Source organism: Cyprinus carpio, chromosome B4 (genome assembly GCF_018340385.1).
Source record: "Cyprinus carpio isolate SPL01 chromosome B4, ASM1834038v1, whole genome shotgun sequence".
Classification (NCBI taxonomy): Eukaryota; Metazoa; Chordata; class Actinopteri; order Cypriniformes; family Cyprinidae; genus Cyprinus; species Cyprinus carpio.
In genome coordinates, this window is record NC_056600.1 from 22,497,647 (window position 1) to 22,569,735 (window position 72,089).

A 72,089-nucleotide genomic window follows, 5' to 3' on the forward strand; every position below is an offset into this window, starting at 1 on the left:
CCCTGTGTTTCGTGCTGTTCCCCTGGTTGTGTTGGATCGTGGATTTCCCCTTGTTCTTCGTTGTGTCTTCCTGAACTCAGCACTGGGATCATGAGCACCTTCACTGGGAAATACAGCACAGGATCATTAAGGATTATCACTGGTTGTCCACCGAGGTCCCTGCGTCACCCACCATCCGAGCTTGAGATCATCGCCACTCCCCTTCTGTGTTTGGACTCCATTGTTGTCGGTTTGTCTGGCCTACTTCATATCTTGTCAATAAATCGCCTTGCAATTGCATCCTGCCTCGGTGTCGTGATAAGAAATATCTGAGCACAGTGTGTGATGTTGTTGAGATCTCTTTTAAAGCTTTTAAAGGAGACCACTGTGAGAATGTTAGAGTTTTTGTCTCGGGAGACAAGTTTGAGAAGCAGGAGACTCAAGCAAAAATCTCCATTCGATCTTAAAGTAACCTCATTTATGTCTAGGAGAAATAGTTGAGATGTTAAAGAGATCTCACTTTTGATTTTTCTTTCCTATGGGGTGCAGTAACTTAATTGGAAACGAGTAAGTCTGCAATACACTGACTGCCACATATATTAAATCATCCTCACTTATGGTTGAATGAACGCTGGCGCATTTTGGCTGCCGCTACTCACCGGTCTTTTGTTTTACTCTCATTTAATATTTGGATATTTTAGGTTGGGAAATTTATCTAGCCTCTGCTGCACGGCACCACTGAACTGGATGTAACCTTTGAATTTTTGACTTCGGCGACTGCTGTTTGGAATTCTGCAACTGCTGTTTGGCATCCTGACTTGCAGTGAGGATTGGTGTTTGTAGCCAGACTTCACTGGTGATTTCTTAGGCTCCACGCGTTTGCCTGTCATAGTACTACTACAGGATTTCACCATGTGGTTGCTCAAGCTGCTCCTGTGGATCGTTCTTTCTTCCGCTGTGATCAGCGTGGCTCCTCGATTGATGTACTTGGTGGCAGACTTGTACAAACTTATATTTGTAACTAAACCTCCGCTGTTTTTGCTTAAACACCCGGATCTCATACGCTGACCTAAATACATTCATCGTGGGTCTTGTTGGAATATCCGAAACACTTCTATTAATCCTGATTGCAGTGGACAAATTCGGTTCTTTTAGTCTACTAACCTAAGACTGCCTAAAAACGCTGGGAAGTCTGTTGATCATGAAGTGCTTACTCTGTTGCCCAGGTCAGATTACATGCCTTCTGCACTCCGTTTTGCCCTTTTAAATGTTCGATCACTCAACAATAAGATGTCTCTCATTCATGAACTCACTGAAGACCAAAATATTGATTTTATGTGTGTGACAGAGACATGGCAGAAGCCTAATGACTATTTTCATTTAAATCAAACAGTACTATCAGGATATGAATACGTATGTAAACCTAATTGTTCTGGTAAGGGAGGTGGTCTTGCACTTATTTATCATGTCAGATGTAAAGTCTACTTTTGAAATTCTGGCTGTTCAACTTAAAGGTCTGATTCCCACTATTCTTGTTGTGATTTATAGACCACCAAAGGCATCTGCTATGAATACTTTTTTAGTGAAATTTCTACTATTTTAACACATCTGTGTACCCTGTCTCCGAATATCATGTTTATGGGAGATTATATAATGATTTTAAATTGGTTCTGGACAGTGCCAACCTTTTGCAGTATGTTAACTTTCCAACACATAATAAGGGACATATTTTAGATCTTGTATGCTGTTCTGGTGTTATACCTCATAACCTTACTTCAATTGAATTTCCTATTTCGGATCAACAAGCCTATATTCTTTAATATTTCCCTTTCTTTAGCAAGAGTTAAACCTCAACGTAATTCCATAATATCAAAAATATTGACCTTAATGTTTTGGGCCGTATGATTGATTACTCTGTAAATAAGCGCTGTTTTCTACTTCTACATCTGATTTGGTACACTCTTAAAACAACAGTCTGTCTCAAATACTTAACCATGTGGCTCCTCTGAGATCCCACAATGTATCATTTGTTAACCCTTCTCCTTGGTATACTTCTGAACTCTGCCATCAGAAGGCCTTAGGTCGTCAATTGGAGAGACAATGCAAAAGAACTTGGCCTTGGAGTACATAAGCAGATTTATTCTGAGCATCTGGTTTCCTACAAGGCTGCATTGGAAAGAGCAAAATCATCGTTTTAATGCAAATATTAGTCTGATACTCATAATGCAAGGACTTTGTTCAGTACTGTTAACAAACTGTTGAAACCTCACGATACTGTTTCACTTTCTCCCACTCAATGTTTGTCTAATTCAAATTTTTTTAACTCTAAGATTAACAGCATACATTATGAATTAGTTAATTCAGTTTTAATGTCTAGAGATTATCAAAATGGACATAACCATATTTGTTGGTCTGCAAGTACTTTCTCTAATTTTGAGCTGCCCTCAGTTGATTATATTACTAAGCGGATCATAAAGTCTAAGACTTCCACCTGTTCACTTGATCCCTTACCTACTGTTTTAGTTAAGTCCTGTATCCATTCAGTTTCTTCTATTATTACAGCTCTTGTGTGTTCGTCAATATCTACTGCTACTGTTCCTTCATCTTTAAAAATGGCTTCTATCACTCTAATTCTTAAAAAGACTGGCACTGATCCTAATGATCTAAATAATTACAGGGCTATTTCGAATCTCCCTTTTATTTCAAAAATACTTGAAAGAACAGTAGCAGCACAACTTGAATCGCATTTACAATGTAATGACATTTATGAGCATTTTCAGTCAGGCTTTCGACCCAAACATAGTACGGAAACAGCTCTTGTTAAGGTTATAAATGATCCTCTCCTAGCTGCTGATTCTGGTCTACTGTCTATTCTTATTCTGTTAGATATTAGTGCTGCATTTGATACTATTAGTTATTCAGTATTTTTGAAACGTCTGGCTTGCATAGAAATAGCTGATAATGCACTTCTTTTGTTTTCATCTTATTTAAGCGATAGAAAACAGTTTGTGCAGATTAAGAATGGACGTTCAGATCCTGTCTCAGTTACTCATGGCGTTCCACAGGGGTCGGTGTTGGGTCTGCTTTTATTTATTGTCTATATTCTACCTCTTGGGTCGTATTTTTCATTCCTATGGTATTAATTTTAATTTTTATGCTGATGACACACAAGTGTATATTTCTACAAGACCTAATGTTTCTCATCCCCCTCCTGACTTTACTAAATGTCTCCAGGACATTAATATTTGGATGACTAATCATTTTTTAAAGTTAAATACCAATAAGACTGAAGCCCTCCTTGTGGGATCTAGGTCTGTCTTATCTAAAACTCAGTCCTTTACCTTGTTCATTGATTTTTTCTACCCAGGTGAAAAGTCTTGGGGTTACACTGGATGGTTTGCTTTTGTTTGGTTCTCATATTAGTAATATTTCACGTTCTGCATTTTTTCATTTAGGCAACATTGCTAGACTTCGTTCTTTACTCTCTTAACATAGTACTAATGCTTATTCATGCATTGGTTACATCTCGGATTGATTATTGTAATTCTCTTTTATTTGGCATAACTGAAAAACAACTTCATTGATTACAGTTAATTCAGAACTCAGCAGCTAGGATAGTTACCCGTTCATGTACTTTCAATCACATAACTCCTATTCTTTTTAAGTTGCATTGGCTTCCTGTTCATTATTTTACATTACAAAATTTTATTTCTTACCTACAAAGCTCTTCATAATTTGGCACCTCAATATCTTTAAGATCTTCTACATTTGTACACTCCTTTGCAGTCTTTTAGATCATATTCTGCACATTTATTGTCTGTTCCAAACTTCAAGATGAGTTCCTTTGGTGGTAGAGCTTTTAGTTGTGCAGCGCAGAAGCTATGGAACTCTTTACCTTTGCACATTCACCAGCTGGATTCAATTTTCCATTTTAAAGCTCAGATAAAAACGTATTTGTTTAGAATTGCTTTTAATGATTTGCTTGTTTAATGTGTTGTTATAATGCTTGCATTTTATGATTTGTTTTATTGTACAGTGTCCTTGAGTGTCTTGAAAGGCGCCTATAAATAAAAGGTATTATTATTATTATTATATATGACATATAAATATTGAACCTTTTGACGAAGTAGTAATGTAATACAGCAGTATTAACAAGAATCACACACAAAGCGGTTATACTGTATTTCTCTCACCATCAGAGGTGTTTTACAGTTTTCCATTGTACATCTTTATTAAAGGACTGGGATGTGCTCAGTCAGCTTCCTCATCTCAAAATCCACAGATAAAAACCATTAAGTTTAATTAAACGAGCAAAATATATATAAAAAAAACATTATTATTTAACAATTACATATGCTTAAAAGCTTTGCACAGACATTTCAATAAAAATAAAGAATAAAATATTACATTTGGCCTAAATTATATAAAAATTTGTTTTATTTCTAACTGTTTGTTAGTGCACTTAATCTTTTTTGGTTTAATTTTTTTTTTTCAATTATAGATAAAAAAGAAGAAGGGATCGTAAATCTACCTCTTCAGGTCCATAAGCAGTAATTTCTTAAAAATAAAAGGAAAAAAAAAGGGCTTTATAATATATATATATTTTAATGCTTTTGTTAGCTAACTTAGGGAATCCATTACAGAACAATTGTGATTCTTATATCCCAGCTATGTAAGAAAGAAAGTTCACACTTTGTATGTCATGCATTAAGCTTTTATGAAAATTAATAGTAAATTCCAGTAAGTTCCAGTAATCTAAATACAATTTATTAAAATTAGCACAGAACATAAATAATTACAAACAGAGGTGCATACGTATGAAATGAAGTAGATTAGTGTATAATGAAAAAGTTGTATAAAAATAAAGCATATATCTTTGTTATGCACTGCTATTTAAACTATAGATGAAAAAAAACCCATCTCTGTTCTTGTTCAGTAAGGAGAAAAATCTTCATGATCCTGTATACACACACTCTGTGAAAAAAAATACGTAAAATTACATAAGATCACATAAGTTCTGGAAATCTATCCTCAAAATGAAAGTCAGCATGACACTGAATCATTATATATATATATATATATATATATATAGTGGGACAGAGGTGAGTTGACATATATATATGTTTGTATGTATGTATGTATATAATAATTGTCATTTCATTTGTATGATTACTAGTTAGTTGTGTGATCAAACAGAACTGTAAAACTGTATCCATAAAGTGTCTAAGTGAAACACGCCATACGTACCCTTATAATAGGTTATTGTAGATGGAGAAAAGAGGGTTCTCTTGCTTACAGTGAAGTTTACGAGCCCTCAAAACATCCCGCACACACTGATGGATATAAGCATACTGCGACTGCAGAAGAGAAGTCCATCATATTAGGGTGCTTATAAAGCAATTCACACATTTCATTAAACCTACAGAGGCAAAATAGAGTAACTACATATTTAGGCAATTGATTTCTAACTAAAATTGGGCATTTTAAAGTCCATTCATGCCAAAGACGATAACTCTAATTTTGTGAGAATAGGGAAGTCCACACTACAACTATTATGATAATGACACAGAAAATTGATCAAATCAATCAAAGAGCCATTTTTTCTCATTTACTGTGTCTTGTCTGTGTAGGATAGCAGCACTTTAGATAACCTTCTGTTCAACTGGAATTATTTCATTAAGCAATGCCAATCTGACACCAATATAAATGTTGCTGGCTCATACCTCCGTTTGTACCATGTATAAGCGATGCAGGCGTAGATCAAACACACATCCATAAATGTCCACTGTGCAGTTCCTGTCCAGTTGCTGTAAAACACGATCCAGCACAATGAAAGTGCCAGTTCGGCCCACACCAGCACTGAGAGAGAGAAAATCATATCCAGTGTAAATATATTTTGCATGTGAACACCCTGAAATGTTCTGCAAAGATGTTTAGAAGATACACGGATACCTGCAGTGTACTACAGTGACTCCTGGACTAGTTGTCCTGTCAATGTAATCTCTGACTGTTCGCACAAACTGAACGAGTGATTGTGTTGTTTCCGGTACACCGTGATCTGGCCAAATGGTGTAATGGAACTGACGCACAGTCCTGGGGTATCTCAACTGACCCTCCTGAAAAAAGACTTTGCATCATGTCGTCTCATCTTTTAAAAGACTACTAGTTGCTATTTTATTCATTCAGTTAGTCAGACATGAACTTTATTTCTTCATATATATATTATACTTAAAAGAGTTTTTGTACCACTAAATTACAAAGTTGCAAAAATATGTTTCAAAACAGGTTTCCCAAACTGCTGATTCTTGCAAAGAAATGTCCAGGTCATATTTTACCCCAAAAAGAGAAGAAAAGAAACATAAAATTCAAATTTTGCATGTAAATGAAGCCAACAGTCATTATGGAGTAAAATATGACCCAACATGTTTTTACAATTTACCATTAAAAATAGATACCTTTAAGAAATAAATAATTTAGCTTATAATAACTCACCTTTAAGTATTACATATTTGTATTTACTATCAATATATCTATTTATTTGACACTTACACATGATATCTTGAAGTCCCGAATGGTCCATTCTGGGAGGATCTTCTCGGAAAGCAGCTGCACGACAACATCACCATAATACAAAGGCTCACTGTCAACTGGCCAGTATCGATCACACTTCACCTGAATCATGCACATTTCCACAAAAGTATTACATGAGACCAGCACACATCACCAGAAAAACAGCACTAGAAGCCTCTAAACTCACCATGCCCCTCTCCACGCACTGGGTCACCATTACAAGGCTGTGCACGTTTTGTTCCCACACCATGCGCCAGAAATCATCCTTGGTACCTGGGAGAGGCCCTTGTGTGGCAATATACTCCCATCTGAAATTGTTTCCCTGTTAAACAGACACAGAAATACTTTTGAGTCTGAGGGCAAAAAGGACTATTGACTGCTCTAAGGCTTGTGTGGTGTCCATGAACAGGGTAAAAATATTTCATTTACAGTGAATTTGGTCAGTAAAGGAGTTGCTTGACCATACTGTAAATGTTGACTGTCAACCTCAGGAGGACAAACTAAATAATATAAGATCAGTTTTATTTGACATTTTCTAATTATTTTCTAGGTTTTGCAGTTATTAAGCCCTGTCATCAAAACACTTGCACACACACACACACACGTTTGTTTTTGTGAAAAGTGGGGACATCCCATAGGCGTAATGGTTTTTATACTGTACAAACTGTATATTCTATTGCCCTACACCAACACTACACCTAACCCTACCCCTTACAGGAAACTTTGTGCATTTTTACTTTCTCAAAAAAACTAATTCTGTATGGTTTATAAGCGTTTTGAAAAATGGGGACATGGGTTATGTCCTCATAAGTCACCCTCTCCTTGTAATACCTGTGTCATACCCATGTCATTATACAAAGTTGTGTCCTGATATGTCACAAAAGCACACACACACACACACCGTGAACCTCCATCTTTAACTTTTACACCACACAACCCACAATTCCACCCAGTTTTTAGCCAATGAACAATCAAATGAAGAACATATGTTCAACTTACAGGTATGTAGTTAGCATTGATGTAGTCTGAACAAGGGTCGTTCTCCAAGCAAGAGAGTCTTACCCGCGATGAGTCGTCTGTAGTTAAAACATTTTAGAACCAAGCTGTTTTTTATTATGGGCAATTACAGAGTGAAAATGACTCCATAGCAACTATACTGTTACTACACTGGTATGATCAGTTTGAATGCTGATACCATATTGATGGGAAAATAATTATATCATGGCAAGTAATTATACTTTTTAGATGTAAATGTGTAACACTTGTATTTTACTTACAATATCATTTCTCTACTTACAGGGCAGTATATTGTTGTAGCGATTTTTGCTTCGGTTCCCAAGTAGACGTGCAGCATTCTGAGTTTGGGTCCGTCCAACGTCTTTTAGGCCCTTCAGTGTAGGGTAAAAGTTGAGGCAATAATCAGTAATGCATTCAAAAAATGATAAAGTTCAGCTTGTTTGCTGATAAATAATCTGTTTAGATTAGAGCAAAGTGGAATGATGAAACACTATTCATCATTCTATTGTTCTATTATTCAATAGCTATTGTTCAATATTGTTCAATAGCTGCTTTGATAGACTTAGATATTTAGTGTTTCATTTTCGTTATATGCTTTCGTTATATTGAGCCTAGATATATCAATTCTGCCTCGCATATTCTCATGTACCCACTGGCTGATCTCTTTAATGTCATTATTGTCTAGTGAGCTACCAGCTATTTGGATGTACTCCCATATTACTCCAATTCATAAAGGAGGTGATATTATTGATCCACAAAATTATAGACCAATATTGATCATTTGTGTTATTGCCAAACTATTTGAAAAATAAATCTATAATCAGGTATCAAAGTATCTTGAAAAATATAATATTCTATCACCGTTTCAATCTGGATTGGCAGAATTATTCGACAACTAGTGCTCTTCTAAAGCTGACTAATGATGTATATACAGCATTAGATAGTGGTGACCTTACAGGGGCTATTTTTATCAATCTTAAGAAGGCCTTTGATCTAGTTGATCATTACCTGTTATTAGATGTTATATGTTTGTTTTTCTCAAAATTCTTTATTGTGGTTTAATTCTTTTTTTACATAACAGAAAACAATGTGTGGTTATCCAAGAGAAACACTCTGCTTTATTTATTCAAGAAAGAGGGGTACCATAGGGCTCAATATTCGGTCCTCTTCTTTTTTCAATTTTTATAAATGATCTTCCCTTAGTTCTTTCGCATTGTTTTGTTCATCTGTATTCAGATGAAACTGTCATTTATATTTCAAATCCTCATTTAACTCAAATTCAAAATATGCTTCAATTAGATTTTAATGCTTTACCAGAATGGCTCCATTCTAATAATTTACTACTTAACAAAGGTAAATCTCATACCACGGTCTTTGGTACAAAGCATATGTTTAAATCCAAATCTCATAATCTAAAAATAATGTGTGTTGATGGTACATAGTTGCACAGAGTGGATCAAATTAAATATCTGGGCTTCTGGTTGAATCCAAAACTTCCTTTTAAACCTCAAATTAATTATATACTTCGTAAGAATAATTTTGGAACCAGTGTACTGTATCGATCAAAAATTATAATTTTTATGTTCGGGGAAAAAAAACTTGCTTTACAAATTATATTACAGTTTTTTGACTATGCTGATGTAGTTTATCAGAATACAACTAAAACTAATCTTCTGTCTCTTACTACAGACTTTAATAAATTGTGTACATTTGTTAATGGGTGTTCATATGATACACACCATTGCATTATGTATGATTTACTTAAATGGTTTCCAGTCAATATCAGAAGGCAAATTCACGGCTTGCAATTTATCTTCAAATGTATACATTTTAACTTTCCTAATTATTTGCGTCAATATTTGATATTATATTATTCTATATATCAATTAAGACATTGTGCAAATTATTATTATTATTATTTTATTTATTTTTTTAGTTAATAAAGTGTTTGTGGAAAAGACATTTAGGTATAAGGCTCCTGCAGATTGGAATAATCTACTTTTAAATGTACGATCTTTGACTTATATATGTTCAGAAATGGTTTGTTTTCTTGTTTTGAAACTACTTGTAATTGCTTTAGAAGATATATCTATGTTTATATTTATATGTGCAAGGTAAATATAAAAAAATATCAATACAATTATAAATATTTCATGGGTTAATATTGTAGTAGGGTGTGTTGTTTTGATGTTTTTATTGTGATTGTTGTTATTGTTTGTTTTTTTGGTGTTATGTTTTCTAATATTTATGTAATAGGGCCCCCTTGAAAACAAGATAATGCATCTCAAGGGGTTTATCTCAAATAATAAATTTGTTGATATGCAGTGCATTACCTCAAACTCTTCAGACAGAAGGTAATTGCAATCAGCTTGAAGTTTAGCAAGATGGGACTCAAAGTGGACTGCTTGGACCGGGCTAGTACATAACAGAAATTCTAAATCAATAACATCGATGCTTATAATAATAAATGGTTAAAATAAATTCTAAATTAAATAATTAATGAACAAGCATGTTCTTGAGGACTTTAGACCCTTTAGCCTGTACTTTACAAAATATGGTTTATAAATATTAATATTATTTATTTGCCTCTGTCATCGGTTTAAAAAGAAATGAAGTGTTGTGGTACCTCCTTATGCCTGAGCACATCTGTGAGGTAGGCAGCGTCTTCCACATGCACATTTTCATAACTGGACTTTCCTTCACGGCTCTTGAAGAACACATACAAATAAAGATCAGCACAGTAACAAACATTGTGTGTTAACAAATGTATATGTACTCACATTTTGTGAGCCCTCTTTCTGTAAATGAGTAAGGCGGTCACAGCAAGCACCATGGCGACTAGAGACATACCAGCTGTGATTCCTCCCGTGAGACAATTTCGTGGCGCTGAATGACAAAAACAGTGAGAAAAATTACACTATTTAATTAAAAAGTAGGTTTGAGTCATGGTACAATGGTAGTACACATGGAGAACTAAATGTGTCATGTTCTCATCCCAACGACCGTAAACTCAACTGTCCTATTGATTCTTCACACTCAAAAACAGTGTTTTACCTGATTGAGTCGTTATTGGGAGGGAAAGGTATGTGTCGGTGTGAAGGGGATGCACACATTCTCTGTTCTCTTCATCAAACAGCTGAGTGAATGCACGAACACTTAATCTAAGACAGTAAAGCATGAATATTCAGAATTACACATCTTAAACCTGAGTTGAAACAATTATTTCAAGTAAAAATTTTAATTCTGTCATTTTCTCATATTCGTATCATATTTAAATGTAATCACGTTTGGTTCATTTCTAGAGCTTGAGAGGACCCATCAACATTCTTTTTTACTGTACAAAAAAAGAGCACCATGAACATTATGCTAAACATCTCCTTTAATGTTCCACAAAATAATGAACATCCTTACGGGTATTGAATAATAATAATGAGAGTGAATAAATAATGACTTTTTGGTATGATATTCAATAGCACCTTTTAAATTCTGGTTCAGTTTAAATGTTTATGGTCAATTTTTAATACAAAGGCAACTTTATATTAAAACACACTGACACTGAGATGGATGAACACTACAAACTTAAATGTAAGGTAAGATACTACAACAAATATTACATAAAGCTATTCAATAGTACCGATATGATGTTCTGGGTCTGAGCGGTCCATCACAGAAATGCGTTCCATGCTGGATAGATTCTGGATCCCATTTGCAAGCTCCCCCCAAACGTTTCATTCCTTCTCCGAGGTTTATCTCAAAAACACGGATCTTGCTGTCAGATCCCTCGGCACACAGGCTGTTGAAGTAGCCGGTCTGGTATGCTTTGATGGACCGGTTTTGTATGTAGTCCAGATAAGATGGCAAAGGATGTCTTTGCTCTGGCAGGACATTATCAACATCTGTAAATAAATTGAAACGAGACTGGATTCAGTTCTTAGATAAGCATAATAAAAGACCAACAGCAATAATATTGCCATAAATTCTAACTCAGGTAAAGAAACTGAAATTACAGTGACTGGTACCATTTGACTCAGTGACGATTATTGTGAAGAAACGAATAGCCCCATTAGCATCACTGAACCAACTGCAGTTGAACTTAAACAGAATGGTGAAATGAGTGATGACTGTGGACTGCTCACTGACCCGTACTGTCACCGGTGGGGCAGGGGGCCCTGAAAAACAAATATCTCTTGAGATTAGGTATATCTAAATTATATTTTAGAAGTATTGTTTATATAATTAGTCAGTTAAAAGTTGGAATACACTGGAATAAATTTTAAAACACTTGGCATCATACACCTGCTGACTTTATAAATGGTTAAAGAGAAAAACTAGGCATCATACACTAAATGACTGAAGATCACACAGTTGTAATCAAGAAAAAGCTAGGTCACACTTGCTATTAACAAACCAATAACTACATGACTTTTGCCTCAATAAACTCCTAATTTGTTGCTTATTAATAGTAAGGTAGTTGTAAAGTTTAGGTATTTGGTAGAATTTGGGATGTAGATCATGGTCATGCAGAATATGTGGTTTATAAGTACTAATGAACAGCCAAAATGTTAATAATAGGCATGTTAATAAGCAACTAGTTAATACTGAGAATTGGACCTAAATTTTTTTTTATCATTTTTTTTATTTTACATGGAGTGGGTCGCATCTTATAATGGCTGCCATGTTGAGATCACATTATGCAGTTATGTCAGGCAACAAAGTGACCAGAATTCAATATTTTTTTAAGTGAGAGTTGGTGATTTCAAGGAGGAAGAGCATGCCTGTGTTATACTGTCACTTACTGTCGATCATAGTGATAACGCTGGTTTTTGTGGTTGGACTCTGCTTGTCTCCAGACATCACTGTGATGTAGATGGTGTAGTTTCTAAAGGGTTCCAACCTGTCAAAATGCTGCGAGAGAGCATCATGTCCAAGTGTGTATGTGTACACCGGCATCCTGGACCCTTGTTTGCGGCATTCCACTACATAAGAGTCGAAATCGGACTCTGGGGGTGCCCAGGAACAGGAGACAGAGGTGGAACTCAGGGGGAAACAGTGGATGCTTTGAGTTGAATGTGGAGCTATAGAGAAAAGGATTATGTTATGAACACTTTTGTGAAGAAATATTCCTAAAGTCATTCTCCAATACCTTCACCCTCTCTGCTCCTCCCTGGTGGAATGACATTACAACCACCATCTGAACTGCTGAGAACATCACATCTTACAAAAAGCACCTAAAGACACATCCCTTACGCAAACCTTTAACCGCCTCACATGCTTAAACCAATGACGAATTGAGCTCTTTGACGAATTGCTTGTGAGTTGCTTTGGAAAAAGTTATTTGCTTGTCATGTTTTTGTATCTTAAACCATAATCCAGAGCTCACGTAGACTTTTGCGTAATTTTCTTCATTATGAACTGAATAAGAAAGCAGAAACAGCTAGTGTTCTTCAAAACCCAGGATAGAATGCTTTCAATTCATGCAAAAATGTAGCTAAAATTAGTCCCATATACCTATCAACACTCAAACCTTCCATTGACTATGGGTGGAAGTCAATCCTGTAAAGAATTGTTTTTCAGTATCTAGGAATAAACTGTGTTTATTACATTAGTTACCAAACTCCTAAACATTCCAGTAGAGCTGGGGTGGGATTAATTAATCCCAGTGATTTGACACTTTTGATTCGCTTCAGCAAAAACACTCATTCAGATTCATTCTCTGCTTCTTTCGATTACTCTTTTTTTTGTTGGGTACATCATTACACCAGCAGGTGGTGACCAGTGAGTGTTTTCAAGTGAGTGAGTCTTGAAAATGAAAATTCTGTCATTAATTACTCACCCTCATGTCGTTCCAAACCCGTAAGACCTCCGTTTATTTTTGGAACACAAATAAGATATTTTTGATGAATTCCGAGAGCTCTCTGACCCTCCATAGACAGCAAGGGAACTACCACGTTCAAGGCTCAGAAACGTAGGAAGGACATTGGTAAAATAATCCATGTGACGTCAGTAGTTCAACCGCAATTTTACGAAGCTATGAGAATACTTTTTGTGCACAAAGAAGACAAAAATAACGACTTTATTCAATAATTTATCTGGAACGACATGAGGGTGAATAACTTTAAGGCTAAAAAAAAATAATAAATTGGATTTGACTCACTAAAATGATTCTGAAAAAATGGAATCAAGCCAGTTCCAAATAATCTGGAATTAAAGAGCCATATACAGCACAAAACCCACAGGTTTAGGTTTTACTATTCTACTGTGGTTAGAATGTAGTGTTTTTTTTTTCATCAGGTTACTTCAATACTTTACGATTCATGTAAATACTGTAGGATTCATGTTAAGTGACTGTACTCACGGGTTCTGATGGTGTGGTTAACAGGACTGCTGTAGGTCACAGGGCCGTATGTCATCCCACTGACTGTCCGAAGGCTGATATTATAGAGCCGCCCTGGATAAAGTCCTTCCAGTATACGCTGGGTGGAATGAAGTCCAGAAACATTAAGTGTGTCCTGAGGAAACCATGTCACTTCAAAATCATCATAGTCTCCTGTATCTGGAACGTGCCACTTTATCTCCACTGAGCCAGAAGAGCTGCTGACAGACACTGATGATGGTGGTGCAGGAACTGAGGTGATATAACAAGTAATTTAGCTTCAAGAACTGTAGTGCAGTTTGGTTTTAGTACAGTAAAATGTCCAAGCTCCAAAAAGATCACAAATCAGTATAATAGCATCATAAAAATATCAAATATAGAAATATTTAAAATCTGAATAAAACTGGTCCATCACTATGGCATTAGATCAGTTATAATGTAAAACATTTCTTTAGGGCTGTATGATTTGCAGCAGCACTGACCTGTACGCCCTATTGCAGTTGTAGTGTTGGTCAGATCTTCACTCCAGCTCTGAAGTGTAGCAGAATAAAGCCTACCAGCCACCAGTCCATGAAAGATGACCTGTGTGCTCTCTGGACCCAACCACTGTTCAAAGCCATTCACAGTGACTGAATATCCAGTAAGTCCCCCAGGACCACGCATCCAGCTCAGAAGAAGACTGTCCATTTGACCCTGATTCTCAACATGAGGGTTTATGACAGAGGCAGGAGCTGTAAAAACAAACAAGACTTTTTTAAACATCCAAACAAAAATATACATAGAATGTTTTTATTATTATCATTATTATTATTATTATTAAATAAATTAGAAAGAGTAAGGTCAGAAATAACCTGAAAAACAACCTTTTTACATTAATATCTTCGATATATGCTTGCATGGTTTTAACAAAAATTTAATCATAAAGGTCTAAATGCTCCTAAAAAATCAAATCCAGGGGCAAGTATTGATTCTTAATAAATAAAGTTTCGGATGAGTGATACAAAATTTTTGGGGAGAGCAGGTAATTGTTGTGGAGCATTTTAACTAGGAAATATTACATACTGAATAGAGCTTTAGTATTCACCTGTACGCGCCCATATAGATGACTGATTACTCAGTTTCCCTCTCCTGCTGGTGATCATCATCTTATACAGTGTCCCTGGCAGCAGGTGCGTGAGGGACCAGCCCAGAGCATCTTTTCCCAGTGTCCTGTGGGACTGTTTTGTCTCAAACTGATTGTACAGATACAGATCAAAATCGTCCACACGGCCCTCCGGTGCAGTCCAGCAGAATGAAAGTTCAGTGCTGGTGTTGGAGCATATGTGTAGCCCGGTCACTGCTGCTGGACCTGAGGAGATTAGGTGAACAAGTCTTGTAAACTGTCTTGCCATTAAGTTATTATGGGACTTACTTGAAATCTTTGTTTTTCCTTGATAACTTGGTAGGAAAATCTGTGGAATCTATTTGAAGTAAAATGTTTTAAATAGAGCTCAAAGTGCTCTTTATACTAGACAAAATAAAAATACCATAAAGTGTTCTTTTGCTCAATATTTTTTTATCATATGAGATTACAAACGCAATTGTGTGGTGAATACAGTCAAAAGCATACAGCAAGAAGTTTGTCTTACGTGTTTGTCCCTCAGCAGTGATGTCCTTGCCTGTGGCAGTGCCACTAAGTGTCTGAACATGTGCTTTGTACCAACTTCCTGGAGTTAAATTTTTAAACAGGTGTTGGTTGTTAGTAGCGGGCACAGAAGTGCTGGCGATCACTCTTTCGCTCTCATCTAGTAACTGTATACTGTAACCATCAGAAACACCCACAGCTGCCGTCCAGCTCACTAACAGATTGTGTGTGCTGAATTCATTATCTACCTGCAGGTTGGTGACTGTGGAGGGATCTGAAACACACACAAGCACACATTAGACTGTATTTTTTTTTTTTCAAGTTTTTCAAGTTCTTGTCTTCATAAGACAATATTATTGTATTTCTATCATGACAACTTTTAGCATCAAATTTTAGCATGGTAATGGATATGACAATGTTAATGTATTTGGTATTGTATAGTTGTAGATTATTGCTGCTGCTGCGGCAAGCAAGTACAGGAATTTGCTACTGCCGATACATACAGCGATACAGTGCTGTGAGTATTTAAGACATATTGCTGCTGCACAAATAGTATATGAAATAACCTGTAGCATAGGGCTGCACGATTAATCGCATGCATTTGTCATGCGTGTCTCATCAGTAAAGCCGGTTCCGTGATTAGCGGTAAATTTCTGTCACCTGTTTTCAAAACGGGAGCGGCAGTTAATACACAGAGCCGTAGTTCACTGACAAGCTACGCAATATTCTGTTCATAATTGAGATTAATCGCATTCGATTATGAACACGATATTGCGTAGCTTGTCAGTGAACTACCGCTCTGTGTATGAACTCCCGGTGCATTTGAAAACAGGTGACAGATATTTACCGCTAATCACGGAACCAGCTTTACTGATGAGACACGCATGACAAATGCATGCGATTAATCGTGCAGCCCTACTGTAGCAGACCTATACAGGTGGAGCTGGGGAAGGTGGAGGGTTTCAGAGGAACTCAAATTCATGAAGTATCGTATTTCCATTAGAAAATCTAGTCTGACATGTAAATTACAGTTAATATGTGTATTTCATACCTGTTCTGCCACTGTTTGTACTGTTGTTTTTCTGCATTCCACTGACTGACTGCACAGTAACAGAGTACAGTTGACCAGGTACCAGGTTGTGAAATTCTGTCTGTATGGTGTGTTTAGGAACAGGTTTGATTTCCTGGACATGTGTCCCATGAAACAGATACACTGAGTAAAAGTCCAAGTCTCCATCACCAGAGGACCAAGAGGCTCTGAGACTGCTGTCTGCAGTGCCAGCACCAAGATGGAGATCCTGAACCTGACTGGGTACTGGGTGGCAAAATGGGAAAAAGACACAGCTGTTACACAAAGGATATTATCAAATTGTGATGATGATAATGATACATTTGTATTCTGATCCTGTTAAGTTCAACATCTAATTCAACACATAATCAGTGTTAATCTGTTAAAATTTATCACAAGTGATTTTTAAAAAGAAATAAGTATTAAAATAATATTGTACCTCATATATCACTGATTGATGCAATACTAAAATAGTTACCTTCATTAAAAAAATATATTTAAAGAGGAATTTCAAAAAATATGTCCAGGTTGTTTTTTGCTCTACATTTTGCTCCAAAGTCAAATATATATGGAATTAGAAGATGGGTACACTCTAGTCATAAAGGGATGGACATGGTCAGCGACAATACTCAGGTAGGTTGTAGCATTTATACAATGCTTAATTGGTACTAAGGGGCCCAAAGTGTGCCAAGAAAATATCCAACACACCATTACACCACCACCACCAGCCTGAACCGTTGAGACAATGCAGCATGGATCCATGCTTTCATGTTCTTTACGCCAAATTCTGACCCTACCATCTGAATGTCACAACAGAAACTGAGACTCATTAGACCAGGCAACGTTTTTCCAATCTTCTATTGTCCAATTTTGGTGAGCCTGTGTAAATTGTAGCCTTCGTTTCCTGTTCTTAGCTGACAGGAGCGGCACCCGGTGTGGTCTTCTGCTGCTGTAGCCCATCTGCTTCAGGTTTCGACGTGTTGTGCATTAAGAGATGGAATTCTGCATACCTTGGTTGTAACGAGTGGTTATTTGAGTTACTGTTGCCTTTCTATCATCTTTTACCAGTCTGCTCATTCTCCTCTGACCTCTGACATCAACGAGGCATTTTCGTCCACATAGCTGCTGCTCACTGGATATTTTCTCTTTTTCGGACCATTCTCTGTAAACCCTAGAGATGGTTCTGTGTGAAAATCCCAGTAGATCAGCAGTTTTAAAATACTCAGACCAGCCCGTCTGGCACCAACAACCATTTCAAGTTCAAAGTCACTTAAATCCCCTTTCTTCCCCATTCGGATGCTCGATTTGAACTTCAGCAAGTCATCTTCACCACATCTAGATGCCTAAATACACTGAGTTGCTGCCATGTGATTAGCTGATTAGCAATTTGTGTTACCAAGCAATTGAATAGGCGTACCTAATAAAGTGGCCGGTGAGTGTGTGTATATATATATATATATATATATATATATATATATATATATATATATATATATATATTCGAAAACTGTATATATTTAATGGTATATATTGTCTCTAAAATATAATATTGTTATTACTCAAGTCAGTTCAGTGTTGGTTCTTTTCAGATAGGGCTGCACAATGAATTTTAATTGTTTTCTAAATTTTAATTTGATTTCTGCTTCTCTCAAATTAATTCTCTTATTAAGAATAATAGTCTGCAATATTTGCAACACTATATTATAGTTATTTCTTATTCAAGAATCAATTTCACTTAGATATAAATCACAATGGGGGAGAAAGGATGATTGCAGTTTCCGTCTTATGTTTTATTTATTTATTTTCCCCCCATTTCCCCCATATTCTCTTTACTGTAATGCATAAGACCATTATTATAATATCATATAATTGTCACACCCATGAACTGTTTTGTTGTGTTTTCATTCCCCATGTGCTCAGTGAGACCTAGTTTCCCCTCGTGTCTGATTGTGTCATTCTGTTCACCTGTGTTCTATTAATTATCCTAGTTTACGTTAGTATTTAAGCCCAGTCTGTTCAGTGTATGTCATCCAATCTTAACGTTACCTGTGTGTGTGTGTGTGTGTGTGTGTGTGTGTGTGTGTGTGTGTGTGTGTGTGTGTGTGTGTGTGTGTGTGTGTGTGTGTGTGTGTGTGTGTGTGTGTGTGTGTGTGTGTGTGTGTGTGTGTGTGTATATCCTGCCTACCTGATGTGGATTAACCTTATGTAGATGTATTAAAGACCGTTTACCATTATCTTCTTCGTATTTGTGCATTTCTCCTACACTGCAACGTGACAGAAGACCAAACCATAAACAGTAAAGCAGCGTTTAAACACTGTTTGTTTGTTTGTTTGTTTTTTTCTCGCGTTTGTCTGTTTTTCTTTTTGTTTAATCATAAATGACCCTGCCTTCCTCCTCTTCATGCTGGAGCAGAAGAGCCTTTGCCTCAAGGACCATACAAGACTATTTGTGGAATTCGCCTACCTTACTCACTACCCAGACTACTGCCTCTGCACTTTCTATAATACCAGCCTGAACGACGAGTGCGCGGTTTTCTGGAAGTGGTCCTCAGGGGAATTTCGGAGAGTTTGTGGAGTGGGTGCTGGCAAGCAATGACTCACTGCTCACCATCAACACTGCTCCGGACCCAGAGCCCAGCCCACCATAACCCACTACACTGCACAGAGCAAGAGCCTGAACCCACCACTGATGGAGAGCCAGAGCCCACCACAACCGATGAGCATTCGCCTAATGGAGTGACAGAGCTGAGGATCGCCCCGGAGCCAGAGCCTATGGACGTTGAGAGCGCGGAGGGAAGCTCCACCCACTGCACCATGGCTGAGGGTGAGCTGAGCTCAGTGGACCATTATTTGGACACACATGCAGACATGCTCCCTCTTCTCCCACCTTAGTCTGAACTGTCTGCCTGCCCTGAATTATCTGCCTGCCCTGAACTGTCTGCCTGTCCTAAAACGACCACAGAGGTCGTTTCCCTATCGTTGGCGCTCCTGGTGCTGGGAGTGGCCTTGTGGTGTGTGTGGGCAGAACACACTTCCTAAGCCTCTTGACCATCCTGACCTCCCATCCAGCCTCCCTCTCCCACCACCTCTATACCAATCTTCACCATCACCACTGCTCCACCATGGCTCCTAGCTCCATCATCTCTGCCGTGACCCATCAGTCCACCAGCTCTGACGGGCTCCCTCGTCCCTCCGGCTCCACCTTGGTCTGTTGTCGACCATCCGCCGCCTCAGGACTCCCCTCCTCCATCTACACCTCATCCCTCCAGCTCTGCCAGGCTCCTCCTAAGTCCCCTGCTGTCCCTCTCTTTGTTCCTGCCACGTGAGGTTGGGCCTTCCAAGAGGGGGGCGAACTGTCACACCCATAAACTGTTTTGGTGTGTTTTCATTCCCCATATTCTCAGTGTGACCTGGTTTCCCCTCGTTTCTGATTGTGTCATTCTGTTCACCTGTTTTCTATTAATTATCCTAGTTTATGTTAGTATTTAAGCACAGTCTATTCAGTGCATGTCATCCAGTCTTAACTTTACCTGTGCACGCGTGTGTGTGTGTGTGTGTGTGTATGTGTGTGCCTGATGTGGATTACCCTTATGTGGCTGTATTAAAGACTGTTTACCATTATCTTTGTATTCTGACATTTCTCCTACACCGCACTCTGAAAATAATACCATCATTACTAAAATAATTTTTTTAACTGTATTCCAGAAACAAATTACTACATTTGCGATGATTTAAATCAACATACCATACATTTATGGCAATACACTAATTATATATGCTTGAATCCATGAAAATGGTGTCAAATGCCAATGCAAAACTAGTATTGTTTTTATGGGAAATTTAATTTCTTATTCTTTTATTTTGATTTTGGAGCAAAAATATTTATAAATTTACAGATTTACAAGGTTAGTTTCAAGTACTTTTCCCTAGCAACAGGAACATGAACATGAACAATAAAAGTCTTTCCATCGTAAAACCTTACCTGTGCGGCCCTCAAGGATCTCTGCACGCTGGTATGATCCACTGTGAGTAGACAGCACAATCTTGTAGAGCCGACCAGGTGTGAGCGCGGAGAACAGGTGTTCCCTAACTGTACTGTTCAGATTCACAGCTGGTGACACCTGTGTGTCATTGAAGAGAATCTGAACCTCATAGTTATCGACATCTCCTGGAGCAGACGTCCAGTTCACCCTCAGAAAACTGGTTCCATACTCTGTTAGGGACAAATTACCCGCAGCACCTGGGACTGAAATACACAAGGGTGAAATATAATTTTTATAGTAGTCCACTGATTAGATTTTTACTCTTATTAGAAAGTAAAAAAATATATAATAAATCATGAAATGGAAAATTTATACATACAGAAATATACATAAAGAGGATTTATGCAATGTACTCACGTAATCATATTAGCATCAAAGGAAATAAAGATAAAAAAGAGAAAAAAATATCCAGTGGAGAACTTAAAATAATAATAACAAAAACAAATATAGCTGCAAGCAGCAATTACGGGGCCAAGCACAACAGAAGCAAGCCTCAGACCAACTGCTGGAATGAGTAATTAAAACCATTTTAAGATTATTTTAGTCAAAATGGCTGAAAAATCATGAATACACTAGTACTAGTAATATGACTTTTGACCAAGCGGTGGTGCTGTTATCAAATTAATGTGAGTAAAATTTGTAGCGGCGCTGCACAAAAACTTTCGTTTATCGACACAAAATCCATAACTTTTTGTCACCACAGTCTGAAGATCATCTGACTCGATTTTGGTGAAAATCTAACCACGCTTGATGAGAAGTTTAAAAAAAGTAGGTTTTCAACATAAATCATAATGGACAGGAAGTTCAGCTGACTATGGCAAAATTGGTATCTATGTTGTCGGCATGACCCAAGGAATATTTTCATACCAGTTTCATTACAATAGGCTAATGCAATCAAAAGTTATTAGCATTTTTGGAAATTTAATAATGAACAGTTAATGAATGGTTTATTACTCTTGACCAATAGGTGGCACTGTTACCAAATTTATGTGGCGTGATCATTTTGACGTGACAATGGCACATATGTAGTTTGATGTAAATATGTCAAAGCGTTGCAGAGATATAGCCATCAGATGCAGTTTGGCATATTTCCAGAAAATTCGTTGACATGCTAAATGAGAACAGTTTCTTATATCAACACAAAATCCATAACTTTTGCCAGCATGGCCTAAAGATGATCTGAGTCAAATTTATTGAAAATCGGACTGACGGCCTAGGAGAAGTTCGAAAAAGTAGATTTTCAACATAAATCAGAATGGTGGACATGAAGTTCAGTCAATAATGGCAAAAAATTGGTATTGATGTTCTCGGCATGATCCAAGGAATCTATCAACATCAGTCACATTACAATAGGCTAATGTAAGCAAAATTTATTAGCATTTTTATAAACTTCATTATAACTTTATATAACCCAAACTTTTTGAGTACCATCAGGGCATGGTGTAAATTATAGCATTTTATGACATTTAAATTCAAAATGGCCGACGCCCAAAATGGCAGACATGGGAAAATTGGATATCATTCACATGGGACCATTGTATTTTGAGTTGGCATTTTTGTTATTTTTTTAAGAAACATTCAGAAGTTATAAGCAAAAATATGCATTTTCATATCTCCTGACCACTAGGTGGCACAGTGCCGAAACGCTGTAGGTAGTCTCAGGTCATGCTTGTTATAAAACACACCAAGTTTGGTCTCAATATGCTTAACCTCACATGTATTTTTGCATGCTTTTCGTAGAATTCTTTCGCATGTTATTCATACTTTTTGCCAGCATGGTCTGAAGATAATCTGGTTAAATTTTCGTGTCAATCGGTGTAACTGCCTAGGATGAGTTAGAAAAAGTTAACTGCCCGATTGGTTTTGTGTTGGAGTTCCTTCAAGATTGCTTTTCTGCTGGGATATCCCCCTCCACAAGGTTTACATGACAGGCATCTTTAGGTGGTGATTCATTGGGGAGACATCCTTTAGTGTCTTATTTCCAACTAGGAAGATGTGGATAAGACCTGCATTTCATTCAAGAGTTCTGGGGTTTGAGTAGCAATTGGGCGGGTTTTGTTGTGAAAACCTGGCAACCCTGCTACCATGTTCTATTGTTTTATCTCCTCCCTTTCAGACAGGTGTATCAAGAGGAGCTTAATTTGCTTTTCCCCTTTAGGGCAGTTGATTCTTACATCCACCACTCTTCTTAGTGTTGTAAATTTGACCAGTTGTTGGTCTCTTTTAGTTCACTCAGATGGGGATTCTCAGTCTTTAAGCAAAGAAAAAGCTAGTGGAATGTAAAGGCTATCTCTGTGGCTTACGAGGCATGTGGTCTTCTGTTGTCTCATAAGAGCCCACTTTACGAGGAGTATGTCTGCCTCTAAAGCATTGTTATTAGGGGTTTCCCTTCACAATGTGTGACATATGACCTCATTACACACCTTCTTTAGATTTTATAGCTTCGAAATAGAGTCCATGCCACGATCTCAAGTGCTTGCTGCTAGTTTCATGCTCAATACGACTCTAGATGCTGTGTCACCTTACTTCATCGTACTAAAGCCAATAAGAAGCTGATTCTGTTTGGTATGGATATCCTTTATAGCTTCTGCATTACGCCAATGACATTGACCAGTGACAATACTAATTCATCACTAAACCTAAGTGTATGCAGCACATTAAAGGTCAAATTAATTGACCCTTAATTTGATATTGATTTCAAAGTTAAGTAGTGTTCACACTGACAGTGATTTGCAGTGTCTTAAAGGGGTGGTTGACCTTTTTTTCCAGGCTTGATTGTGTTTATGGGATGCAGTCTAACACGTGTCAGTGCTTTGTTTTAGATAAAAAAACATTATTTTTCACATAATTTACGTTTATTCTACACTGCTCTGTCCCTTCTCCTTTAAACACTCCTATGATTTCCTGATTTAAATGAAGCCACTCCCTCAGAAATATGCAATGGGCTGATTGGTTAGCAGGCCAATGTGTTCGTTAACCACCTAGTGCGTGTTTAAACGTCACGCCCCTCACCTCAGTGCATGTGCTCCAGTGTTATTATATTATAATATAATATATTATATTATATTATATTATTATATGTTATTATATTATAAACAATGGCAAACAATTTACACACACAAATACAGCATGTTTTGAAAATATTTACATGTATTTACATGTATATATTTATATTCATATAATTTATGTTATATATAAATATATTTAATATATAAAAAAAAAATCTCAAATATTAATATACAAATATAAATAATAATAATTATACATAGTATGCACACATATACTATGTACACAAAAACTTTTATTTTGGATGCGTTGGACCCTTATAGTTTTGACAGCATGGCAACAACTCTTCCTTTTCTCTTAAGAAGCGCAGCATGGCCCTGCCCCCATTATTTTCATGGGGACGTGCTTTATCAGGGTTTGTGATGTCACAAACCTTGGAAGTAGCCCGTTGTAGTCCCTATGAGCTGTTTTTGTAGGTGTTAAACTGCCATAAATTTAAAAGATGATATCTCTGTTTGCACTGAACTTTCAGCGTCATAACTTTGCAGATAGGCTATTGTTTAAGCTCAAACAGCAACACAACACACTAACTTTAAAAATGTTAAATCGCAATCAATCACCCCTTTGATATCTATTTTTAATGAGAGATTGTGACAATATCAGTGCATGCTCCTTGATAATGGGAAAAACAGATGCTAAAGCATGATGTAACTCACATGTTCGGCCATGTATAGAGACAGTAGAGTTGTACGGGCCACTCCAGGTGCTGATGGTCACTGTGTAGAGACGTCCTGGAATCAGATCACTGAACTCACATTCACTTTGTGTCCTACTGAGCTTCTGACTTTGAAGACGTGTGCTGTTATACTCAATCGTGACTTCGTAATAGTCATAATCTCCAGATGCATGATTCCAGTAAACCTTTAGAAAGTCATCTCTGGCTGAGTGGATGGCAGTGGGGTTTTGGACTGTGGATGGCTCTGAAAGAGGAAATAGTGCAGTTTTATTATTCTTAAATTGTCGTGAATATAATGTAACATTAAAAACAACACATTACACTTTAAAAAAGAAAATAAAAAAAGAATGATAAATAAGCTTAATGGAAGCATCCCAAAAACACTGAAGTTATCAAGTGCCCTAAAATAAAATACTTGAAGTCCATTAATGCCCATTTAGTTCTTAGTAGCCTAGTTCAAAGGTAATATTGAAATGTGGAAGAAAATGCATATTAGTTGGATTATAAAAGTATATTTGTAATGTACAACAAGAACAAAATCATTTTATTGAGTCATTTCATTACTGTAATAAAGATTTAATGGAAAACATAGTGATGGGGGAAAATGTCAGAAATGTCAGTTTTTCTTTTGATTTTGCTATGAAATTCTGAAATTTAGGAACTATTGTTGCTTACGTGTTCTCTTCTGTACAAGTGTTTGGTTTCTGTAACTGCCGCTGTGTGTGGTAATGGAGATGGTGTACAGTCGGCCAGAAACCAAACTCCTGAACACACACTCGGTGGTTGCTTTAGATGCAGCGAGAGTGTATACAATTTTCTCCTGGTCCTTTAGCATCACCATATAATTGTCCACATCTCCTTCTGCTGCCTTCCATGACACATTCAGAAAATCTGGACCACTGTTAGTGACACTTATGTCAGAAACAGCAGCGGGCACTAAAAACAATAGAGAGAAGTTTACAGTATGTCAAGAATAATATTAATCATTAATCCCATAGTCACACATAGAGTGTTACACTTTTAAAGAAATCAACTTACAGTTACTTATAGCTGACTCTGTGTATTAAATTGGAATATGAGAAAATATTGTAACAGTAAAAATGATGCATTACATGTTTAATCAATTAGAAGGCTTTGGCTAAATGTGTCTATATATGGTGTCTAGCTGCTGTACAATGTGTAACTATCCTCCATTGTTTGGGCAACTTCACAAGAGTTCATTAAACGCTGGCTGAAAATAGAAAGAGCATTTGAGCCCGACAGGACGTGTTTATTATGACCCGCTCCTTTTATGCAGAGCTTCCTGAAATTCCATAAATCCCCTTTGAATTGGCCTGCAAATTGTTTTGCATTTCTGTTGTAAATTTAATCTGTGGGAAAATAGTTACGGGCAAATATAAGATCTATTTTATTAGTTTATTAATAGAATATTTTACATAATCTGAAAGTGCATACCATGATTTTGTTAAACACTTATTTCATATGGGTAAATGTTACCTGTACGACATTCGGCCTCAGCTAGTTTGGAGGTCTGTGATCCGCTGACAGTGGTAACTAGTAATTTGTGTAAAGCACCGGGTCTGAGGAAGGGAAGCAGGGTGGAGGTTGTGTTTGCTGAAACAGAAACGTTGTGCACCATCTGTCCGATCCATAACAGAGCTAAATTGTAGAAATCCAGATCTCCAGATGGTTTCTCCCAGCTGGCATTCAGACTATCTGATTGTCCCTTGTTACTTAGTTTCAGGTGATTCACCTTTAAAGGCACTGAGAACACATCATTTGATTACAATCAGATTTTTTTAAATATGTAATTTCCTATAATAATTAAACACTTTTATTTGTTAATATTAGTTAATGCATTGAAATTATTCAGATTACAAATGCTGCTGTTAATTGTTTAATTGATGTTTGTTCATAATGTATTAACTTGCTGAACAGCTAGAATGTAAAAGTGCAAAAAAAAAAAAAATGGAATGGAATGTAGAAATTAACAAGAACCAACATCATGTAATTCTGAAAAGTGTTGTTCATTGTTGTTTTTCAGTTAGTTAGTTCACTAATATTTCACATGGATTAACTTTACATATATCACTCTATTGTAAAGAGTTTCTGAAAATACATTTCAACATTTACATACAAAAATAATAATAATAATAATAATCTGTTACCATATGGTTCGTTTTATACAACCTAAAATCATTCAGTACCCACATCTTAGATTTTAGTGTGTATTAAAATTAGGTAGTGCTGGCCAGAAGTACTTTTTTAACAATACTGCATGTATTATTATTAGTTAATCTCAGCCATTATTAATACATTATTAAAATCAAAAGTTGTATCTGTTAATATTATTTAATGGGCCTAAGCTAACAAACAAACAAACAAACACAAACTAGAATATTCATCAGTTTTGAAACTAGACATAACGTAGACTTTTTGACAGTAACGGTTATTACTTTCTAGTGTTATATGAGTAGCACCGAGTACTTTTTCTAAGAAAATGGCAATATAAGCTTACATGTTCTTCCCTTTACTGTAGCAGAACTACGCAGGTTCTTTGTGGTAGTGGTTACAGTAATGTCGTACAGGCGACCAGGCGTGAGGACATTAAACGTGCACTCTCTCATGTCACGACTCAAGGTTCGTGTCTGAATAGCTGTAGATGTGTTGCTTTGAAAAAGCTGTACGATGTAGCTATCGCGGGATGATGAGCCAAAGGGGTGAGTCCACAGAGCGCTTAGGGAGGTCTCGTCTGAGTGACGGATGTGCAATTGAGATACTGGTGGAAGACCTATAAAGAAATAGACCAATACCAAAAGAAATATGTTACAAAACCCCATCTATAGTTTGAAATAATATTGTGTTAGGAATAAAATACAACAGTATTTTTTTTAATGAGATTATTTAATGAGGGCATTTTTGGGGGGTTTACAGTAAAAATAGAAATGTGAAGGTTATGTTATAAACCACTTAATTTTAAGGTTAACTTACATTGTCAAAATTGTAAAATTGAATATAAAATTTACCCAGAAAAGGTTAGTGAGTGTTGTTTTCACAGAAAAATCATGTTAACATGGATACTGTTTGTGTCTTGTGGCTACATTCAAAATTCTGCTGACTTTACTAGTACTGAACCTAGAATATTAAATAACTAATAATTTTGTGTTGAAGTCACATGACAAAAAAGCATCGCATACTACATTTACTCATTGCATTTCAGTGAACTATTCATAATATATAGCAGTGGTTTCCAAATGCATTCTTGGAGTACCAATAACACTCCTTAATTAAACACACCTGATTCAACTCATCAGCTTATTTATGGAGACTCCAGTCTTGGGGTGTTGTCACATTTTTTATGTCTTCCTTATTTAACGCAACTGATTCAGATCATTGGCTTCTTAAGAGAGCTCAATGGACTGAACTAAGCAGATGTGCAGAGCAGGGGTTCCCCAGGAATGTAGTTGTGAATTACTGCTCTAAATAACTATAAATAATCTTAAATTCACTGAAGACACATTTTACCTGTTTTTGAAATAGTTCTATATTCATTATAATTCATTTTAAAATGGCTATACTTGTGTACAAGCCTTTAAAAGTGCCTGTGCCTGAATTTCAGGACCACTTTTCTCTTATCAGGGAGATTTTAATTTGACACTGGGTATCACAACAATGTTTGTGGCAAGAGCTATTTTCAGTCTGCTGTGTTCTGTTTGTTCTGATTACTTTCAAATATGAAAAAGACAACAGACACTGCATTCTTGTAATCTCGTCTGACACCCATTTCAAGTGTTGGAGTTGAGAACGATCAATTTAGAGTATCAACACATGGTTACCTATTTCCTCCTCGTAATAAGCTGTATTAGCCAGGCCTCCATTCTCTACACTGACTGCCATGCTGTACACTCTGCCAGGCTGCAGATTTAACCGAGACAAGAGTATTTCCTTTGCTATTCTGTCCACAGTTTGGTTAGCAAGGATTTCACTTCCATTTGAAAGCACCACACGGATGTGCTCCCATTCTCCGGAAGGGGGCGTCCAAGTGATCTTTAGTGCGCCACGATCAGACAGGTTCTCCATCACCAGATCTGACACCTTTCCTGGTTCTAATATGGAAAACACAATGTTAAATGCAAATAGTAAAAACTATAAATTAAAAGTAGTAAGTAAGAAATAAGTATTCTTATTAAAACTACTAAAGTTATTCAGTCAAAAGCACTGAATGAATTTCCATTTTTTATTCATATTAAATAGACAGCAACAGGTACTATACATAAGGCTCCTATAAATATAATGCACAGATCTAACATACTGTTACACATGCAATTACTTTATAACCTACTGTGTTAATGTGAACCTTGTGGATTTTTAACAGTGTTTTGCTCTGAGTGCTCTGTGAAAAACGTATTTTGTATATTTACAATATGTTTTTGCTTTCCCACCAAAACAGCCTTTTACAGCATGGGATAATAAATTATCTGTTGAATATTTTGAGCTGAAACTTCACAGACACATTTTAGGGAGACCTGAGACTTATATTACATCTTGTAAAAGGCCACTGAGGCCTTTGTTTAATAGTCTTTTAAGTGTGCCACTCACTGTCACAGTGGTGAGAATATAGCAGTTAAGAAAGCATCTAATCAAAAGCATCTGATGACAACAATGTGGATAAGCAGAGATTAAAACAGAAGAAACTAAACAGATCAAATTAGAAGATTTCCATGGCAAAGAAGAAAATTGCCATGGACTGAAGGTAGTTTGAAGGTGTTTACCAGCCGGAGCGAACTTTTAGGAAGCTTGTTTTGAACTCTTGAAACAAACTCCAAACTAACTGTTTTGGCCTGATTTAGTCTGAAATGACCTCAAACCATCTTGTTCTTAGATTTCACTTAAAGTATATTTTTAAAGGTTGCTGTGTATTAATATAACATCAGTGTTTTGCTGCTTCTGTTATTGTTGGCAAACAATAATGCAGAATGAAATTTTGCTCAGGCTTTTGAAAGAGCTTTTTTCAAATATTTTGATGTAACAGAGGAAAAGTGCTCACACAACTGAAAGGAGGTGGTAGAAAAAGAGTGCAGCAGCTTTTGTTTTTGTTTTGAAAGGCCACAACAAATGAGGCAGTATTCCTTTTTTTTTTTTTTTTTTTTTTTTCCTTCATGCTAAACTTATGACTTCAGGCTGGCCAAATTTAAATTCTGACTAGTGCAACTCCAAACAACACATTTCACAATGAGTATATATATTAGGTCAAGTGGTCTTTTGAGGCTGTTAGAATGCATTTGATCACATGAGCATCAACATTAAGTTAGCGATCTGACTGAATACGTCCCCAAAATGTACTCATATTTATTAATTAATGTCACTGATGAAAAAGAAAAAAATGTGTCTTAGAGCACTTGCAGCATAAAAGTGCACTCATAATAAGTTCTTAAGTTATTTGTACTTACCAGTTTTTACTGTGATCTGTGTATTATTAGAAAGTGTTCCACTCCTGGTGCTGACTGACACCTGGTAGGTCTTTCCAGGAATCAGACTGTCAAACACTACATCTGTACTATTAGGGGACATGGCTTTCACAAAAGAGTTTGAACCAGGTAATGTCAGATTAATGAGGTAACTGTCCACATCACCAGAGGCTTTATCCCACAGAACTCTGAGGGTTTTCTGGTTGCCATTGTTCTCCACTCTGAGGTTAGAGATAGCAGCTGGTACTGTAAAGGGAGAGGGAAAGATCAGTTACATTTCTTGTTTAAAGATGTTATAATCTCTGTGTTTAAAGTCTGAGAGAGAGAGAGAGAGAGAGAGAGTTTTATCTTCATAATGTTTCATCTAAATGTAATATAACTTTCTCAACTATGGCTTATAATACCCCATTTTTGCTGGATGAAATCAAGCCTGCCTTTTGTAATTTCATATTCTGCTTGGGAAAACACCACATTACAGGAATAAAATGGAATGCGACACTAGACAAGTTTCAATTACCCTTCAAATTGCGCAAATTGAAATTGTGAATTAAAAATACGCCTAATGGAAATGCGGCAGTTTCACAAAAATGCCCATATATCGCAAAAAGTGTTTACGCTCGCATGAGGTGGTTTTTCAGCCAATGCGAAAAAGGAATAATTCTCAAGATTTCAATGGAAACGTTTTTTTCATATTTACTGGTCACATGGCGTATGTAAAAATTCATATGGTCATTCTTCAGTGTACAATATCCTCTAAGAATTACTTCATACATGGCCGCTCTCCAGTATAAGGGGCTTTCCATAACATTAATGCTTAGACAATTTACACTGCACACGTCTGCGGTGCAGTGGGGCTCTGATATGGCCACTAAAGCTGATTGTGGCCACTCTTGCGGCGTATGATACACGCATACTTCTCCTTTGAATAAAAATAGCCCAAATCCGTCAAAATCCCACCAAAATCCGTTGGCATGACTTATCGTGAGAGGCAAAAGGTCTTTTTTTAGTCGCATAATATAGGTTAATGGAAACGCCATCATTTCACAATACTTTTTTATCGGAAATGTATAAAATATCGCCAAAGTTATGCGCAAATCTGTAATGGAAATGCGCCTACTGTTTCATGTTGACTTTAAAGTACTGACTAAGGTGAATAAGGTCTTTTTTTTATATATATATAATTCAGTTAAATTTATGTTTACTTGTATGGCATTTTTCCACAATACAAAGAGACAATAACGGTAAAAATTCAATGAATGTATGCAATGGTATCGTTTTCAAAAGCGTACGCTTTGAAACCTGTTTTTGAAAGATTGCATTTTCTGGCCCCCAAAACACCATTGATGTGTAAATAAATGACCAAAATGTTTACAATTTTTAGTTGAAAACGGTGTTGTGTATATGCTCCCTGAGATGTGTTGTGTGGTGTGTGATTTTACTTTTCTGTAGGAGTGTGTAAAATATTCCTTTTAACTAATGCTTCTTGTGTGAAGTTACATGTCATTCAGTCGTTGGTTGTGTTGACTGAGAATTTGAGCGACATTAACAGGCGTTTATTTGGTTTTATTCAACACAAAAATATGTTGAATGACTGAACCTGACCACATTAGATCTATAGCACTATATACAAACAGATTGTGTCAAAGATCTCAAAGTATGATAATGAACATAGCCAATCAAACAAAACGGCACAAAAATTCAATGAATGTAGGAATTTATAATCAGTGTATAGTAATGTTTTATGATTGAGACAGCATGGCGTAACTTGATATAACACATGGAGACAAAGGTGACCTTTCAGCGCTCAAAACAGGAAAGGGTGTTAACATGTCTGTCTAAAATATAGCATAGGAAAATCATACAGGCACAGATATATGATCAGAGCTCAAACACACATACACATTTATAAAAGAGTGTTGAGAGAAGTGAAATTTTAGTGTCTGTATTGTAAAATATGTTCATTTATTTCAATTATTATTTGACGATCCAATGCAAAATACCTGTTTGTACTTGTCTAGACCCTGAATTCTGTAGCTCTCCGACCTCTGTAATGACAGTGATATTGTAGAGTCGTCCAGGAATCAGTCCTTTTATTGTGTATGAGGTGGCTGTGTTAACAACTGTTGCATTCCAGATCGAACCCATACCACTGCTGTCTATAAGCATGATCCAGTATCGCTCTGTTTTGCCTGGACCAGGCTGCCATGAAACTTCCAAGCTGTTTGTATCTCCAGCAACCCAAAGATTTTCCACTGCTGAAGGTCCTAACCAAAAGACATTTAGAAATCTTATCAACAGTGTGGAAAATGTAATAATAATAATAATACCAAAAATATTAATAGTAATAGTAAAAAAAATAATAATTTTAATATGAAATATGTTATTTATGTTAGTAATTTGAAATTAATTAACTGATGCATTAATTATTTTAAAATCTAAAAAAAAATGCATTAAAGTGAATCTGTATGTAGTAGGCATTATATATATAAATCTAAAAAAAAATGCATTAAAGTGAATCTGTATGTAGTAGGCATTATATATATACTAACCTGAATAAAAACAAGTTTTAAATGTGTATATAAGACACATTTAAATTTACTGCAATTAAGTAATATTCTGCAAATCATGCAGATGATAAACAGTGACCCTTTTGCTTTTGTTGCTTCTGACAGACAGTATCATAACAATCCTCATGGTAAAGTGGTCTGTGAGAACTCTTACAAGAGAAAAACGAAAAGGTGTGGACATAATGTGTCCTGCTGTGAATTATTCTTAGAGAAGGGAGCAGCATGTCTAGCAACCTATGTGCAAACACGATAACGCTGATCTTTGCTTTTTTAAGAAAGCTTTTCCTAATGAGGCTTTGTTGAAAGGGTATTGTGAGAAGGCAGGATAAGAAACCTTTAACCTTGAAGGTCAAATTCAGGCTACCTCTTCTAGTGATTTTTTTTTTACTCTTTTTTTTTTCTCCTTGAGACCCAGTCATTGTTTATTTAACTTTTTTTTATCATGTTAATTATAGAAGCTAACTAATAAAATGCAATATTCAATAACTAAAATACAAAATGAAATTAACTGACGCCACATCGTCTTTTGTTTTAATCACAGAAATCTGAACAGAAGGAGCCTCTAATATGCCTGATGATATTTTTTATGAATATTTACAGTTAGAGATTTCTAGACACTTTTTATACTTGGTTCTCAAATGCAATCATAAGTAACCTAAATATCCAAATACCTCTGGGGTCCACTGTACATGTTATATAAGCATTACTGTAATCAGATCTCTGAGAGCTAATGAGTCTTTGTGTATATTAGAACAAAAGAACAATGAGCCGGATGGGAGGGGGAGAACGGACTGAAAGAAATGACCCACAGTCAAACTCCTGTTTTGGAGTTTAGCCCAGTTGCGAACACACAGCACATTATCAGTACAACCCAACCTTTCCTCATATTTAGAGAAGCTTTTGACACATGGCCATTTGGATTTGCACATAATATGTTTAACTTTTTACTTCTGCCGTTATAAGGAACCTTGTAGATTGTAACCTTTAATTTTTGAAGATTATCATGATGTTCAAAATGTGTAAGAATCATACATTTTTTATTATTATTTTCTGCAATACTGCAAAAGCCAATATTTTCCCCCCCATTTTTTTTTTTTTTTGAGGGAAACAGGGTGATGTAAACTTCCATATTGGCAGAATGTTTTAGTTACATTTATCTTTTTTTATTTATATATTTATCATTAAAAAAACAATATAAATTTTGAATGAATGAATGAATAAATAAATATATATATTGCATAACCACTTGTTTATAACTTGGCAGCATTTTTATTACTTCTAACTTTGAGTAAATAATGTACTTTGTGGTTTATATGACGGCAATTTAACCCCTCTGAGTTCACATTTTTAGTGCATTAGAAAAATATTGAAAAGACAGCTTGTGTTTAGCTTTCCATTTTATTATATTATAGTATTATTGCTGCTGCAGTTGTTGTGCAGTAATTTTCATGAAATACCTTCACTTTTTGTCAGCATGGGTTATGTTGGGTCAGTGTTCAAATTTAATTGCATTTGACAAAAAATGCAATAATGATGTTAAAAATCTAAACTACACTGAAGAAGGCTTCGAAAAAAGTTATAACAGCAATTCTTTATTACAAAATCGACATTGTTGTGTATTTGTTTCACTGCATCTCTGTAGGTAACCACTTAAAAGTATTAGCACTTAGTAAAATAACAACTAACCTGTTAAAAACATTATTCAAAGAATCATTCATGTTTGGAGAATAAACATTGTGAGTTACACACGCTCAAGTTCAATACTGTTAGAGGTCAATTTAGCGAGAAACATGTATCAGACTGAACACAATGCAAATAATACAACATTCAATATTAAAAAAAGCAAGATTCTTACTAGTTGGCAGGGAGACCGTATGTTGAGTCTGTTGTTTTTCATCCACTTTTGATATTATTTCCAGGTGATGCCACGTTCCAGGATCTAAATTCTCAGTTTTGCACTCAAATTGTGTCAAATGTTCCTGGTCTTGATGACAGTCTTTTGAGTCATTGTGTCTGTCCCTGACTGAAACTGTGTATTGGCATTTCACATCTTCATTATTCAGTGTAATGTGTATTGAGTCTGTGGTAGAAATGGCCTTCACAACTTTAATGCTACATTCCTGTGTGTCTACCACCATGGTACTTTAAAAAAAAAATTAAAAATAAAAAGTGAGAAACACCTTTACTGGACTGATAAAACAGCTTACAGAAGTCCACATACAGAAAAGTATTTTTGTAAGTTGAAGTCAAGGTCAGTATAATTATTTTAATTATTTCAAAAAAATATGTTTATTAAAACTTACCAATATTCCACATGCTACCCAAACAGCTACATGAATGGCTTTTCTTCTCAGCATTGTTATGTGTTTCTTCTTTTTTATATTTACCTTTTTTTAGATGTTTTTAGTCAATACACAGAAATCCACCTGAAAAAGGCACATCGTTCCTTAGTATATATTCCAGAGAGTTCTTTTAAAGTACTTTTCTGACAATCCAGTCTGGAGGACCTCTGTGGGAACTGCTCACTTTCACTCATTAGCCCACAACAATCAGGAAAGTGTGAAGGAAAACAATCCCATATCTCAAGGATATCCTCAATCAGACGTCTAGTGAAGCATTGTTTTTGGTAGTCCAGTGGAGACACGTTGCGCAGTCTCTCTAAAATACTCAAACTCTACTAGACTAGCACAAAAACGAGGAAAAAATTTGTTTCTTAAGCATGCATGCTCCATCAAAAGCATTAAGGTCATAAATGACGGTGAATTGGAACATTTGCTGAAACAATAGATGTGAATGACTTTCTGCTCCATGAACATTCAATACAGCCCAACCCCACTTCCTTCCTGTGTACTCAGTGCTCCTGCAGAAGGATGTGTTGAACAGAGAAAACTTGTACTATTAATTGGCTTGCAAATGTTCTTGCATCACAAAAATTCCATAAAACAAAATTATTACATTATTTCATTTTTAAGATAATTTGTATCATATATTGTATCATAAATGTTTGAATGTAAAAATAACATGAAAACTTTTAGGAGACATGGGTCTAACATCAAGAACAATGCAGCAATGGTAGACATATAAAAGTTAGTCCAGTGTATACATTTATGACAAAAAAAAAAAAAAAAATCTTATTGTTATCAATGCTGAAACCAGTTGTGCCATGATATACTACTATTCAAATGTTTGGTGTGTGTGTGTGTGTTTAATAGAATTGGAATTTATAATGATAAAATGTGAAAGTAAAATTTATAGTGTAAAAAAAACAATTATATTTTTTTCTTTCTATTCATCAAAGAAATCTTGAAAAAATGTTTCCACAATATATTAAGCACCAAAACTGTTTTAGCATAGAACTGTAATGAATAATAAATTAAAAATGTTAAAAAGGTAAATAAAATGTTAAGTAATCTTTAAAAACAATAAAACATAAGTATAACATATGGTAAACTCTATTTAAACAACGTTTTACACTATAAAAAATATACATTCAATTATATAATTTTTTTGGGGAAATGGTTCTCTGAATTTCCTTTTTAACCACACCTCTTTTGTAACAGTTTCAGTCTGTGGGCAGTACACCCTGTCTTTGTACTGGCTGTGTCCCATTGCAGTTGTTTTGAACTGCCCGCACTTCTTACAAGTAAATGCCTCTGCAGTTGTTCTTTATGGTCTCTTGGGCATGGCTTCAGGTTTAGCAGATTTTGCATCAGGCTGTGAGCTGGTCTCTACACAACTGCAGGCTGTAACAGTGCTGTATTATTGGCATTCCCTGGACAATTTGCACTCTCTGGAACATTGGCATACCCTGAAACACTGGCAAATCCTGAAAGGTTGTTACACCCTGAAACATCGGCACACCCTGGAAACCTGGTGCTGCTGGTATAAGCATGTTGGGTACCATCTGCACTGATGCTCCAGGCGCTGATGGTGTAACCAACATCTGACTCCACACTGGTGCCTTTGGTCTGAGAGGGGGTCACGGAACAGAATGTTGCCTCTGCTTTGTCTGACCTGCTGTGCTCTCTGGTTGTTCTGGCTTAGTCCGTAGACGCTTGGCAACCTGGAAAGGCTCCTGGACATCAGGGAGTGTCTGAGGCAACTGAATGCCTTGAAACAGAACAGACAGCTCCTGCTTTTTTTTTGTCTGCTGGTACCTTTTCTCCAGACCATCTATGATCATATCCAGTCCTGCTCCTTCCTGGACTGTCAGCACGCTTTTTTGTTCACTTGTCAATTAATGTGCGGTTATATCAGATGACCACTTTCCGCCACACTTAGTTAAGGGCACCAGTCAAGGACTTTACCTTCGGAACACTTCCGTAAGGGGGCTGGTTCAAGATTTAAGTCTATCAATCAAAACTAACTTTCGGACGTGCATGACAGATACTCCAACTTGAAATGAGCCAAAATACCAGCATGTATGATCCTGTGATTCTGGTTTTGCTTACTCATTTAGTGCTCTAGTCCCTCGAACAGTACACTGAACTGAAGAAACAGTTCCATTTCAGACTGAAGAGAGATGAACTGGTGATATTCATATGTTGAAACAAGCACTTGAATGAAAGAGGAAAATGAACTTTTATGTGGTTTCTCATTGTTTATGTAAAAGTTGAACTGATGAAGACATTTATTCACTTTGTATGGTTTAGACATGTAAAACATCCATGTTTGGGTGCTTTAATAATATGATTGAGTATATGTTACACTATTGTGTGATAGTGTAAATGAACTAGTGAATTGAACCAGTTCATTGAAACAAACTGCCTGAAAGAACCAGTTCACTGAAAATAATCTTATTTCCCCATTGCCTGAGACTATGGATTACAGGTAATAATGTTGTAAATAGTATTCAGTTTCTTGAAAAGACTGATTGTTTTGCTACATCACTCCTCAATATATCATCAAGAGCCGTCTGTATTTTTTTTTTGTTCCTTGATATCCCTTTTTTATTCTCAAAAACATGCAGCCACTGAATTGCATTAAATGAATTACAAAGGACCACAGTTTCAGATCTTGAGTTTCAAATCTTCTGTACTGTTCTACTCATGAAAAACAGTCACCTACATCTTGAATGGGCTGAGGGAAAATAAATTACAAGAAAATTTTAATATAAGGTGAACTAATCCTTTAATATCATCTTCCCTGTTGAGCTGGAAACACAGAACAAAGGTGTGTCCTCTCAGAACTGTGTTCAATAAAGGTTGTTCAGATTTACTCTCCTAACTTTTCAGTGTGTATCTATCTTGACAGAAGGACTGACGGATGCAAGTACGAATCCAATAAACTCGGATCCACTCTGAGAACCAAACAATTCTCTCCACTGAGAGCTTGCATGACACAAAATCACAAAGTGGCAAAGGCTTGCAGTCATGCATCAACTACTAGGCCTGAAACAAGATCACAAAGTCAGGTCCATATTCACAAAGCTGGACCTCTGTAATATGTACAACCTCATTCGGATATGCAATGAGAACAAATGGAAAACCACATATGTGACTCTAGCCGCGTTTCCACTGCTGGAACTTTACCCAGGAACTAGGGACTTTGGGCTGGTACTTGGTGTGTTTCCACTGCAGGAACCAGAAACTAAATAAAGTTCCGGGTAAAAAAATGCCCCCCAGAAAGTCCCTGCTGGCGAGGTAGTACTTTTTCAAAGTTCTGGAACTTTCGGGGGCAGGACTTGGGCACTAAACATGCTGATTGGTTGAGTTCACACAGCATTGTGATTTCAACCACCATTTATTCGGATCATTTTCTAAATATTACTGTTATTGTGTCATGAAATGTAATTTTAAAAGTATTTCATGCGAGAATGTAGTTGTTTAAAACTCAAATCTGCAGTTTATTTATAAAGACAGCGCCTATTTAAAAATGTGTTTCGCCGATTCGGAGACGGTGAGCTCCACGCGATTAGCGGGAGCTCAGTGCTCATGTATCCGCCGAGAGCAGTCTCACCTCGGCTAGTCCTTCTGATATGTGCTGCTGGCTCTGATGTCTCCTTAGTGGTTAAACATAAAATATAATTCGTTTTGGGTAAATCTAACAGGTAATCTTTGGTCTGTATTCAATTTATGTATATGTTATTATGAAAAGAAAAAGAAGCAATTATATAATATTTCATTTCATTGTAATGGCTGTATACAGGCCCGGGGTGGGTAATCGGGAGAACCGGGAGAATTCCCGGTGGGCCGCCTCACTTTTGGGCTGGTCGAGTTTTTTTTGTTTTGTTTTTTTTAAGTTTTTTTTTATAAACATTTGTCACGTTAGTGAGTCTATCTTCTCTTAAATAACACTACACACCTACCGCATTCTGACACCACAGCGCGTAGCCTCTGCATGGGTTGAACCATATGAGGGAGTTCTCCCCTCCCATAGAGTTGGTTGGGTCCATATAGCGCGTCTTTTCCAAAAAGTATTCTCAGGTAGGCTACTGCTGGGATTAGTGAATGAGTGAACGAGTGAGTGATTTCAGACACAGCACAGGAATTAGTGATTGAGCGAGTGTGTGTTTTCTTGTAGAGTAGAGGTCTGATTTTTTTTTGGGTATAAAGAAGAGGAGGAATGTAGGGAATGAAGTCGTTCACTCAGAATTCGTATAGCACTACAAAATGGCTGACACTCGATATAGTGCACTATATAGTGCATAGGGAGCGGTTTCGGACACAGTAATGATTAGCATTAGCAACGTAATTATTCGGCTAATACCGTTGTCAACCTATATACAAGCAAAATATACAATTTAATTACATTTATATGAAATATTATCCTTTTGCGTATCTCCCAATACATGGCGATTCATAGACTTTGCAAATATTATGTCATTTAATATTGATAACAAAACTCAAGCTTGATCTGTGTATGCAGTAAAATTACTTTTATTATTATATTTTAATTACTAATTATTTTTGTAGCTTCTGAGCAGCAGATAAGCCAGTCCCCCGCTGAAAATGAGGAGGCCATGATGACTACAGGGACAGGTAGAGAGGATACCAGAGTAAACAATATGAATTAAAGTTATTTAACCCTCAGGTTGTGTTCAAAACCCTATAACACCTTTTGTGTTACCGGTCAAAAATGACTGGCCTAAAAAAAATAGCTTATAAATCACTTGTTATGCTATATAATCACCCAATATTGGATTAAATCTTTTTGTCAACTTGTTTTCTTTCAATTAGGACTGTTTTTATATTTCTATTTGCATCTTATTAATCATAGGCCTCATTTATCTGAGAGTAGGTATCATGTTTTTTGGATAAAAAAGCATTATTTTTGAATAAATTTGGAGATATTAAATAAAATATGAAAAAAAATGGCAATGACAGCCCCCATGAGGTCTCATTCCAACAAATCCGGCCTATTGCCTAATCTGAGTCTGACACCCCTGGTATATGTCCTTCTGCCCTATTGGTTATGCAATATAGGTGAGTCAGATGCTGAAAGAGCAGATATAGAGACAGCATCCAGTGAGACAACAGCCCTGCAAGAGATCCCAAAGGCACAGGCAGATGCAAGTGTAGATGAGGAAGCCTATCATTTTGATTATTTTGCTCGTCCTCAAGCACAGGATCTAGACACATTTTTCAATTACCATCCTCAGCAGCCCACAAAACACCACCTAGTAGCTAAAGTTTTTCACAGCAAGCATGGCACCAACCGCAAGTGGTTGACATACAGTGAAAAAACACAATCACTGTATTGTTCTGTGTGTTTGGCATTTGCACCTGCTGCAAGTGATAGTCCTTTCATAAAGGGAGGTATGAAAACATGGAAACATGTTCATCGGCGCATAGAAGAGCATGAGAAAAGTAAGATCCACAGAGACAGTGCTGATGCTTACTTTCTGTTGGCTAAAAGGGCAGATATAAAAAGCCTTCTGGCAGACAAACAAATGTCTTTACATCATGAGCAGGTGAAGAAGAAGTGTCAGGTGATGGAACTCATAATAGATGTGATAAAAGTCATAGGCAAATGTGGACTTAGTTACAGAGGGGATAAAGCAGAGGCTGCTTATACACTAGAAGATACTGCAGTCAATCATGGCAACTTTCTAGAGTTGGTAATACTTTTGAGTCGTTATGACCTGTGCCTTCAACAGCACATTAGCAGTTGTATTGAGCAAAGCAAGAAGCATCATGACACTGGTGCAAAAGGTAGAGGATCTCTTGTGACTCTGCTATCAAAGGACATTGTTGGGAAAGTTGTGGATGCTCTCAGCCAGGTCATAAAGGGCACAATTTCTGATGAGGTTAGAGAGGCGGGACTGTTTTCGGTTCAGATTGATACAACTCAAGATGTCACATCAAAGGACCAGTGTGCTATCATTGTCAGATATATCACAGATGTAGTTCATGAGCGGTTGGTTGCTATGGTGAACTGTGAAAAATCCACAGGTAAATATCTGACACAGCTACTAAAGAACACATTAGACAAACTTGGCATTGACATGGGCATGTGTGTGGGCAACTTCACTGATGGAGAAGCAAATATGCAGTGACCGTATAAAGGGTTCTCTGCATTCCTGTTTGAACAGTCTCCAGCACAAATTCATGTCTGGTGTTATGCACATGTTTTAAATCTGGTACTGGCAGACACAACAGGAAGTGTCATAGAGAGTGCATCTCTCTTTTCACTACTAAATGACGTAGCAGTTTTCCTCAGGGAGTCTTATAAACGTATGCAGACTTGGGAAGAGACAAGTGAGGACAAACGTCACAGGAGACTGGGCCCAATAGGGGAAACCAGGTGGTGGGCTAAGGATCAGTCTCTCACTAAGTTCTTTGGGTCTTTTGGTAATCCCCAGGATGCATTGTTTGTTGACCTGCTGTTGACCCTAGCCTCTGTTGAGGAAGATGGAAGTATGAAGTCAACAGTGAGGGTCAAAGCAAAGGGATTAATTGAAAATCTTCTGAAATATGAGATTATTCTCATTGCTCAAACATTCCTATATATTTTCCTACATACAACCCAGCGTCAAAAAGCTGGAAGAGATGGACAACTATGAACTACTTGTGCAGACTGCACTTCCAGAGAAGCGTGTTCAAAAAAAGAAAAGAATGCCAGGAGAGCTTTTAGAGGATGAACCAGTTGCCTCATCTGATGCTGTCTTTGAGGTGAATGTCCATAATGTTATTCTGGACACTGTGGCAGGTAGCACAGATAGGAGGTTTTCAGCAAATGCAAAACTTGCCTCAGATTTTGCTTGTCTTGACCCTAAAAACTTTCCTGAAATAAAGATAAATGGACTCGCTAACTCAGCACTCCAGGAAATCAGCAAATGTTTGCTTAGGTTTGATGACAGAGCTACTGTTAGCACATTACAAACTGAGCTTTCTAGCCTGGCGTACCAGTGGGACAGACTGAAACAGTCCTTTCTTGAAGGTTATACTGTCAGGACATGTAGTGAGGTGACACAGGAAGGTTAGGAGGATAGTGGTGGACTACCATATATGGAAGAACCTGAGATGGAACTTGAAAGCAGGACCTGTTCTTCCTGCAAAAACTGCCATTTGTGTCCATTTAATACTCTCACAGTATAACCTCCTCACAGATGCTTACCATGTGATTGGGTTAGCATATAAGTTTCTGTTGACTTTGTCCATCACACAGGTTGCATGTGTGAGAAGCTTCTCAACTTTAAAATTTGTGAAGAATAGGCTATGAAGCTCATTGGGTCAGGACAACTTGGAGGCTTTCATGTTAATGTGCACAGAGAAGGAAATCCACATGTCTATAAGCAATGACACGGTTATCGATAAAGTGGCTGAAACCAGTGCACTGCTTAGGCGGCTACTGATGCTGTAGATGCTGTTGGTGCTATTCGCAATGTAACTGTAAACTGTACTGTGACGAACTGTAAAAATTAGTTCAATATGCCTCTTTGTGGAAGAGTGGGATACATTTCAAATGCTTTATTTATTTATTTCAGCTTTTTGTTAATTTATCAACCTATCCTTGTGGAATGGTGGAATATTTTTTGTTAACTTCTCAGCTTAAGTGAATTAATATTTAACCTTTACATTATTTGTTAAACTATGGTATTAATAAAAACTACACAATAGTAAGAGCTGAACTGTTGTTTCATTTATCCAATTTGGAAAAAGTGATAATTTGGAATTCCACCATGGAAAAAGTGGGCCGGTCTTGGGCCTGAAACTCCCGGGCTGAAAAGTGGCCCCACTCCGGCCCTGGCTGTATATATACACATTTCCCTGAACTAAGTACATTTATGCTGCTATTATTATTTTTAAATGAAAACGAAAGGAGGCAGAGGTATTTGATGTCTTATTTCATTTTATTGTAAATATACAGTGAGGAAAATTTAAGTAGCCAAGGCGAGCTGACTGATGTTATCAAGTACGCTGCTGTTCGCAGAATTAACGGATTTGCGTAGTCGCGGACATCAACACTTCCGAGTTGAATGCACAAATGCCAAACTACCGAGGATGCAAGTCCAATATTTGCGTACTTTGTATTGAGAAACGTGCACAGACCAACGTCACCAGACTATTTGCCTAATCTTCATGGTACTTTAGACCGCTGTGGAAACACAGAAAGCAACAGGTCCTGGGGGGAAAATAGTTCCTGAGAAAAAAGTTCCTGGTACAATTGTTCTGGGTAATTTCGGTGGAAACGCGGCATCTGTCAGGGCTTTTTGAATATTGTGTCATGCTGTATGCCCTTGTCAATGGCCCCTCCAGATTCCAGGATTTTGTAAATGAAGCTCACATCCATAAAATAAATCTAATGATTTTCAGCAGCTTCCAGATGCTTTGCAACCATTTACCAATGTTTTATCCAGAATTACACCACTATCACCACTCCTCTCACATCTCTGTTAAAGGGAAGGCCCAAGTCTCTGTCCTAGACCCCTGAGTTTAGAAGGAAGTCCAGTAAGGAGAGCATTACAATAGTCGATACGTGGGGGATTAAGTAAATGAACAAGAATTGCATTATTCGTTGTGAGAGAGGGATGGAGACGATTAACAGAACCCTGAGGTATACCAGTGGTAACTGTAGATGGTCTTGATCAAAAATATTTGATTTTAACAAAATGAGTGCGACCAGTGAATTATGACCTAAACCAGGACAGTGGGTGCCAATGATCCCTATAGAAACTACCCTGTCCAGGAGTATCTTATGCGAGATGTTATCAAAGGCCGCACTCAGGTCGAGAAGGACAAGTATTGCTAATAAACCAGAATCAGCTGCAAATAACAAATCATTAGTAATTTTAACAAGAGCAGTCTCTGTGCTATGGTGGGGACGGAAGCTGGATTGAAATTGCTCAAGCAATTTATTATTGGAGAGATGTTTTTGAACCTGAGCTGCAACAACTTTTTCCAGAATTTTAGAAATTAATGGCAAATTAGAAATTGGATGAAAATGTTAAAAATATAATATAATAGTTTTAAGAGAAGAAGATACAGAACCAGAAACATGTGAAGTGTGAATAATTTTAATAATTAATGAAGACAGAGATGGTAGACAGGCTTTAACTAAATGAGTAGATGAAGAGAAACCATGAAGGACTTCTAGCTTAATGGCCTTCTAATTATTAATAAACTGTTGACATGAAATTTTATTAGAATGCAAGCATAATAACATAAAGAAAACCTTACAACGACTCTTCCACATATAATATGAATATGAGATGGATGCTATAACTGCATTGATTATCACACCTGTGTGATATTAATAAATTAATATTCCACATATATTTTTGACATGCAAATGTAAAACTTACAATTAAGAATTGTTTTTAAGTTAGGATGCAGTAAAGTAAATTTACTGCTGTAAGTAACAATAATATATATTGTGCTTATGCACATCTAGGGTGCAGAATGATGTAATATTATAAATATTAAGGGAATAAATGAAAACGATTAGCTATATAACGTTATCAGCCTATGCTGAAGTAGATTTGTGAGAGAATATGCGGAGTCGCAGTGCTTATGCACATCTAGGGTGCAGAATGATGTGCTTGAAGCAATATGGAGTCACAGCACTCATGCACATCATGGGTCCAGAATGATGTGCTTAAAGCAACATGGAGTCGCAGCACATCTAGGGTGCAGAATGATGTGCTTGAAGCAACATGGAGTTGCAGCACGCTGCACACCTAGGGTGCAGATTCAGAATGATGTGCTTGAAGCAACATAAGTCACAGCCAGCTGCACTCCACAAGGTACAAACAAAGAGAAGAGAAATGAGAGAGCAATGAAGTCCAGCAAGATGTCATTTTATGCAAATCCCCAAACCTTTATCTACATCAAGTATTATAATGGGAATATATCTTGGAGATGGAGTTTTACCATGCTGACTGTCATAACTGAACAAGACGTTCTGTTTGAATGCTGAGCGGAGAATGACTGACAGCTGCAGCAGAAGGACGATGAGTTTCTATAAACTTAAATTTAACAATGTAAATATAATTCTGTCCTTCACTAAGATATGGAATGGCTTCAGATGATATAGGCTGTACAGTGCATGAAAAGCAAACTGGTGCTCTTTTGTTTTTTTGGTGTATGACTCCCCCTTCTGCCCTATAAAAATCACAATAATCATTTCGGTTAGATAAAATAACCACAATTAGTATTGAACTGTTCGGTAGGAGGCTTTCGGTTTCGGTACACATTACAAACCTAATGATTTGATTTGTTGGACTACTCCTATTAGATTTGGAAAAATTTAACTGCTTAGTGTGTAAAATATAATGTTCTCAGTGCCACTGCGTTTAACAAGGCAGCCCGAATGACGTAACAGGCAACGTGCTGTCTTCCAGTGGCATAATGTTAGCAGACAGGCACGCAGGACATGCACTGCGAAGGGCCCCGCGATAAACTCCCCTTGCTGGGGTGCGTCTAAAGATGATGATCCTGTATCGACGAGATATTGTCAAAAACATCAGTTGTTGGCAATATTAAGATATTTGCCATTTCCAATTAATGTAGGCCTGTTACATTCTTATTTTTATTAAGCCTATTATTATTATTATTATTAAGTTACTTTCATTATTAAATTAAAATTACAATTTGCCCCCCGCAGTAATTACCGAATAACTGATGAGCTGCTAGGATAACAAAAGATTAGGCTATTTACTCGTCAATTAAAATGTTTTTTGAAAAATATATTTTAAAACAGGTCTATTATACAATGAATTATAGGCCTACAGTTAAAATATTAACACTGCAGTCATCAATAAAAATCAATGAAATAAAAAGCTTTTATTTCAAGCACCGACTTTCAAAAACAATTTTATTTCCAACATTGCAACGTAACCAATTACCCCCGTACAGAATGCGTTGTATCAAACCGTTTGTGAACCGTTACACCCATAATATATATATATATATATATATATATATATATATATATATATATATATATATATATATATATATATATATATATATATGGGTCATTGAATTATAAGGATTTTCAAAAGGCCAATTTTAAAATACAAAAAAAAAAATATCTATTGTAATTGTTCAAACATTAAGACTGTTGTGTACACATAAATCCACATTACAATTTAGATTGAATTTCCTTTACATGCTTAACATTTTTTTACAAGTTCTCAGTAATTAAAGTGTTTAGAAATAAAGTGTTCGCATTTATTTTGAGTTTTTGTAAATAATATTATGTATTTATTCTATATTTTCAGAGTTGCTTTCTTAAATGTAGTTAACAGATTTATTTTTCCTGTAAACCGCATAAAACTGATTAAAAAAATTTAAAACACCATTCACTTAAGTATAATGTATCAGTGATTCATATTTTAGCCAAAGAAATTAGATATTGACTCCACTGCAGCCACATTGCTGTCTATGATGGTGAGTGGGGGGAGTGCAGGGGGGTTTCTCCTGAAGTCCACGATCATCTCCACTGTTTGGAGCATGTTCAGCTCCAGGTTGTTAAGACTGCACCAGACAGCCAGCTGCTCAACCTCTTGTATGTAAGCAGACTCGTTGCCGGCCTGGATGAGGCCAATGACTGTAGTGTCGTCTGCGAACTTCAGGAGCTTGACAGAGGTGTCTTTTGAGGTGCAGTCGTTGGTGTACAGGGAGAAGAGCAGTGGGGAGAGAACACATCCCTGAGGGGCACCAGTGTTGGTGGAGCGGCTGTTTGACATGAATTTCCCCAGTCTGACTAGCTGTTGCCTGTCTGTCAGAAAGCTGGTGATCCACTGACAGATAGAGCTAGGAACAGAGAGCTGGGTCACTTTGGTCTGGAGGGCTGTTGGGATGATGGTGTTGAAAGCCGAACTAAAGTCCACAAACAGGACCCTCACATAAGTACCTGTTTTGTCCAAATGTTGCAGGATGAAGTGCAATCCCATGTTGATTGGATTATCCATGAACCTGTTTGCTCGGTAAGCAAACTGCAGGGGGTCCAGTAAGGGTCCAGTGATGTCCTTCAGATAAGCCAGAATCAGTTTTTCAAACGACTTCATGACGACAGACGTTAGAGCCACAGGTCTGTACTCATTAAGCAGGGTTGCCAACTCTCATGCATCTGGCGTGACACTCACGCTTTCAGCATCAATCTCACGCTCTCACGCAAACGCAAGAAATGTCATGCCAAAATCCATTTTTCTCCCCTCTCAATCCGTTAATTTTCTGTTGATGACTAGACCACAGCGTATTAATGACAGGAGAGGAGTTTAAGGCCCACAGCTGTTACATCTCCCGGCAGTATTCTCTGATCGTTGATTGGCTGAAAACCTTGCACCTGATACGTCAGTTGCGTGTGAGTAGTTCAGAGAGAGTTCGGAGCATAGGTTCGGAGTCAGAGTCGTGTGAAAGTTTGGAAGACAATCAAGGTAAGCAAATAATAAAATGGTGAGCCTTGTCACTACAGACGTAGCCTTGTCTAATCAAAAATAAATAAATAATTTCACCCCAATGATAGTAATATTTCATACATTTCTTTTGATCAATATATAGATTTTTTTTTATTATACATTTCAAATTTTGCAAGAATCGGGCAAGTGGCATTTTAAAATTCCCCAAATTATCAAAGGTTGCCCAGATTGTGTTGAGCCTGCCACACTCAAATGCGGATGCTGAGTGAACCTTTTCAGTTATTGGCCTAAACAAGACTGACACTAGGAATAGACTGTCACTTGATGGCACCCTGTCATCAATCATGACAATGAAAATGAGCAGCCTTGAACCCTGCTTCAGATACGAACCTCCTGCAGAGGTAGTGAAGCAGGCCAAAACTGCCACTGTGGCACACAACAGACCTAATTTGTGAATCTTGTGTGTTGTGGTTTTCTGGGCAAGTGGAGTAACTATTATGTGTCCCATTTGTTTTGATATTTCTTATTGTTCTGATGTTGTTGTTTTACTTGTTATTTAATCATCTTTATTTTGTTCACCTTTATCTTTATTTTTTTATAGTGCAATCAATAAATTAATTGTACATTTTGAAAAAGTGTTTCCATTATATTCAGGTTTTTTGTGCATAAATCAAAGTTTATTCTAAGTAAACAAGGACTGACATTGATTTTTAAAATTAGGGTTACCAAACATTTTCTCTGCGCACACGCGCAAACTGAAATTTTTACAGTCTCACTCCAGCCAAAGTCCCAAAGTTGGCAACCCTGCATTAAGTCCTGTTATCTTGGGTTTCTTTGGAACAGGGATGATGGTGGAGCATTTGAAGCAGGAGGGCACTTCACACAACTCCAGAGATCTGTTGAAGATCTGTGAAAAGATGGGGGGCAGTTGGTCAGCACAGGTTTTCAGATAGTCTGGTGTAACGCCATCTGGGCCTGGTGCTTTTCTTCTTTTGTTCTTCCTGAAGACCTGGCGCACATCATCCTCACTGATTTGAAGTGCAGGAGCGAGGGAGAGGGGGATTGCAGGAAGTGTTAACGGTTGTGTAGAGAGATGGTCAGAATGGGTGTGGCGGGTTTCAAATCTACAATAAAACACATTCAGGTCGTTAGCAAGTTGTTGATTCGCTTCAGTGCAGGGGGATGGTGTCTTGTAGTTTGTGATGGCTCTCAGCCCTTTCCACACTGAAGCTGAGTCATTGGAAGTGAACATCTTCCAACTTTTTAAACTTTTTTTTTTCCTATGGTAACTACATAACAGCTGTTAAAAGGTTATTTTTGTCCAAATTTGAGAGAGAGTTACACACCTGCTTGCTGCTTCAATAGGTTCTAGGTGAATTGGAATATAATGCAACATCCTCGGTGCATTCCAAACATGGATGCCATATTGAAGGGTCGTTCTAAACCAAAGTGCTCAAAACTAGCCACTTTGGAGTAAAAACAATCATGGACGCCATATTGAAGGATCATTCCAAACCAAAGTGCTCAAAACTGGCCACTTCGGAATGAAGGATTTCGAAGTGTACAACTAATGGACACTTCAGGCTCCCATGATCCTTTGCGTAGATTCTTTTCACGATGATAGCGCCTCCCAGTGGGCATGTGATGATGATGCAGAAGGGCACTTCAAGAAATAGTTGTTTGGTCCTCTACACCCTTCAACCCTTCGAAGCTATTAAACCCTTTGAAGGGATTAGGGCATAGGGATGAGCCTTTCTGAATGGAACGATTTCATCATAAAAGTCCCAAAATGGAAGTTTCTTGATGGTCGCACCACATGATATTTTATAAAATGGACATCATCAGAAAAAGTTTGTTTGTATATTATGATGGAAATATAAATACAAATAGTTTGCAATTTGTACAGGATTACAAAACACTATGGAAATCATGCCAAATAGTGTAGAAAATAAATTTGAATAAATTTAGAGTAATTTCAAAAACATTTAAAAAAAAACATTAGTTATTTGTAATTTTTCTGTTATTTAAAGTGTCAAAATATCATGTGGTGCAACTGTCTGGCCATAACTTCTGTTTTGGAAAAGTTGAAGCGAGTACATACATGGGAGAGGTACTTCATGTATATGGTATGATTTTATGCATTTAAACCTGTATTCGTACCGTACGGTTCACGAGCCACAATTCCAAATGGGAGTGATCATCCCTAGGGCTTTGCATAGGGCATAGCCCATGGAGTGGGGACTTATATATATATATATATTAGTTTTATATATATATTAGTTTATATATATATATATGTTAATATATATATTAGTTTTCACATAGTTTATAGCATATTTTACAAACTTTTTATAATATAAAATGTATGTTTATTTGCAACAGTTATGCTAACAACAGTAAAAAGACATATATGCCCTTAAAACAGCGACATCTGCTGTCGGACACCATGCTGTGTTGTCACGGGAACATCCCAGCTGAAAATCCAAGACAGGCAGAAGATCAGGTGGCAAGACTTAGAACTAGAACTAGAAACTAGGACAGGGAACTGGCTCCGTAAAGTAGCTATCACTAGGAGAGCGATAAATGCTAAACAATACTCCGTGATCAGAAAGAGGAATTCCATGGCTTATAAAGTGTGTTTGATTGGTTGCAGCTGTTTGTGTAATCAGTGCAATGGATGATGGGAAATGTAGTCCGGGGTAACAGTTTGTGTAGTGTGAGTCAATGTAACTGGAAGGCAACATCTGGTGGCGAGCAGACGGATAACCATGGACTGGATTCGTGACAGGTGCCCTTTCTGTCGTCGCTGTCTCCGTGAACTTCTATCTGCAAAGCATCACAAAAATGAACTGAAACTCGTGAAATACTTGACACACATACAAAAAAATTTGGAAATAAAATTTAAAAATTGTTGGAAATAAAATTTATGTTCTCTGATTATGTAATTTGTATAAAAAACTAAAGCGAGGAAGTCTTTCCCGTCTATAAGCTCATTATCTGCAGTCACAACTGTGCGCAAACACCTTCCTCACCTAGATACAAAAATAGATTAAATAATAATAATAATAATAAGATTCATCGACTTTTCATCGTTTTTGGAAGAAGACCTGCTATGAGGAATAAGCCAGAATTTACCTCAGAAAACAGAGCAATCTGACGCGGCTTTATTCAGCGGAGGATATAATTTCTGTAATTTATTATTTTTACATAAACTTTTATGGATTTTACTAGTTGGACTTTTCATAAAGATCTTGCCAAACTGAAATGTTTGCAAGGGAGTGCAATATGTTAAAATATGATATGCATTCAGATTGATGCATGATGCATTCTTTCTTTTATTGTTTCTCTAGTGCTTATATGCTTTGTGTCCTTGTTGTCGGTTTCTTTTAGCCTTGTAAAGCACTTTGGTCAACACCAGTTGTTTTTAAATGTGCTATACAAATAAACTTGTATTGTATTGTATTGTATTTTATTTATATGGGCTTTTTACTCTACTATAGCCTATAACTTTTTTAGTACAGTTTAAAAGAGTTTTAAAGAGTTTAATTTATATTTTCTCTGCTTTAACGTTTATAGGGATTTTAACTAAAATTAACGATTTAAATAATTAAGTTACTTATTGAGTAACTAAATTACTTTTCAAACAGAGTAATTAGAAAAGTAATTTAAATACAACATTGATGATGTAATTAGTAATTAGTTACTTTTTGAAAGTAACTTAGCCAACACTGACTTGGTCTTAACTTTCACTTTATGCCAATGACACTAAGATCTACATACATTCAAAACCTGATGTCAAAATGCCTGTGTCTTTTCTTTCTTAATGTTTTACTGAGATGAAAAAATTAATGTCTATACAATTTTCTCTTTCTAAACAGTGACAAGACTGAAGTGATGCTTATTGGTGCACCTCACCAGTTGGACAAAGCAGAGTCCATAACCTTAAGTGTGGATGGATCTGCTGTACAGTTTCAAACTAAACAAAAAAAAAAACAAATCTGGGGGTGATATTTGACACTAACTTAACATTTGATCCGCATGTTTGTAATACAGTCAAAGCATCTTTTTTTCATCTCAGAAACATTGCCAAATTACATCCCATATTTACTTTTTCTGTGGCTTAAAAGTTAATCAACACTTTTGTTTTTTTGCGTGTTGACTACTGTAATGCTTTGCTGGCTGGAGTTTCAAAAGCTACGCTAAGTAAATAACAGTTGGTACAAAATTCAGCTGCTAGAAATTCTGACTAAGACCAGTGCAAGGAAGCACATCACACCTATCTTGGAAAAATTGCTCTGGTTTCCTTTTAGTTTTCATATTGATTTTAAAATATTTTATATATATATATATATATATATATATATATATATTTATAATATATTATATCACTTATAAGGCCTTGAATAACCCCCTACACCCCTACCACCGCTCTTCTGAAGCTGGTCTTTTAACTGTTCAAACAACTCTGCTAAAAACTATTGGTGATCGGGTTTTTTCTTCATTGGCTGCCAAATTGTGGAATTCCTTGCCCTTGAATTCCAGATTAGGAATGCAGAATCCCTTTGAGTTTTTTTAAATCGTCCCTTAAAACTTACTTTTTAGGGTAGCTTTTATGTGATTTATGTGATTACTTTGTCATTTATTATTTTGGCTTTATATCATTTGGTAATTTTTTTTACTTCCTGTACTTTTATGTGTATATTTTAGCTACATATTTTTATATGTATGTAAAGTGCTTTGAGATGCTACTTTTAAAGGTGTTATATAAAATAAAGTTTATTATTATTATCTCCATGGCTAGAAGGACAAAGCTTGTCATCATCGAAAATGGCAGCCTGACAGGCCAGAGTTTGATCTTATGGATGACAACGCATGCCCACATTGAGCAAGGCTGGTGACAGAATTTTTGGAGGAGGAGGGCATCTCAAGGATGGAGTGACCAGCCCAGTCACCCGACTTGAACCCCACTGAACACATTTGGGAGCAGCTACAGTTAAGAGTGCAAGCATGCCAGGTCCCTCCAGCAACCCATGTGGAGTTGTGAACAGCGTTGCTGGAGGAACGGAATATCCAAAACCTCATCTCAAGCATGCACAGGCGATATGAGGCTGTGATCAATGTCAGAGGTTGTAACACAGACTACTGACTGGTTGCCTCAATCCATAACATTTGTTGTTTCTTGTTCATGACTTGTTTGTCGCATTTGTTAAACTATGCAATTCATGTTTGTTTTACTACAAACTCTGATTTTTGATCTGCTGTAACATGTGCAGTAACATCTTGTTTTGTTGAACTGAAAAATCTTTTTTCCTGTTTTGAGTCCTGCTTCAAGCTCTGACGTTCTGTCGCTCCACACAGAGTGAGTACAGTATAGTACAGTATCCACTATCCAGTACATCACCATTATGACCATCGTGCTGGCTCCTTGAGGCACTCCATAGGCACTACACTGCTGCACTGCAGGCAACATGTTTAAGATTTTAAGAGGCATTTCTAGTCCATTGTGACTTCAGGTGAATCACAAAAGTTCTGAACAACCAAGAGTTTTTGGTGCACTCCTGTCTTCACGAATGTGTGACAAGCCACTTCACACCTTGTGACAAACAATCATGTCTGGGCACCATCAAAAGTGATGAGGCATGAAATTCCATTGATGACAACATTGATTAATAGCAGACTTACATGTTATACATGAATTTTGAACAATACCCTTGTCTTAGGACAACTTTGATTAACTTTTTTGATCAACTTCAAATGATGACTAGAGTGTGTGTGTGTGTGGCTGTGCATCTATGTATGTATATGTGTATGTATGTATGGATTTATACAGGTCCTTCTCAAAAAATTAGCATATTGTGAAAAAGTTCATTATTTTCCATAATGTACTGATAAAAATTAAACTTTCATATATTTTAGATTCATTGCACACCAACTGAAATATTTCAGGTCTTTTATTGTTTTAATACTGATGATTTTGGCATACAGCTCATGAAAACCCAAAATTCCTATATCAAAAAATTAGCATATCATGAAAAGGTTCTCTAAACGAGCTATTAAACTAATCATCTGAATCAAATAATTAACTCTAAACACCTGCAAAAGATTCCTGAGGCTTTTAAAAACTCCCAGCCTGGTTCATTACTCAAAACCGCAATCATGGGTAAGACTGCCGACCTGACTGCTGTCCAGAAGGCCATCATTGACACCCTCAAGCGAGAGGGTAAGACACAGAAAGAAATTTCTGAACGAATAGGCTGTTCCCAGAGTCCTGTATCAAGGCACCTCAGTGGGAAGTCTGTGGGAAGGAAAAAGTGTGGCAAAAAACGCTGCACAACGAGAAGAGGTGACCAGACCCTGAGGAAGATTGTGGAGAAGGACCGATTCCAGACCTTGGGGGACCTGCGGAAGCAGTGGACTGAGTCTGGAGTAGAAACATCCAGAGCCACCGTGCACAGGCGTGTGCTTTTGAACCAGAAACAGCGGCAGAAGTGCCTGACCTGGGCTACAGAGAAGCACTGGACTGTTGCTCAGTGGTCCAAAGTACTTTTTTTTTTCGGATGAAAGCAAATTTTGCATGTCATTCGGAAATCAAGGTGCCAGAGTCTGGAGGAAGACTGGGGAGAAAGAAATGCCAAAATGCCTGAAGTCCAGTGTCAAGTACCCACAGTCAGTGATGGTCTGGGGTGCCATGTCAGGTGCTGCTGGTGTTGGTCCACTGTGTTTTATCAAGGGCAGGGTCAATGCAGCTAGCTATCAGGAGATTTTGGAGCACTTCATGCTTCCATCTGCTGAAAAGCTTTATGGAGATGAAGATTTCGTTTTTCAGCACGACCTGGCACCTGCTCACAGTGCCAAAACCACTGGTAAATGGTTTACTGACCATGGTATTACTGTGCTCAATTGGCCTGCCAACTCTCCTGACCTGAACCCCATAGAGAATCTGTGGGATATTGTGAAGAGAAAGTTGAGAGACGCAAGACCCAACACTCTGGATGAGCTTAAGGCCGCTATCGAAGCATTCTGGGCCTCCATAACACCTCAGCAGTGCCAAAGACTGACTGCCTCCATGCCACGCCGCATTGAAGCAGTCATTTCTGCAAAAGGATTCCCGACCAAGTATTGAGTGCATAACTGAACATAATTATTTGAAGGTTGACTTTTTTTTGTATTAAAAACACTTTTCTTTTATTGGTCGGATGAAATATGCTAATTTTTTGAGATAGGAATTTTGGGTTTTCATGAGCTGTATGCCAAAATCATCAGTATTAAAACAATAAAAGACCTGAAATATTTCAGTTGGTGTGCAATGAATCTAAAATATATGAAAGTTTAATTTTTATCATTACATTATGGAAAATAATGAACTTTTTCACAATATGCTAATTTTTTGAGAAGGACCTTTATATGTATTGCTTAAAATTTTGGAACAAAGCGAAATTAGAAACTTCTTTGCATTAGCTTGTATTTTTGGTCTCCTTTCCATAAGAATGAGCAAAGTGACCACCCTTTCAATTGTTTGTCATATCGATTGATTTTTTTTATTTTATTTTTTTAGTTTTGTCTTGGTGATTTTGTCTCGCTGAAATCATAACCAATTATTAGCACTACAAATATATAAATAGTTGCACATTTCCTTTGTGTGTATTTATCTACTTAACCATATTATAGTGACAAATGTATACCTAGAAACCTGACAAAATCTAGGTTGTGTGTGTTAGGATACAGTATTTATAAATAGCTGTATAAAAACTCTAAATGCAATGCTATTTGGCCCTAAAGAGAGAGTACAGTATGGCAGAGATACAGACTCAAGCTGATGATAGAGATGGGCAGACACAGAAAAACATGGCTGCCACCGGATTGTATTCACACTGTGATCGGAATCAGATGGAAACAGAATTGCACTTCCTAACAGAATGGTCCAAATACACGGACATATGGACAGTGTGATAAAATACAGCAGATCCATCAGACATTTAAAACTCTTTCAAACCAGAAGAAACTGCTGTATCTGTCAGGAGAACACAAGAATTGCTGTGTGTTTGCTGCTCAATATGTGTCTGGCTGTCACCATAGAAGAGAAAACACTCAGCCTGCCCTGATCTGATGTTTCCAGCACATGAAGATTATGTTATGCCATATTACTGTATTATATTAATTAGATGTATATTTTGCCTCTGTAAATCTAATATTATTTTATTTCTAACTTATACACTTACATACACTAATACATTTTGCACTACATGCTTTATACTTCTTATATATTTTTATTATCATAACTTTTATTATTTTTCTTTCTGTTAATACATATGTGCACTATTTGTAAGCAGCCCAGCTGCAACTGCTTTGGCAATACAAATGTACAGTTTTTGTCATGCCAATAAAGCTCACCTAAATTGAAAATTGAAATTGAAATTGAAATTGAAATTGAAATTGAAATAGAGAGAGAGAGAGAGACGGCAGATATAACCAGCACTGGCTGCCCAAAGACACTTTCAGCACATCTTTGGAAAACATATATTTAACTAAATAGTCCACAAAAACAAATCTATGTAAATCTTTATGCATTTTAAGATTGTAGCCACCGCGCCTGGTTATGTCTTTTATTTTGGATTGGTCGCATGACGTCATAAAGACGCGTCCCGCTCCTGCGTCTGTTGTGATTCTGGCATAAGAAAGGTTTGTGCTTTACAACGTCTCTGGTTTTGGGTATTTAAGTCGTTCAAATGGGTACAGTTGTTCAATTAACTTTGTAGTTTTTAATTATTTATGTAATTTTAAATGATTATTAAATATAACGTTGAGACATTTATATAACATCTTGGAATGTTATTTTTGTGAATCAACACACGAGTCTTAGTACGTCTAATTTCTCTCCCTGACTATGTATATCGTCAATCAGTATATTGTCAACACGAATTTAGGGACTAAAAAGTAATGACGCGAGAAATTCAAATTAATTGAAAAAAATGTTTCGTAAAATGATTCAAAGTTTCGAAGCGCTCGAAAGGCTGCATGTTGGCGACACCAGCTGGTCAAAGCGTTGTAAATGCAAAGAAAACACAATATGTGTAATTTAATGATTATAACTTTTTCAAACCAGCTGCAAGTGGTTTCAATAAAGCCTAATCTACTAAATATAATCCACAAATGCCAAATATAGATAAGTAAACATCAAGTGCCTGTGTATACGTTGTGTTATCTTATTATTTTGTAATTTATTAATTTTGATCTAAACACAGGAAACCTCCCTGAGAAACAATTGAGATCAACGTGACAAACTATTATAAAGATGGCGTTTATTAAAGAGGAGGTAGAAGACATGAAGATTGAACAAGCATTCAGAGTGAAACATGAAGATACCGAAGAACAAACAGGTTTGTTTCCATTCTCAAAGGTTAAAAAAATGATCAAAGTCATTTGGTCCTATTATAAATGATGACCTCAAAATCTTTGCGTCAGATTGGTGGCTTGTAAACGTGTCTTTGTTTTCTTGGGGCAGTGGGGTCGGGAGATGTATTCCAGAAAGTAGGATTAACTCACTGTCATATAAACTTCAAACTCTTGGTTAATTAACCAGAATCTTTCGGATTTCATTTTCAAAAAACATGACCAGGGGGGTATTGCACAAAAGCAAGATAAGGGATTAAGCTGGGATTTTCCAGTTATCCTGGCTGAATTTAGCCCTGACTCGGTTGCATGAAGGGAGGCTAAATTAATCTACATTAAGTTACTATGGAGATTTACGCTGTGCAGCTAGCCTGCTCCGGAGCAGGCTAACAACCAGGCTAAGATTAATCTTAGTGATTTATCTGTTAGTTCTGCTGTCAATCCTTCTAGAAATTAATGTTTTACAGTCACTCCATGGTCTTCTGCAAATGTTGCATCATTTTAATTATCATGCATTAAAATACAACATATACTGTCATTCATCCAAGTATCCCTATTTTAGTGTTGTTATGAAGACTTCATATTGCTGTTAGAGGTTTGATGAATGCATATATTATTGCAGTTGTTGAGATTATAAGAAATGGCTGATGAAGTTGCAAATGTGGTTTCATTTAAGTCCATGACGAGGTCAATATGTAGTGGTATATATAGGCTTATTCTAAATAAATGTTCCATTTGTTAGTCTCTTTCAACTCGAATAAAGGAATAATAAAATATATTTTGAAAATGGTTCTACTCTTGAGGATGGCAACAACCTTATTAGTATTTTTTAGTTAAATAGTTTTATAAATATTTTTAAATATCCAAATCTGTATGAGTTGTTTTCTTATGTTGAACATAAAAGAGGGAAAAAAAAATACTATGGAAATCAGAAGGAGCCACCAACTGTTTGATTACCAGCAATCTTCACAATATCTTCTTTACACAAAATTGACATGACACCTTAAGCCTTCCGAAGTCCAGTAACATATATTCAACAGAACTTGTATTGATAGTTTTGACAGGACTTGCCAAGCCTATGATTTTAATAAAGAGAAGTCACCAGCGGATCATAGTCTGGTGGCTCCAGAAGTATAAGTGTGTTACCAGACACTGCAAGGTAAGGCAAAGTCAGACAGTCCACATAACAAAATCTAAATACTTGATTGTTTTCCATGTGCAGTAGTACCGCAGTAATGTACCTTGTATGAAGAGGCCAGTCTCTCTTGCTGGGCCAGAGTCAGTGGCTGTCCCTCACTGTGTCCCTTCCATCACTGGCTTCCCTTTATTCCACTCCAGGGCCAGCTCCTCTGCTGTTGTCAAGTCTTGGGTTGGAGGGCCACCCCCCGTGCCAGATATATGAGCCTTTTTTTTTCAATGCTACAATCAACACAGACAATAAAATATGGCAGCAGACACTATTCACTTAATTAGGCTTTTTTTTTTTTTTTCACACATCAAGTCACTTACCAGCCTGCAAAATGTTCTTGGACTTGCTGCCAGGTCCTTTTTTGGCCACACACGCTTGTTCTTTAAGAAGGAGAGATACATAAGAGAGATAAATAAACAATTAGATAGATAAAAACAGATCAAATTATCAGATTAGATTAAATCAATTAGATAGAAAACTAAAAACCTAAATAAAAATAGATAAAAGAGACATGAGATGAAATGAACAAAATAGATCAAATACTGTAGATACGCATAGTGGATAAGTGGGTAAGCCTGGCAGACAATAGCGGACCAACTGAATGCATAAGTAGTCCAAATAACCAGTGCTCCACTGAAGCCATCATAATTACAATGCAAGGAGTTATTTGTAATTTCCCTAAATTAACAGTTGGACACTTTGCCTTAAATGTGACCAGTGGACATGCATGTTACTTATGCAAGCACATGTATGATTAAGTGCAAACACATATACATTATGCGCATCTACAGTATATCATCTACAGTATTTTGTCTATTTAATCTATTGCATCTATCTCTTTTATCTATTTTTATTTAGGTTTTTTTCTATCTAATTGGATTTTATCTTATCTATAATCTGAAATAAAACTTTGTCTTTGTTTTATTAAAGAAGCTGTATTTCCCTTTTTACATATTATATGTTTCACCTCTTCATATGTTTCCATTAGAAGCTGTTGCTCAGTTGGCGAGAAGTATGCCGCACGGGTTTTATCCATTTTTGCATCATTGATTCTGTGATCGATCCCATGGTCTGTTTAAGAATGCCGTGAACGTGCACTTATCCCAACTATCTACACTTGGCTTGACATAGCTGCACGCTCTCATCCTGGCTTAGCAAATGTGCAACAGACTAAGCCAGGATGTGCTGATTGAACTAGGTCAAGCCGCACCTTTTCTGTTATCCTGGCTTTCTTAATTCTACTTTTGTGCAATACCCCTCAGAAGTAAGTTCAGTCAACCTAGAGTTATTCGTGGTGAAAACACAAAGACATTCTCAACAGAGAATTCAAGAAAGGTCTCATTCAAGAAACTTGCATAAATGTATGAGCAAATTCTTTGAGTAATCTGTGCATAAAATTCACCTTCCTGAATACTGTTTTCCGGATTCACAAATGAATGGTAAACCTCAGATTTGATAGTTAGATGTGTATGTTAATGAATTCAATCCATTCATAAATAGGGTGCACATGCATGCTCATACACAATTAGCATAATCCCAGGCCATGAATTACAAATATGTGTATTATGTGTACAGGAATGTTCTGACATCTTTGGACTCCCTTCTCAGGTTTGGCTGCGGTGTATTGCATAAATCAGGGGTGTCAAACTCTGCTCCTGGAGGGCCACAAGTAATCTTGAAGTCCTTGGTTAGATAATTCAGGTGTGTTTATTTAGAGTTGGAGCAAAACTTGAAGGGGTATGGCCATCCAAACCATAATATTTCAGTTGACTACTGGAGCACATAAGTAGTGCTCACCTTGCTCCAGCATCAGCTGTTTCAGGGATGCATAATATTTTATCGGAACATTATTAGAATCATCTGATAAAGGCTTAAAATAAAAACATTGACATTGGCCGATTTGAAAAAATATGCTGATATGCCTTGCCGATAAGACTGATAGCTCACATGTGCTCAGGGTGTGATCGTGATAAAATCACGTCAGCAGTGTGGTCATTCTTGAAGTGAACTTTTCCCTGAATGATGATTAGATTCACTGTTTTAGATTGCCGCATTTAATTTGATTAAATGCATTTAATTAAAAATCATTTGTTTATAATTTCCCCTCAGGAGAGACTTGGTGTTGTTTCAAAACAAAGAGAAATATATATATCAGTACGGCCAAAATCATTTGAAAAATATTGGCATATCGGATATCAGCAAAAATCTAATATTGTGCATCCCTAGTTTCAGCATTCCTCCATCTCCTCAACTCCACCAACTAGGGCTAGTATGTATTACATATTTTCTGACGGCATGAAAGTTGCATGAATTAACCAAGTCGATTAGACCTGTGTCTTAAAGTGCCCCTATTATGCCATTTCCAATATTGCCTTTCATGCAGTGTGTAATGTAGCTGTATGTGAATGTAAATGATCAGCAAAGTTGTAAAGCCGAAAGTGCACAATAAATAATCAACTCTCTAATGCCTAAACGAGTCATTAGTAATTCAAATCCCACTTCCGTGACAGCTACACGTCACAGGGTAACACATTTGCATAATTCCCGCCTGTGTTCTACGTTGGCTGGAAGCGAACAACTTGACCCCGCCCACAAACACGTCATACTGAAGACTGCTTCTCTCGGGAGTTCAACTAAATGCTTGCTCTTGAAAGATGGCTCGGTACCCTGTTTATTTGGACCAGCTGGCACCACTGAATCACAAGTATGCTAAATAATTTATGTTTATATTTTCTATCGAGCGTTCAAAATACAGAACTATAGCAATGGGCATATCGTTTCCGAAGCGCTTTATGTGGTAGACCAGTGGTTCTCAACCACATTCCTGGAGGACCCCCATCACTGCATATTTTGCATGTCTCCTTAATCAAACACATCTGATTCAGGTTGCCTGCTCATTAGTAGAGATTCACAGACTTGAAATGAGTGTGTCAGACAAAGGAGACATGCAAAATGTGCTGTGTTGGGGTCCTTCAGGAATGTGGTTGAGAACCACTGTGGTAGACCAATCACAACAGACTGGGCCACGGAAAGTGAAAGTGACGTGACATGCAGCCAAGTATGATGACCCATGCTCAGAATTCGTGCTCTGCATTTAACCCATCCAAAGTGCACACACACCGTGAACACACACCTGGAGCAGTGGGCAGCCATTTATGCTGCGGCACCCGGGGAGCAGTTGGGGATTCGGTGCCTTGCTCATGGGTACCTCAGTCGTGGTATTGCCAGCCCGAGACTCGAACCCACAACCTTAGGGTTAAGAGTCAAACTCTTACCATTAGGCCATGACTTCCCAAGGAGGGTATTAGAGAGACTGAATCTTAGAAAAATTAGGTGATATTAAATTGATATTTTGAGAAAACGTTTTTTGACCTTGCATGCATGTAATCCTATTGTAGGAATATTAGGAATTTTAAAAATGGCATAATAGGGGCACTTAAAGTGAGCATAAATAGTTGGGTGAAAATGGGATGTATATCAATATATTGGATATGTGCATTTAGACTTAAACTGACAGCAGCCTAATAAACCTGCTGTGTCATTAAAGGGGTCATATGATGCTGCTAAAAAGAACATTATTTTGTGTATTTGGTGTAATGCAATGTGTTTATGCAGTTTAAGGTTAAAAAACACATTATTTTCCACATACTGTACATTATAGTTTCTCCTCTTTGCCCCGCCTTCTGAAACGCGTCGCTTTTTCCAAAGCTCATCGGTCTGAAAAGCGAGGTGTGCTCTGATTGGCCAGCTATACAGTGCATTGTGATAGGCCGAATGCCTCAAGCGTGTGATGGAAATGTTACACCCCTTAACATACTGTGATGCCGTCTCCCAGGCCAGCAGCATGAGACTCAGTCCAGCTGCTCTGCTTGTGCACATCCCATCATCGGTTCTCTTTTAGCAGTTCAGTCAATGTACAATTAGGAGTAACTGAATAACTCGGGATATTGGTTTATTTCGCATCAGAGGGAGTATAAAGCACGTTTATAAACCGAATAATTTAAGTAATTTGTGGATTAGTGCGTACTGGAGACGCAAAATGTTTCAAAAGATTCAGAAAGATTTGGTGAACTGGTTCGACGGGTTCACTAAGAAGATGCGGTTAAATAGAAAGATTTGTTCACGATCCGGACATCACTAGATGAGACAAATCAAATAAAACCCATTACAAACGAGGCATTTGTTGCATCCATTGGGGACATCATAACGGATTATAATGACTTATACTGTCTTTTTATGCATTGCGTATCGCGCTGCTTAAACATAAAACCATGTCTGCATTTGTGATCTGTGAAACAACAAACAACAAGCCTACTCTACTGCTCAAAACTCGCATTTGAATCATCACTGGCAAACTATTTAAATATAAAAAAATTTACCTACAGGCTGTGAGTCAGAAGTGCCAGACTGTCCTTGCAAAGACTGAACTGCCCAACTTTATAGAAACCGCCGTTGTGTCACAGATGCATTGCAGGCTACTGGTTTAGGAAACAGTCCCCATCCTCCTTAAAATGCGCACCACACATCTGAATATTTGAAGCTTTACGACATATAGTGCAAGTTATGAGGTAGGAGGGCGGAGACCAGCTCAATGCAAATGATTGTACATACAACATAAGGTGCAAGGAAAATATAAACGGAAGGTGCATTGTACAGTGTGGTACATAAATAGCATATGTTTATATATGGCCAATGACCATAACAGTGCAAACAGCATCCTGAGGTAGAAATGTGCAAGGGAATGTGCAAAATATCAGAGAAATGTGCAAAATAACAGGGGGAATATAAGAACATTGTGAGTGAGGAGTGTAGACAGGTTATTGTTCAGTACACTTTTGTGTGTGTGTTAAGCATTAGGTGGTCCATATAGGATGTAGTGTTCAGCGCCTGAGATTGGAGTTCAGTAGGCTGAGAGAAAGAAACTGTTACTGAGTCTGCTGGTGCGACAGCGAAGACTCCTATAACGTCTCCCCAATGGGAGAGGAGTGAACAGTCTGTGACTGGGGTGAGAGGAGTCTTTCATGATGCTTCTCACTCTCCTTAGGCAGTGTGGTAGACGTCTTTGATGGAGGGTAGCCCGACACCAGTGATGTATTGGGCAGTTTTCACCACCCGCTGGAGGGCTTTCTGGTCCAAAACAGTGCAGTTGCCATACCACACTGTGATGCAGTTTGTGAGAATGCTTTCATTAGTAAAATGGTAAAAGTTCAGCAAGATGTTGGGGGACAGGTGAGCTTCCCTTAGTTTCCTAAGGAAGTAAAGTCGCTGTTGTGCCTTTTTGATCACTATGGAAGTATTGAGGGTCCAGGAAAGATCCACAGAGAGATGGAAACCATGGAACTTGAAGCTCGCCACGCGCTCCACTTCAGCCCCATCAATGTAGATGGGAGTGTGTTCCTTCTTAGTCTGCCGGTGGTCTACAATCAGCTCTTTGGTCTTCTGGGTGTTGAGTGCAAGGTTATTGTTGGCACACCACGTTGCAAGATGCTGAACCTCGTCCCTATATGCCATCTCATCATTGCCGCTGATCAGGCCTTACCACCATGGTGTCATCTGCAAACTTGATTATGGAGTTAGAGCCATGCAAGGTTATTGTTTCATGGGTGAAAAGAGAGTAGAGGATTGGGCTCAACACACAGCCCTGTAGTACCCCAGTGTTTAAAGTGAGGACGGAGGAGGTGTGGTTACTGATCCTAACAGACTGTGGTCTGTTGGTGAGAAAGTCCAGGGTCCAGTTACAGAGGGAGGGGATGATGCCAAGATCACAGAGCTTGGAGATCAGCTTGGATGGGATCACAGTATTGAAGGCAGAACTGAAATCACTGAATAGCATCCTGAGAACCAGCCTCTCATATGTAAGAAATACATATGTGCTTCAGCAACTAGCTCCCCATCTGAGAGGGTTTTTAGTGCCAGTGGGAACATAGTTCCATGCCACAGAGCTTCTCTTAAACCAGAGCCAGTTGACAGACTTGTGTTCTAAGCCAAAATCTTGTAAAAAATACTTGTCCCAGTTTAATTATTTCCCCCAGTTGCACAGTGTAAATTGTCAGTTGCATGCACTAAAAAGTTGTCAATGCACTTTCTGTACTTGTTTTGCACTACTTCAGTTACATGTGTTCATTTAATAAAAAGCAGCTAGTGATCACTTGGTCTTGTTTTTTTTTTTTTTTCTTGTTTTTTTTTTTTTAAACTGCTTAAATTTGCACTAAACATTTTGTATTTACGTTGAACAAATAGTTGTTCTATCTAAATTGTTTTTTTAATGGGGGCAAAATAAAATCTTTAAATTTTTTTATTGTTATTTAAAAGCAAATGCTAACTTATCGAGATATATATTGATTATTGTAAAAAAAATTGACAATATCGAGATATATATTTATATATCGCCCAGCCCTAATACGTTGTATAATTTATTCAGAGATTGCCATGAAAATAGCCTTGATGCTGGCATGGCGTTAAAAAGTGAATAGATTTGATGTTTTTTTGTCGTTTAGGAGTGGTTTAGTATAAGTAGAGTTGTTTATAATCGGTGTTTTTGGGATTTTTATGGTTTAATTATTTATTTTAACATTATTAATTATCATGATAACTATAAAGATAACGATAAAGATATAGTTCTAAAAATCATTCTTAATATTAGGGAATAGCATCCACACCACAGCTATAACAATAAAGACACAGAGAAACAATATCCTTGGAATCACTTTCAGAACTATTTTTTACAGCTGATGAATGATACAAAAAGGTCTGCCCCCTAATAGTCGACTAATCGTTAGTTGACCAGAAGAGGCTTGGTCAACCAAAATTGTATTAGTCGCTTATTTCTGTATTAGCTGCGAAGTCCGTGAGTAACAGATCAATAATGGCTAGTCTGTTGTAATACAGTACATCAGGCAGGACATCCAAATGCTCACCTATCATTAATCGACCTCAAATACTGCTTATTATAAGTATAAGTGTAAGTATTAGCAACTTTATATGGCTGCTCAATCTAATGTTAACCTAGAGAAATGTGCGCTATAGTGTCTGTGTGGAGTGTGGATCTGAACAGTAGCGCTCACTGCATGACAGATGGAGGTGCCGGTGCCGGTGTGCTCACTTGCTTTTAAGATACTCCAACATTTTTGGACATACAGATAAGGGTAAAACATCTTTTAAATATGTAAACACTCTGTTTATTTGTGTGCACTCAGAATAACAAAATGCGCTTTTGTACAATAATTAAAGCAAACATGATGCGCTTTCTGTCATCTCAGTCTCTGTGAACTTGAGCGCAAAACTCCATGTATATAAAACTCCATGTCTTAAAGACAATAAAAATATATCTATAGAGAGTGAAATGTCTACTTTCAAATGAACCAAATCAAATGGAAGACAAATATTCTCAGATAATGTAATCTCCATGAAACATGCATAAAGGCGTGTCACTACTGTGGAGATGACCAGTCAGTGTCGCCGACTCCTTTTAAACCGAGAACAATGTAGGCACTAGTTTATCAAATTATTAAAATGTTAATGCAGTGTCCTTACTATTTTCCCTGACACATTCATAATCATTAATTCTGCCAATGCGCTGCGGTGAGCTTTATGCGTGTGCTTGTGCTCTTATTAGGCAATGTGGGCAATTAAAGGCTCATTATAATGATTTAAATGGTTTATTATTAATAAACATGCGATTAGTCGACTAATGCTTAAAATGAACGACTACTAGTCGACCAAAAAAGTCCTTAATCAAGGGCAGCCCTTGATACAAACACTGACACCCAATCAGAATCAATCCTGCTGAAACAAGCTTGAGAATTTAAAGCGGCAGATGAACGTACACTTAGAATAAACAGACGATGTCGTCTGCTGATGTGGACACTAATATAGTTATCTTTATACGGGGAACGGGGCTTAATAGCGATTGATGCTTTTTACTAGGACTGCCCTCGACTAAAGATTTTCAGAAAGCGCGTCCTGTTTGCTTTAATTATTTTACAAAAGCGCAATGTTTCGTTGTTATTTTGAGTGCACACAAATAAACGTAGAGTCTTTACAGATACAAAAGATGCATTACTCTTATCTGAATGACCAAAAATTTAGTATTTCAAGAGCAAATGATCGCAGCGGCGCCTCAATCTGTAATGCAATAGCCCAAGCACGCTACTGTTCAGCTTCCACACTCTGCACAAACACGTGAACTGCGCACTTTTTTTCTAGGCTAACATTAGATTAAGCTGCCATGTAAAGTTGCTACTACATACATATTCAGATGATAAGCCATTTTTGAGGTCGATTAATTTTTTTTTTGCGACTAATGACATTATGGTGGAACAAGCCTCTTCTCATTGACTAACGGTTTGTCGACTATTAGGGGGCAGCCCTACTTTTTACACTAAGTGCCAATAGCTTTAAATTCTATTTACACATTTAAAATAGCAGGATTTTCTACTGTTTATACTACTTGCAAATAGTGGCAATTATCTGCACCTCAGTATTGTAGTACATTATAAAACACTATGCAATAATGTGTTAAGTGTAAATTATAATTTTAATTCAAATCATTTAATGAATGTCACCTTATTGGGACATTAAAGCCCTGCCCTACCCTAACCCTACCTGATACTTTTTTTTTTTTACTTTTTGATTATTTCCTTCATTTGTATTGAAAATAAATGCCATTCTGATGTGAATTGAAAAGGAAGGGAAAAAAAGTTCGGCAAAAGGCAGATTTGAACCTGGGTCGATCATGTCAAAAAGACTGCAGTATTGGCTTTACCATATGACAGCCATATTTTGCAGTGGTGACTAGCCCAATCACACGTTGATGGGCGGAGTTGGTGTAAATAGCCTCTGCCAACAAGGCTGGCTATTTTCACTTAGTGTAAATAGACCCTTCTGAAAGAAATTTGCGCTGCATGAAACTCCCTTTGGCTCTCAGGAAACGGTGCATTTTATTGTTTAATTGTGGAATATAATTATTTTTTTCAGAATTTGCTAATTTTTTGAGAAGGACCTATGCATGTAATTTGCATAAATCTAATTAATTCTTTATTAAAATCAAATTTTAAATTATTTAAATGAGCAACATTTAATTGGGGTTAATTTAATTGGGGCCATAATTATTTTTATTCAGTGTATGAGTATCTGCTTTATACAGAGAAACCTCTCAGATTAAGCTTTCTATTCACTGTATATGATGATGTATTTAAGATTAATTATAAGGACACCTAGAGTGAGTGATTTTTTGCACTTTCAGTTGTTCCTGCAATTTTTTCATTTTTTATTTTATTTATTTATTTTTAATACATTTTAGAAAATTTAGTTGAGCTGAGGGGTGTGATGAGTCATCTTGAAAGTTTTTGGAATATGTCCCAAAGAAAGTGAAGGTTAAGGAAATAGTTCACCCAAAAATAAAGATTTGCTGAAAATTTACTCTCTGTCCATCCAAGATGTAGATGAGATTTTCTTCACTGAAAAACAGAGAAATTTAGCATTACATCACTTACTTGCATATAGATCCTCTGCAATGAATAAGTGCCATCAGACTGAGTCCAAACAGCTGGGGGAAAAATATCACAACATGAATCCAGTTCATCAACGAATGTCATGTAAACTGAAAAGCTCTGTGTTTGTTATAGACAAATCATCAATATTGCTTTCTCCAGTGGGGGAAAAAAGTATTGTCTGAATCAAGAGAGAAATATGCACAGATAAAGCACAGTTTTAAAGTGACAACAGGGGATGGACTTTTTCAGTGGAGGAAGCATCATTATGGATGATTTATTCTAGATTACGATATTTTGTCTAAAACCAATGGTTTAAACAAAAATGCCTCTATTTGTTTATAAGAAGATATTAACTGATGGACTGGAGTTTTGGTGTGGATTGTTATGTAATATGTGCTGTTTGTACTCTCATTCTAATGGCACTCATTTCCTGCAGAGGATCCATTGGTAAGTAAATGATTTAATGGTTAATTTTCTCCAAAAAGAAACTCCTCTGTCATGTGCTTAGTCAATTTAGGAGCTAGCATACATGTTGGTTTTGATAGTTTGAATGTTTTGATGTCTGTTGTACTGTTTCATTAAACTGAAGTTAACTTTTATTTTTATTTTTTGACCTAGGCCTGTTAGTGCCGAAAGAGGATAGTCAAGAACTGAATGAAACAGAAGAGAAAGATGAGAAGCATCTTGATTTTATGATTGGAAGAAAATCCCCACATACTAAAAATACTTCATCAAGAAAAAGAGCTCAAAAGAAGGCAACTAGGAGTTATTTCATCTGCTTTCAGTGTGGAAAGAGTTTTAATCAACATGGAAAACTTGAAGTACACATGAGAGTTCACAATGAAGAGAGCTCTTTCACCTGCCAACAGTGTGGAAAGAGTTTTACTGAGAAAGGAACTCTCAAAAGCCATATGAGAATTCACACCGGAGAGCGAGAGAAGCCTTTCACATGTGGACTGTGTGGAAAAAGCTTCATACGAGAGCTAAACCTTAGATATCACATGAACAATCACACCGGAGAGAAGCCATTCACATGTGATCAGTGTGAAAAGAGTTTCACACGTAAAATAGGACTTAATAGCCACATGAGAATTCATTCAAGAAAAAACTGTTTTAAATGTAATCAGTGTGGAATGAGTTTCTCAGACATAGATCGTCTTAACAGGCATGTAATAATTCACTCTGGAGAGAAGCCTTTCACATGCCAGCAGTGTGGAAAAGGTTTCAAATTCAATAGAAACCTTAAGACGCACATGAGAATTCACACCGGAGAGAAGCCTTTCACGTGTCATCACTGTGGAAAGCGTTTTGGTCATAAAGTAAGCCTTAAGACTCACTTAAGACTTCACACGGGAGAGAAGCCTTACACATGCTCTTTGTGCAGTAAGACTTTCACATATAAATCAACCCTTAATGCCCACATGAGAACTCACACTGGAGAGAGCCCTTACACCTGCAAACTGTGTGGGAAGAGCTTCTCGCAAAAAGGAAATCTACAGACTCACATGAGAATTCATACTGGGGAGAAGCCCTTCTTATGTGGTCAGTGTGGAAAGAATTTCAGATGTAAAGTAACCCTTATTTACCATATGAGGATTCATTCAAGAGAGAACTGTTTTATATGTCAACAGTGTGGAACAAAGTTCACAGACAGTAAACACCTTAAAGATCATGTAATAACTCACATCGGAGAGAAGCCTTTCATGTGCAATCACTGTGGGAAGAGTTTCACACTTAAAGGAAACCTCAAGACTCACATGAGACTTCACACAGGAGAAAAGCCTTTCACATGCAAACAGTGTGGAAAGAGTTTCAGACATAATGTAAGCCTCCAGACTCACATGAGACTGCACACTGGAGAAAAGCCATTCTCATGTCTTGAGTGTGAGAAGAGTTTCACATACCAAAGAGATCTGAAGCGCCATTTGCAATCTCATTCTGTAGAGAAACTGCAGTCTGACAAGAAGTTAACAAAAAGGGGCCATTTAAAAAATCCCCTGCCCATTCACGCTGGCAGAAGGCGACTTAATTGTGATCAGTGTAATAAAGCATTTCTTTTGCCATCACACTTAAAGATACACCTGAAAAGTCATGCAGATGCAAGACCCTATTTGTGTTTTTTGTGTGGAAAGAGTTTTAAATGGCTCAGAAATTTAAAATGGCACCAGAAAATACGTGTTTGTGTGAAATCAAGGCTCCGTTCACACCGCAGCTGAATGTGGCCAAAATCAGAATTTTCTGCTCAAATATGATTCCTTTCTTGTAATTTCAAATATTGATCAATTATGGTAGGCATCCTCTTTTCTTTTGTTGTGTCTTATGGTGCTTTTCCACTGCGTGGTATGACTCTGCTCGGCACGGCTCTGTACGGTACGGCTCGGTCTGCGTTTCCACTGCAGTTTAGTGCCAGTTTAGAGTGAGCGGGATTATTCACAAGCTGTTATGGTTGCGCCGCCACTACTGCTGCAACTCCTGAAAAACTTTTTCATTCCACGTCGCCCCATCAATCGTTGGATCTGCACCTCTGATATCAATGAGAGGAACATGTGTACTTCCCCAGCAGACCGCGAAACAGCCATTTTTGGTTGTTAAAAAAGGTGCACTCATTCAAAACCATTGCGTTCAATCCTTCGCTGGCTGTGCTGATTTAAATCTAGCAGTTCTGTTGTGTTTGTGTCGCAAGTTCAGTGACGCAGGTAGCGACGATTCCCTCCGGGCCAATCAGTGATCAGCGGAGATTACACGTCAGGTTTTATTAATGGTATGGTTCACTTGGAACCTTAACCGAGGTGGTACTAAAAAAAGTACCACGTACTGTATACGTAAAGTATATGGTACCGAACCGTACCGTGCCATACCATGCAGTGGAAAAGCGCCATTGGCTTCACCCCCCTGAGGATGCAAGGATAGGAAGGATGCAGGAAAGAAAATGAGGATGGAGGGATCAAAGGAAGGCTTATTTGTACATTGGAATATTCTTGATCAATCAAGTGTTACTTGAAAACGTCATCAGCTGCGCTCAAGGGATCAGTCGTTATGTTGTTAGTTTGGTTAAGACATTCATAATATTAATAAAGCAAGATGTTGAAATATATGAGATGTATGGTTTGTTTAACCTGCAAGGGTAAAACCAAATCAAATTATTATGATAGATGTGAAGAGGGAGGATAATTTGCCCCAGGTTTTCAGAAAAGGCAAGGCAAGTTTATTTAGATGGCACATTTCATTCACAATGGTAATTCAAAGTGCTTTACATAAAAGGAATGAAAATAATCATAAAAAAATCATCACAACAATAGAACAAGGAATTTAAAAACTTTTAAAATAATTAAAAATTGATTTAAAATAAATTTAAACAGTTAAGAATAGAAAATGATTATACATGAAATACAGTGCAATCAGTTCAGACGTAGCAAAGTGCTCATTCAGTAAATGCACAGCTAAACAGATGAGTTTTGTGTTTGGATTTAAATGTGGCTAATGTTTTAGAACATCTGTGGCCTGTTCCATAAAACAAGTTTACCAAATAAACCAGATCTCTTCTGGAAGCTGATTCCAACTGTGGGCGGCATAATAGCTTAAAGTGGATTCCGCTTATTTTCAACCCTTGGTAGTCTAGATGGAAATAGGGGTCCACGCGCACCCCCCCGCTTTTTTTATGCCACCTGATTTTTTAAAATCCTTAAAGTGTCTATTTTCAGAATCTGCCAGGTATCAAGCTGAAATAATGTCCCAAAGGGTTCTTTTTTAACCCTTTGCTGCACCCAACCGGAACCCGAAAAATAAAAAAAATATATAGAAAGTGGCATAACATTAGAAGTAAACAACATACAGAGACAAATGAACACATTTTCCCTTACAATTCTGACCCCAGGAATTTAATGGAATGGTTATTTTTGACATTTGACAACATATTGACCTTATTTCTGGACAAAAAAAGCAAAAAATCGTTTTCTCGAGCGCATAGGGTGATTTTTTTTTTTTTTCCACAACCTGTTATTTCTTTATCATTCAAGTGTCTATTTTAAGATTAAATTGGGTACCAAGCTGAAATAATGTCCAAAATGCTTTATTTTTAACCCTTTGCACCAAACTTGAAAAATCTAAATATGATGTAAAGTGGCATAACTTTTGATGTAAACAACTCACAGAGACAAATGGACACATTTTTCAATACAATTCTGACCCCAAAAATTTAATGGAATGGTTATGTTTGACATTTGACAACATATTGACTGTTTTTTTTTTTTTATTTATGGCCAAGAAATTATAAATAATAAAAGCTGACCTGAACTACTCCTCTTCCTCATCATCACTGAAGAGATCTTTTAAGTCTATTTCTACCAGCACTTCATCCTCATCATTATGTTCATACTCTCCATCCTCTTCACCCACAGACAAGTTGTTGTTGTTGTTGGAACCAGCTGCCTGCTCTTCTGACTCTGCTCTATGAGCCAGTACCTCAGCAAGAGAAGGAGGGAGGATGGGTCCAACTGTCCAAACAGGTTCCAACACCTCCTCCTCTCCTGTCTTCTCCCAGCCCATGCCTGGATCATATGGTTTGGGGCTCTCGATTATTGCCTCGTCTGCTCTCTTATAGCAGGCAACTCTGTAGTTGGCTCTCTGTACATGTGGGATGAGACAGACTTTGGGGGGTGGCAGGCGTTCCAGGTCTACTTTTGATTTTGAGTCCAGGACTTTGTCAGCACTGTCCATTTTTCTCAACATCTTGGCTCGTACTGCGTCAACTGATGTCAT

At 37.1% G+C, this 72,089-nt stretch overlaps 2 protein-coding genes across 2 annotated transcripts; one reads left to right on the top strand and one right to left on the bottom strand.

Annotated features, from left to right (window-relative positions):
• Positions 1-4,677: 4,677 nt before the first annotated feature.
• On the bottom strand, positions 4,678-35,241 carry ptprb (protein tyrosine phosphatase receptor type b). Its single transcript, XM_042722393.1, has 30 exons — positions 34,756-35,241; positions 34,308-34,596; positions 31,886-32,149; positions 29,868-30,131; positions 28,254-28,523; positions 26,936-27,208; positions 25,915-26,181; positions 25,093-25,353; positions 24,398-24,661; positions 20,615-20,878; positions 16,615-16,878; positions 15,568-15,837; positions 15,024-15,287; positions 14,422-14,670; positions 13,922-14,191; positions 12,363-12,641; positions 11,586-11,735; positions 11,201-11,462; positions 10,621-10,727; positions 10,347-10,452; positions 10,193-10,273; positions 9,900-9,981; positions 7,847-7,937; positions 7,549-7,625; positions 6,737-6,871; positions 6,529-6,651; positions 5,932-6,095; positions 5,703-5,838; positions 5,227-5,336; positions 4,678-4,953 (listed from the first exon to the last, which is right to left on the bottom strand). The coding sequence occupies exons 1-29, from the start codon at positions 34,807-34,809 to the stop codon at positions 5,229-5,231; spliced, it is 5,688 nt and encodes a 1,895-aa protein (XP_042578327.1). The 5' UTR covers positions 34,810-35,241; the 3' UTR covers positions 4,678-4,953; positions 5,227-5,228.
• A 20,651-nt stretch (positions 35,242-55,892) lies between these two features.
• On the top strand, positions 55,893-70,632 carry LOC109073038 (gastrula zinc finger protein XlCGF57.1-like). Its single transcript, XM_019089223.2, has 3 exons — positions 55,893-55,937; positions 56,501-56,635; positions 67,950-70,632. Exons 2-3 carry the CDS (start codon positions 56,551-56,553, stop codon positions 69,545-69,547), a joined length of 1,683 nt encoding a protein of 560 aa, XP_018944768.2. The 5' UTR covers positions 55,893-55,937; positions 56,501-56,550; the 3' UTR covers positions 69,548-70,632.
• The last annotated feature ends 1,457 nt before the right edge of the window (positions 70,633-72,089 follow it).

Coding starts and splice junctions, on each gene's coding strand:
- LOC109073038 (XM_019089223.2), top strand. CDS start 56,551: ATGGCGTTTATTAAAGAGGAGGTAGAAGACATGAAGATTGAACAAGCA. Junction 56,636..67,949: donor AGATACCGAAGAACAAACAG/GTTTGTTTCCAT, acceptor TTTTTGACCTAG/GCCTGTTAGTGCCGAAAGAG.
- ptprb (XM_042722393.1), bottom strand. CDS start 34,809: ATGCTGAGAAGAAAAGCCATTCATGTAGCTGTTTGGGTAGCATGTGGA. Junction 25,354..25,914: donor TGAGGCCGAATGTCGTACAG/GTAACATTTACC, acceptor TATTGTTTTTAG/TGCCCGCTGCTGTTTCTGAC. Junction 24,662..25,092: donor ACTTGTACAGAAGAGAACAC/GTAAGCAACAAT, acceptor TTCCTCTTTCAG/AGCCATCCACAGTCCAAAAC.